The sequence below is a fragment of the Aulonocara stuartgranti genome, assembly GCF_965226115.1.
Source record: "Aulonocara stuartgranti genome assembly, chromosome: 13".
Taxonomy (NCBI): domain Eukaryota; kingdom Metazoa; phylum Chordata; class Actinopteri; order Cichliformes; family Cichlidae; genus Aulonocara; species Aulonocara stuartgranti.
This window is the reverse complement of record NC_138949.1, coordinates 22,396,213-22,455,785: the sequence shown is the minus strand read 5'-3', so window position 1 is coordinate 22,455,785 and position 59,573 is coordinate 22,396,213. Positions and strand designations below refer to the sequence as shown.

General features: G+C 39.7%; 3 protein-coding genes across 5 annotated transcripts; 1 reads left to right on the top strand and 2 right to left on the bottom strand.

Moving 5' to 3' along the window:
* Positions 1-16,081: 16,081 nt before the first annotated feature.
* pgbd5 (piggyBac transposable element derived 5) lies at positions 16,082-41,118 on the bottom strand. Of its 2 annotated transcripts, XM_082557461.1 has the most exons (7): positions 40,570-41,118; positions 34,890-35,320; positions 30,283-30,417; positions 22,959-23,139; positions 19,364-19,561; positions 18,618-18,723; positions 16,082-17,220 (listed from the first exon to the last, which is right to left on the bottom strand). In XM_082557461.1, exons 1-7 carry the CDS (start codon positions 40,961-40,963, stop codon positions 17,025-17,027), a joined length of 1,641 nt encoding a protein of 546 aa, XP_082413587.1. In that variant the 5' UTR covers positions 40,964-41,118; the 3' UTR covers positions 16,082-17,024. The 2 variants fall into 2 exon arrangements, with proteins under 2 accessions (XP_082413587.1, XP_082413588.1); XM_082557462.1 differs by lacking the exon at positions 18,618-18,723 and having other exon boundaries at positions 17,068-17,220.
* A 905-nt stretch (positions 41,119-42,023) lies between these two features.
* Positions 42,024-51,798, top strand: cog2 (component of oligomeric golgi complex 2). The gene is made up of 18 exons (XM_082557452.1): positions 42,024-42,217; positions 43,040-43,201; positions 44,833-44,898; positions 44,984-45,064; positions 45,182-45,285; positions 45,530-45,638; positions 46,263-46,442; positions 46,635-46,759; positions 47,176-47,302; positions 47,416-47,555; positions 48,324-48,385; positions 48,476-48,627; positions 48,783-48,968; positions 49,122-49,194; positions 49,325-49,467; positions 50,504-50,643; positions 50,861-51,044; positions 51,194-51,798. The coding sequence occupies exons 1-18, from the start codon at positions 42,161-42,163 to the stop codon at positions 51,290-51,292; spliced, it is 2,190 nt and encodes a 729-aa protein (XP_082413578.1). The 5' UTR covers positions 42,024-42,160; the 3' UTR covers positions 51,293-51,798.
* Positions 51,799-53,260: 1,462 nt separating this feature from the next.
* On the bottom strand, positions 53,261-57,420 carry agt (angiotensinogen). Of its 2 annotated transcripts, XM_082557464.1 has the most exons (7): positions 57,390-57,420; positions 55,714-56,168; positions 55,200-55,566; positions 54,701-54,825; positions 54,446-54,594; positions 54,044-54,200; positions 53,261-53,955 (listed from the first exon to the last, which is right to left on the bottom strand). In XM_082557464.1, the coding sequence occupies exons 2-7, from the start codon at positions 56,128-56,130 to the stop codon at positions 53,779-53,781; spliced, it is 1,392 nt and encodes a 463-aa protein (XP_082413590.1). In that variant the 5' UTR covers positions 56,131-56,168; positions 57,390-57,420; the 3' UTR covers positions 53,261-53,778. The 2 variants fall into 2 exon arrangements, with proteins under 2 accessions (XP_082413590.1, XP_082413591.1); XM_082557465.1 differs by lacking the exon at positions 57,390-57,420 and having other exon boundaries at positions 55,714-56,589.
* Between the last annotated feature and the right edge of the window lie 2,153 nt (positions 57,421-59,573).

Below are 59,573 nucleotides of genomic sequence, written 5' to 3'. Positions count from 1 at the left end.
CTTTATGTGTGGACGGGATTATTTTTTAAAACGAAAACGGAAAATCTCCGTTTTCAAAAATACCCGTGTACGTGTGGACGTAGCCTCAGTCTCTGACTGGAAGCGCTAATTCGTCATTCGGCTTTTGTCAGACTAAAGTAACTGTTAAAACTGTTTGAAAAGCTAAGCTATACAACAAGGAGAGATTGAGAATTTCCTTTTAGTTCTCAGTTTATTTGATATTGACAAAGGTTAGTCAGTTTTGTCTGTTCTTCTGTAAAACAAACTAAGATTTATTTTTAGAATTAATATTTTGTTTCTAAGTGGAATTGACAATTTAGTCTGTTTCGTTTGTTCTATTTTGAAACTTAAACGCTTTAGCGGCTGTCTTTTGTGTAGTTTGCAATATTTGCCTTTATTTATCTGAAAAAGTCTCATGTTCCTTAAGTACATCTACCCTGTTGAACTTATTATGGGAAATAAATATTTAAATAAAAACAAGCTGCTGATTATTTCACATTTTACTTGTGAGCAACGGCACATTTAAATCTTACAAATATAGTTATTTGGCTTATATCGTGATAGATATCGTTATCGCCTGAAATGAAAAAAACATATCGTGATATGAAAAAATCTCATATCGCCCAGCTCTACCTGAAAGTAAGGTTCAGTAAACCAGTGCAACGATACCCCGGTGTAAGGCTCAGTTATTGTATTTTTATTTTTTGAAGATGCAACATCTTTTTGGCGACGAGGACGTTTAGGGGGAAGGAGTTTGGGCGATCGGACTGAAAGAAAAGAGAAGAAAATAAAGTGATGGAGTCGGCTACAGGTTTGGCTAGCTTTTCAAAGAATGCAAAAGTTTTCGGCTGGAAATAGAAGGCAGTGACCTCGAAGCGGAAATGGCTACAATTGGTACGCTAGTAGCGTTCGATCCAAAGAATCAGACTTGGGATGAGTACACGGAAATACTCGAGCAGTTTTTCGCAGCTAACGGGATCGACGATGCAGAGAAACAAAGAGCGATATTAATAAGTGTCGTCGGAGCAGCGACGTACAGCTTGATGCGAAACCTTCTCAGCCCGGCCAAGCCCAAAGACAAAACCTTCCAAGAGCTGGTGCTTCTGATGAAAAATCACTTCGATCCGAAGCCCAGTGAAATTGTGCAAAGGTATAAGTTCGACTCTCGCTCCCGCAAGCCGAATGAAACCGTCATGGAATATGTAGCGGAGCTGCGTCGCCTGGCACAGGATTGTAACTATGGCAACACGTTACAACAGATGTTGAGAGATAGGATCGTCTGCGGAATTAAGGATGACCGAATTCAGAGACGTCTCTTGTCAGAAATAGATCTCACTTTTGACAAGGCTCTGTCAATTGCAGTAGCCATGGAGACTGCAAATAAAAATGCACAGGATCTGCAGACCTCAGGGGCGTCAGCAAAATGTTTCAGTCTCGCTAGAGGACAACAGGAGAGTCGTACCTTTAAAGCAGAAAATAAAGAGTGTTATCGTTGCAAAGGAACCAAGCACACAGCAGCAGACTGTAAGTACAAACAAGAAAAATGTCATGCTTGTGGTAAAATGGGACACATAGCTAGAGCTTGTAAAAGCAAGACTAAACTGAACCAGAAAAAGTATGGATCGACATATGTAAAGAAAGAAAAAAAGCAGAGTTCACACTACAGTACTCACAATGTGGGCGAGAAAGCAGATAACAACAAAACTGATAGCTCTGAAGATGACTCTTTTATGTCGAACTGTGTCAAGTGCAGTCAAGGGCACAAAAGAAAACTGTTCAAGTTAGGGCGTGGCAGTGCGGTACACTTAAGAAGAGTAGACCCCTACACTGTGGATATGCAAATTGATGGAAAAAAGGTGAACTTTGAAATAGACACTGGATGTTGCCTAACAGTCATGAACGAAGCAACATTCAGAGAAACAGGGAAAGACAGCAAGCCCCCCAGCCTGCAGCCCATCAAAATCAAGCTCGAAACTTATACAGGGGATCCTGTTAAGGTGATTGGTGCAACACGAGTCAGCGTCAAATACAAGCAGCAGAAAAAACATCTGCCCCTGGTGGTGGTCGAAGGCGACGGCCCCAGCTTGCTAGGTCGAGCTTGGCTCGAGGAAATTAAATTGGACTGGGGTGAAGTGAAAAACAGTCCTAACAACAGAAAGCTGCACCAAGTCAAAACAACAGAGAAAACACTTCAGCAAGTGTTAAGTAAACATGAAAATGTGTTCAAAGAGGAGTTGGGCACCCTGAAAGGAATGAAAGCTGCTATTCATGTGAAAAGTGATGCCACCCCACGCTTCTTCCGTCCGCGTTCTGTCCCCTTTGCTATGCGAGCAAAAGTCGACGAGGAAATAGACCGACTGTTGAAAGAAGGCATCATCTCGCCAGTGAAATATGCTGAATGGGCGGCACCAGTAGTGCCACTCCTGAAGCCCACAGGGACAATAAGACTGTGTGGGGATTACAAGCTTACTGTAAATACCGTGGCTTCACTGGAGCAGTACCCCATACCCAGAATGGAGGACTTGTTTGCCACACTGTCCGGGGGTAAGCAGTTCTCAAAATTAGACATGAGCCACGCTTACCAGCAAATCCTCTTGGATGACGAATCGAAAAAGTACGTGACAGTAAACACATCTCGGGGGCTGTTCACGTATAACAGATTGCCTTTTGGAGTGGCCTCTGCTCCAGCAATATTCCAGAGGACCATGGAAAGTCTTTTGAAGGGGATACCTCATGTAGCAGTGTATTTAGATGACATCTTAGTGACTGGAGTGGATGAAGTAAGCCATCTACAGAACCTGGATGAGGGGGTCGGTTGGAGGAAGCTGGGTTGAGGTTAAAGAGGTGCAAGTGTGCCTTCATGCAAGAGAAAGTGGAGTACTTGGGGCACATAGTGGACGCCCAGGGGCTCCACCCAGTGGAAAAGAAAGTTAAAGCAATCATGGACGCACCTACCCCCACAAATGTCACTGAACTGAAAGCATACTTAGGTTTGCTAAATTACTACAACAAATTCCTTCCAAACCTGGCAACCCGGTTGGCACCCTTACATGAACTTTTGAGACACGAGGTACGGTGGACATGGCAAAAGAGACAAGAGGAAGCATTCCAGAAATCTAAGAATCTGTTGAACTCAGCAGAGGTGTTAGTTCATTATTCTGCTGACCGTGAGTTGGTTCTCTCATGTGATGCATCCCCATATGGCGTAGGTGCCGTATTGTCACATAAGATGGAGGATGGAAGCGAGAGACCTTTGGGGTTCATGTCACGCACACTCTCTCCTGCTGAGAAAAAGTATTCTCAGCTTGACAAAGAAGGTCTAGCTGTGATATTTGGCATCAAGAAATTTCACAAATACTTGTATGGCCGAGTTTTCACGATTTACACAGATCATAAACCCCTAATCTCACTGTTCAATGAAAAGAAGCCTATACCTCAGATGGGCTCACCAAGAGTACAAAGATGGGCCGTGACATTGAGTGCTTACGAGTACAACATCAGGTACAAGCCAGGAAAACATCATGAAAACGCGGATGCGCTCAGCCGGTTGCCGGTACCAGACTCAGCACCTGAGCGAGAGATGGCTGAGCAGGTTTTGATGATGGATGTACTGGATGACACATTAGTGGACACTGCACAGATCAAACGATGGACAGCTAAGGATGTCTTGTTGTCGCAAGTCCACGAGTACACCTTAAAAGGCTGGCCAACTGAGACCGACACCTGTTTAAAGCCGTATCGACAGAGAAAGCTGGAACTGAGTGTGAGGGATGGTTGCGTGCTCTGGGGAGCCCGAGTAATTATTCCCACCAAAGGCCGAGACAAAATATTGAAACTCCTGCACCAGACTCATACAGGCATGTCGAAGATGAAAGGCTTGGCAAGGTCGTATGTATGGTGGCCAGGGATGGATGAGAACATTGAAAGAGAAGTGCAGGCATGTGAGGAGTGTCAGAAACACTCCAAGTCACCACCTACTGCACCATTACACCCTTGGGAGTGGCCGGAGTCACCATGGTCCAGAATCCATGTGGACTATGCAGGGCCTTTCCTCGGTGAGATGTTTCTAATCATTGTGGATGCTCATTCCAAGTGGATGGACATTTACCCTGTGAAATCCTCTACATCACAGGTAACTATAGAGAAACTGCGCCAGAGTTTCAGTGTGTTTGGACTACCTAAAATGTTAGTTTCAGACAACGGAACATGTTTCACAAGTGCTGAATTTGAGTCATTCATGAAGCAGAATGGAATTGACCATGTAAGATCAGCACCTTTCCACCCTTCTTCAAATGGGCTGGCTGAGAGGGCGGTCCAGACCTTTAAGGAGGGGATGAAGAAAGTCAAAGGTGATACCTTGCAAACCAGACTGTCCCGATTTCTGTTCAGTTATCGCATCACACCGCATGCCACTACTGGTTTATCACCTGCAGAGTTGATGATGTCACGGAGACTCAGATCAGTTTTGGACTTGCTCATGCCTGATGTGAAAACAAAAGTGCAGCACAAACAATCGAAACAGAAAGAAAATCATGACACCAAGAAAAGACTGAGAAGTTTCACACCAGGAGACAAGGTCTTCATCAGAAACTACTCCTATGGCCCGAAGTGGATTCCCGCAGTCATTGTGAGAGCATCGGGTCCAGTGTCTTACATTGTTACCATTGGATCAGGTCAAACTGTGAAGCGGCATGTGGATCAGGTGAGAGCAAGAGTGGCTGACACTGTTCCCAGTACACCAGACAGGGAGGTGGAGCCATTGCTTGACAAAGAATCAGTGCCTGAGTGCTGCTTGCCATCAGAGTTGGACACATCGCCACAACCTCCGGCAATGGAGTTGCCTTATGCTCCGGAGACTCCAGCTCCCGGAGACTCCTCAGGGACACCCGTGTTGCGACGTTCCCAGAGAGAGAGACGTCCACCAGAGACTTTAAAGGACTTTGTTAGGTAGTGTGAGATCTTCCAGAAATAGAGCAACAATGCGCTCTGATCTCACAGGAAGGACGTACCTTCCTAGTTAGAGAAAAAAAAAAAAAAGAGAAACATGGAAACCTATGTACAGTTGTATGGTTGTATGGTTACCTTAATTACATGTTGATTGTTTGTTAAGCATTCTTTAGATAAACAGTTATTTTGTAAGTCAAGGGAGTTGTTGACTTAAGGGGGGAGGAGATGTGGTATCGCAAGAAATAAGTGGTTATATAAATATATGAGTATACATAATAGTTATTATTCATAGATACCTACATCCTAAGTTCCTGTTAATCTTCTGAAAGAAACAGAATGAATGTGTTGTTACAATGGTAATGCCAGGAGAGGCAGTATTAGTTCTGTGTTACATTAATGTGTAAGGAAGTGGAAGAAGAGTGTGTCCTGTAGGAGGCAGTAGAAAATGGATGCTCATGTTCTGTACATGCCCTGAAAGTAAGGTTCAGTAAACCAGTGCAACGATACCCTCAGTTATTGTATTTTTATTTTTTGAAGATGCAACAGTCATGTTTTCATTATTACAGTTTACAGTATTCTCTCAGTGTTTCCCAATGCAAAAAAAAGGTCAGAACTCGACACTACCTGAAAATGCTCAAGGCAGCACTATACACTTTTTGTACAGCCATTTACAGTAAAATCTACAGTAAAGTTGGACATTCCTGTAGTTAGGCAAGTAAGGGAGTACAAGACACTGAATACGTATGTTTCATATTTTTACTGTTTAGGCTGTTTGTAATTCTACAACATTGTGTAAAAGAAAAATACCCTACAGCCACTTATTTAGAATAAACATAAGAAACACTCTTTTGGTGGAGCTGTGCACAAATGTGAACAATATAACAGTACATATTGTAACTGAATATCCGTAAATCATTCTGGCACATCCAGACGTTCCTGTCTGTCTTGCCACATATTTTCATCTACATCCCTTGCAATGCAGTGAGGAAAGTATCTCTTGGAGACGACATCACTGCATGACTCTGCTGTGATGTCGTCACATGCTGCATCCATGGCTGCTAGCAGGGCCATTTGCGCATGTGAATGCCGGTCATAAAGCTTCCACCTCCAGGCAGAGAAAAAAATCCTCTATTGGATTAAGGAACGGGAAGTAGGGAGGGAGATATTCAACCAGCATTGTGTCGTGTGCTGCAAACCAATGTCTGACCAGATGTGAGCAGTGAAAACGGACATTGTCCCACACAACAACATACTTGTTGAGTTGGCCTCCACCCCTCTCATTCTCAGGGACTATGTCCCTGTAAAGAGTGTCTAAAAACGTCAGGAGCCGTTGTGTATTGTATGGACCAAGAAGGGGAATATGGGTGAGAATGCCATTGTCTCTCTGTCCAATGCCATTTCTTCCACGCCTTCTGCCTTTGGCAAGATTGAAACCCACCTCATCAACGTATATGAACGTGTGCAGTGGTTCCCTGGCTTCCAGCTCCAGTACACGCTTTAGAGAGAGAGAGAGAGAGAGAGAGAGAGAGAGAGATGTGTAGCATAATGCGTTCTGTATGTTCTGTGAATATATATACAGAATTGCTAGTCTACTACATAAAACTACACAAAGTAAAACAGTTTACAGTGCTGTACATTAAAGTATACATAGAAGACATGTTTTACCTGTACATACTGGTGATGGATCTCCTCCACTCTTTCACTGTACCGTTCAAATGGCACTTTGTACAATTGTTTCATGCACATTTCTTTCCTCTGGAGCACTCTGTCAATTGTTGCAATTGACGCAGATCCATTATTGTCACCGTTATCCTCTAAGACAGCACTTTGGATATCTTTCAACTTTATTGCATTCTTTGCAATCACCATTGCACAAATGGCTTCCTCTTGCTGCGGGGTAAAAAGGGGCCCTCTTCCACCTCTGCGAGGTTGTCTTTCAATCCTTTGTGGTGCAGATTACAGTAAAAATTACAGTGATGTACACTAAACATAAGATATTATGAGATGTTGGATTACTGTCCAATACTATACATACCTGTTCTCCCTACGAAATGTTTGAATGATTGAATTCACAGTGGTTCTTCCAACATTTGGTTGCACCCTCCGACCAGCCTCATCCATTGTGAGGCCGTGATTGACAACATGGCCAACAAGTGTTGCCCTAAGTTCATTAGGAATCTGCCTGTGTATTTGGCGTCTTTTCCTTCTTCCCCTGTTTTGTCCCCACCGCATCCTCACCCCTCTTCCACGATGACCTTCCATTTCTGTGTTGAGGGTTCATGGGATTGATCCATGAGTGACTGTGAGCAAGTGGCTTGTCATTGGTTACAACTAATACTTCACACACCTCCTCGTCAGTGAAAGCTGAAGTTCACCTGAGAGAAATTGTTCAATTTAGGAGACATTTCCAGGAAAAAATAATAACAAAAGGTATAAAATTTGCTTGACAGAATTTGATAACTAATTCAACAATTTTGTATGTAATGACTCAAGCAATCAAATGAAGACTATTAGTTTGATTAGGAACGACTATTCAGCATCCAAAAGTATAGTTCATTTTGACTGACATGACATAAGCAAATGATAATGTTATAAAATGGCAGAGAATTGTATGAAAGCAACTGATACATGTCCAGGAGCATTTGCAATTTGTTCAGAGGAAGGAGAAATTGCTACTATGATGTGCACAAATGACTAAATGTTGCGGAGGTTGCACTAATGGTTTTGAGAATTTTCATTCTGATCTGAGAAAAGCACCAAAGGAACTGTGAAAAACTGTAACAGCACAGTTCTCGTGCAGGGTATTCAGCTTTGCATTTGAACCTTCAAATCGGCCTGGCCTCTAGTAGTGACTTTCCTAACTCATATTATTTTATGTGGTCTCAACAACGATGTGAAAAGATGAAGATGAATATATATTTACAAGGACCATTATTTTCTGGCAACTTTGAAAAGTTTGAAAAGTAAAATTCATAAACTTTATGTTTATATCTTGTTAAAAGAAAAGAAAAGCTTCTATTATAAAATGTCTTACAATTCAAACCACAGTGTCTATAATATTAATGCTGCTTGTCAGGCATGTCCTATTTTCCTCTCCTTAATTCCAGCAACACTGAGGTTATTGTACTTGGTCCTAAAAATGTTATAAATGTGATGTACTCTCGATGGCATTGCCCTGACCTCCAGTAAAACTGTGAGAAAACATTTCTGACAAGGATATATCCTTCAATGTGCACATTAAGTAAAAATGGTAAATAAACTGGTACTTACATACCGGTAGTACTTTTCTACTCAGATGAAGACATTTACACTCACATTCAAACTCCGACGGTGACAATGCAGCCAACTGAGGTTTCAGTACTTTGCCCAAGCATACTCTGACATCCCAAAAGTCAGGGATCAATCCCCCAACCTTCAGACTGGTACACCTGCTCTACCACCTGAGCCACAGCTAATCCAACCATGTATTATGTTAATGCTGAAATATTGCAATTCTTTATTATCAGGCTATTCTCAAGACTCCCTGAAAAGCTTTCAGTTGATCCAAAAAAGGCTGCAATTAGAGTACTAACAGCAATTAGAAAGACAGATCATATTTCTCCCATGCAAGCTTCTCTTCACTGGGTCCCAAAATCTTAAGTAATCAGCCTCCCTTGAGCTTATAAGTAGGGATGAATCAGGTGACCCTGAACCCTGTGTTAGTTATGCTACTTATAGGCTCAGGGTGCAGGGGGACAACCCATGATACACTGAGCACTTCTTGTCCACTCTCCTATAGTGAATGTTTGGTCCCCTTCTCGTTCCTCTCATCCCTCAACTACTTTTAGGCTCTTTAACCTTGCAATTCTAAAGCACTTTGTGTCATCTGTTGTTGTGAATTGGTGCTAAATGCATAAAACAGAATATAAAATTGAATTGAATTTAGTTTCTTTTTGATTGATGTAGCTGCTCTTTTGTCACACCGAGTTCTGTTTTGCTGGTATTGTGGAACTGCAGTGCACTCAAACCTCTTTTCAGACATCAACCCTTTGCTTTCGTATTCTTCATGTCATGCTCTGCACAATGAAAATTATTTTTTATTGACATCATGGCCAAACTCTTAAAAGTGCCTCAGATTGATGTAGGGATGGAAGTCTTGCATTTAAATCTGGTGCAAGGGCAGTTTTTCCATACACTCTTCCCTCCCAGTTTCTTCACTTTCGCCTTGTCAATCCAATCAGCACTTAATATGTGAAATGTTGCTGTGGGGGCTTTAGCACTCTGCAAACCTCCTCTGAGTACTTTATGGAAGAATTCGTGTCAGGTTTTGCCACCTAATCTGCAGAGAAAAGCAGGAATGGGAAATGAGTCTGAGTCTGCTCAAATGTTTTTGAAAGCCTGAGGGCTGAAGGTGAATTTATTGTGTTTCAAATGACTTAACAAAATCATTATTTTTGGAGGGAAAACGGGAATATTTCATTTTTTACACGACTGAGTAAGACCGGATGAGATTATCACAGTTTGCCTTTAAGTAATCCCCTTTACCATGGCTCTTCTTTCAAAATCTTATTACATTGTCATGGCATTTAATTTCAATAACTAAATACTACTAAATCACAGCAGATACGAAACCATTTCTATGACATATAAGACCCATTAGTTATTCCCATGTTGTATGTAATTATGTAAAAACAGTTCCCATCACATACCTTCCATAAAAACAAGTCTCCTGACAGGACATGTTTGCCAAACCAGAAACATTTATTACATATTTCGTGTGGAGCTTTCAGCCCTGCCCTTCTTGAATTAAAACTTTGGAATAAAGGATATGTTTATCACGAGTGATGCCTACTGCTCGTAGTATAGATCTCCTACCATCATTGTGGGATAATTGGATTCAAACAGTGGCACTCTAAAGGAAGCATAATAGTATAATAAACCAGTTCTTTGACAGTAGGGGAATAAAATCATTTGTTCAATTACAAAACCAATTTGCACTTTCCCCAAATTACTTTCTTTTGCTACCTACAACTAAGGCACTATATCCCAAGGCTGAAGAGAGCAGTGGGTATTGAACAATGTTTTATTACTGGAACTGGAAAATATCTGCTAAGAACCATATTCTCGCACATATAGAGGATGCTAGTAAATAAGATTGCAGAAAACACTCTCAACAACAACAACAAAAAAATAGTGGGAACTTTAATTAAATTTGGACTCTGAGGACACATGTATGAATAATCACAAACCCATTAGTAGCAATATATGGAAGGAATTTAATTGAAGGATCAAAATGTGTGTTTTTTAAAAATCTGAACATTTTGTAAAGCTTCTCCATCGCCCTTGTTTTGGAAAAACTGCCGACTCATAGGTGATCTTTATGCATGTCTTGTGGAACAGTGCTCCAGAGGTATTGGAAGGATATAAAAGAAGAGATTGAAGAAATGTTGAATGTTATTCCTGTGGATCCTATAGTGTTTGCACTTGGAGTTCTTCCTCAGCAAAATAGTTGCGGTCTGTACTCTGTATAATAAAACTGATTGCCAAGAAAATCACAACTGTTAGTTGGAGGAACACTAATCCAGTTGACACAAAGACTGAAACAAATAGACATAATGAGGTACATGATGGATACAATTCTCTCAAAACAGTCATAATGCACTTGAATGTATAATTCCTTTAATGTGACTCTGCGCAGATATAGTCAGCTAATATATATTCAGTGTCCACTGTTCTGTACAAGATTTAAATAAAGCAAAAATGAAGATGGCATGCGGATTAAATGGGGGGTATTTATATTTATGCGGATACGATGAGACAGAACAATAAACAGGTGAAATGTTGCTAAGTGTTGCACATAATTTGTTTTGTTCTTTTGGCTGCTTGAAGCGTTGGCAGCTTTTCAAACTGAAAGAAAGATACTCACGGTGAGGCTGACAGTGTGTATATGAACGAGTACTTGGCAGGAACAGTAGGAGCTGAGTAAATCCACAAAGCGACAAAGGGAGCAATGCATGGGTGAGTCTGTATTTTACAATTCAAACAGGAGATCAGACAAAGTGAGAAATGGCATGAATATGCATCCCATCGAAACCAAAAAAAAAAGTGTAGTGAGCTGGCTGTGTAGCTTGCAGTTCTCACATTGCAAACGTCATGCTCTCTAGTCTTAATGCAGTTCTCATGTTAGCATTATCACAGTGTTTTTTGTGCATGCTGTTGTGGTTTCTGCTTTAGCATTAAAGATATTTGTTATTGTGTTGACACACTTCTCATTTGAATCTCACAACTCATCAAAACAGGTGTTACGTGTGTGTGTGTGTGTGTGTGTGTGTGTGTGTGTGTGTGTGTGTGTGTGCGCCTCTGTCAGTGCGCCCCAGGGCAGCTGTGGCTACAATGTAGCTTGCCATCACCAGTGTGTGAATGTGAATGGGTGAATGACTGAATGTAGTGTGACTAGAAAAGCGCTATACAAATGCAGGCCATTTATATATATGTATATGTTATTACATTATTACATTATCCTGGGTATTGCAAGGTTAGACCCCCTTTTTCTTCAGTGGTGCAGGGAGGTGCTGGAAACATTCCTCAGATAATTAGTTCCTTATTGACATCATAGCATCCCATAGTTGCTGCAGTTTTTGTTATCTATTTATTCCAAAGGTGCTCTACTGGACTGAGCTCTGTGGAGGCCACTGTAGTGTAGTGTTTTTCCAATCTTCTGTTGTGCAGTTTGTTGAGTCAGTGGGAAATGTAGCCTCAATTTCCTGTTGGTAGGTGATAGGAGTGGCCCCCGGTGTAGTCTTCCGCTGCTGCCCATCTACATCAAGGGCCAGTGTGTTGTGTGTTCACAGATGCTCTTCTGCATACCTCATTTATAACGAGCGGCTGACTGAGTTACTGTTGCCTCAGCTCAAAGTAGTCTTGTCGTTCTCCTCTGACATCAAAAAGGTATTTTCACCAACAAAACTGGATTTATTTTCTCCTTTTCAGACTGTTCACCGTAAAGCCTACAGATGGTTGTCCAAGAAAATCCCAGTAGACCAAATCTCTTAAGGAATGTTTTCACCACCTTGTGCTGATTTGATTGAAAACACTAATTCAATGCTCTTGATGAGTTGTGAGATACAAGTGAAAAGTGCAACAACACAATAACAAATATCTTTAGCAGTGAAGTATGCACAGAAACCATAGCAGGATGTATAAAAACAATGAGAAAGGATAATGCGTTACTGATTTGAGAATTGCATTAAGCGCAGTGAGAATGACTTCTGATTTGAAATTTCTTTATAAATGGATTGCATTAGATCCAAGTGAAACTTTGTGGAAAAATGAGATACAAGTCAGGCTCTGACGCACATTTGACACAAAGTCTCAGCATTCCTTGTGATTTACAGTTACCTGACGAATAATAAGTCTCTCCAACTCTTTAATGTGGCACTTATGAGTGGTGTTTTAATGAAAACACATTTACACGACAACGTTGTACAGCTCATCACCACACACATTTTAGAAAGTTATTTGGTCCAGCATACACCGGTTATTACATTTTTTTTTCAAACACAGCCAGCTTTAACATTACATGCACATACACACATCCTTCTGGCACTTCTGTGAAGCTAGATAACACTTAGCCCACAGTAATCGCTTATGCCACATCCTGCAGCCACCATTTCAATCCAGAATCATGGGAAGCGGAACATTTTTACCACATTTTGGTGTTTAGTAATATTGTTATTTCTGACATTTTATCTGGAAATAATAGCAGTACAACTCTTGCAAAAAAGCTCCTGATTAGAGCAATAAATCTACAGTGGTTTGAAAGCACCTGATAAGGGTATATATGCTATTTGTGTGAGTGAATATATAGTACAGCAATTAGTCATGAAGCCCTGAGGTCAGTCACTTGAAATCTTTAACATGTCCAAAGCTATCACTCATCAAAATGCTTCAGTATTACATCCGTCTCACAGATAGCGACAGACATCTGTGAGACACTGTGTGGAGATGATAAACCGGTACATAACGCACAAACACACATGAAATGAGTCTGACTAATTTCACGTTATCTTTTTGTAATAATTTACATGCAGTTAACGTTTGGGCAACATTTTTTCTTCCTGACGAATTCAAATGAAAGTCAAATATTTCTGACCTAATGGCTCCACAGAATTCCCTTCTTTATCATTAACATCTTGTTTTCTCACGTCTACATATTATGTCTAGATGTATGAGCATTAATGGAAGATATCAGACTTAATTCAAAAGTAAAAAGACACAAAACACTCACATGTTTGTAGTTTATAGTTTTTTAAGGCTTTAAATGCCAATCAGATGTCAAGATTTCCGGCTTTAAGGGGCTTAGCCATACTTTTTTCTCCAAAATAGCAATCTATCGACAGTGACTGGGATGTTTTATTATTATTTATTAACAGATAAAATTAACCCCTTGCAATAGACTGGTAACCTGCCCAGGATATACCTCCTTTTTACCCTCTGACATCTGAGACAGACTCCACGCTACAACCGTGAACTGGATAAGTCGAATATATTAGAAAAAAGTCTATTGTCCATCTATTAATGGCCTTGAAACGTGTTCAGAAACTCACACTAATAGATGTAGTGTTGATACACAGTGACCCATAACAATCACTTAGATAGTTACTGCACAGGGATAATGATAGAGAGCTGGACTTTTTAGCATTAACATCTCTGCAGTAATTGATTATTTAAATAGGAGCAGGCTGACACAATTAAGAGCTCCAGTCAAACCTCAAATGATTGAATCTTATCATTTTTAAAATGTGCATAAAATGGAAACGGAGATTTTTAATTCATCTGTATAGAAATTAATTCTTCATTCCCTACAGAGTTAAAGTGAAAAAATCTGTCCTTACCCTTGCATAATAGAAAAAACCCCTCTATGAAACACAAGTGCTCATCAGTAGCAAGAGTTGCTTTGCATTTCCTGTGTAAATGATGCAGAATGCACAATTTGTGTTATTAAAACAAAATCCATCTAATGGTCCAATTTACTTTCATTGTTTCAGCTCGGAGAGTGTTGCCAGTGAATGCAGCACGGTGGCAGACGGCTTCTAAAATGTCTACGTCTGTATTTCACGTCGACATTATGATACACTTCAAGTGAATGGCAAACTACGCAACAAATCTGTGGATATCAAATATTGTAATCGAAGGAGGAGTTGACAAACATTTGACACGATAGAAGAGCCGGCTAAGATTCAGAGTGTTACTTCGGGGTGAACAATGCTACAACATTCAGTGGCTTTTTCTCACACACACACAGGCAAGAGTAACGGCGACAACAATGCTTTGGATTAGTGAAAAAGATTAATAAGAAATCACAATCTCGAGTGTCAGTAAGAGTGTGATTATGGACATACACTCACAGTAATTTGTAAACAAAATATACACAGACGTACAGTACTGCACTTTCTCTAAATCTACAGTGGAAGTAGAATTCTCTGTTTTGGTTACAGTCATTAAATTTCATTCATATATCATTGGTGTATTTTCTTTTAATACAATCTATTTCATGTATCTACTAATATTTACAAAATTCATCTGTGAGAGCAGAGAGTCGTTTATTTTTTCAATTTGAAATCAAAATAAAATTATTATTTAATATGTGTGTTGCTGACTTTATAGCTCTCCTCAAAGTGCAAGAGTGTGACGGGGGTGGGACCAATTCGCTCAGCAACTCTGCTTTACCAGCATAAAGACTGTCATCATACCAGTATATGAATACACACTTTGAACCATGCTGATGGGGCAAGCACGCACCGACACCTTTCACTTACAGTCTTCATGACACGGTTCAGCACAACAATAAAGTGTTGACCTTGTCCTTGTTAAAGCTACAGACAGCAGTGTTATAGCCTGGGGGGGTGTTTTTGGCTCATTTACTGATTGACAGTTGAACATATTGAAACAACATGAAATCAACTTTGAAACAAAGTTTTCAGGGGCTTTAAGAAAGTTTCTTTCTGTCGTGTCTAAACTCTTTAGCGTGGGATGTTGTGAACTGGTGGCGTACTGCAAATCATTTAGCACATTTAGCCTGATGACTAATCACTATTGTCTCGAATTTTTAACAGTTATTAACTGTATGTGTCTTTTTGTTCGAGGCAGGTCAGCTTTCTTTATATTTAGTTTTCCGCTCCAAAGTAAGAAGCTTCATGGTGTTTGGTTTAACACATTCCTCTCAGATCAACCGATGGGATACACGATCAGGTTAGCATAAAAGGTGTAATTCAGGTGTAAGAGTGCTATAAAACACATTCATAGAGCTACAGTGTGACAGCAGGTTGTTAGAAACAGGCAAAACCTGCAAAGGGAGACATTTTTTTGGTCTGTATTGTGCTATGTAAAGTTGGGAAAAACATTTTGGAAATGACAAAGATTAGGAACACACGTCTAGTCGGTCATTCTGATGAAAAATTCGTTTTCAGCAGCTCGGTTTACCGTTGTGTGATTTGTGAGGACAGAGAGTTATTCACTGACCGAGTAAAATTTTGGGACGTGCATTTTTCAAAAATGTGCTGAGAAATAATGTTTGGTGAAATGTGCCAAAAACAACTGAGAAAATATAATAATATATAATTTGTTCAAACATTTGTTTTGTTAAGACGTTTTATAAGCCACCAGTGATTTAGTTTTTACTTTCTGGACCTAAACGCTGCCAAGGAATATTACCCAAATCCCTGTCCATTGGCCAAGATTATACTCATTGCCTAGCAACACTGGCTCATTTAATCGAGGAGATTTGAACATGTTCTTCCTTGCAAAGCTAAGTACACTAAAGTGTAATGAATCACATGATTATGACGAGTTTCCTGCCAAAAAAAGTGTTCTTGGTACAAAAACGGGACGCAGATGTGACAGCATTTGTTGTTAGAGTTGTTGTTAAAGACCCTGAATGCCTGTTTATTAACTAGTCTATTAATTGCTTCCTTTGTATAGGCCTTTCAATCCTACAGAAAAAGTCACATATATGTGTACCAATCAAGATTGGGTAATATTTGGTAACAGTTGTGGAGTTGTTAATTTCTGTGGTCAAATAAAATCAACACCTACACACACAGCTAACCTGAGTTCAAGAAGCAAACTCTTTGATAAACAAAACAAAACCTAGGAATGTTTTCCTAGCTTTAACTTTATTGCCGTTTATTTCATATTACTTATTACAATTAAAAAAAAACTGGAAGAAGGAACTTTTTAAAGACTCTTTTTGGTCTTTTCTGGGAGGCTGTGGAGCTGTGGCACACTGCTGGGTGTGGCTTTATAGCGACTGACTTTCTCTCATAGGTACAATATGCAGCAACACAACACATCTGGGTCACAAAAGCCATACATTTACATCCTCTGGCTCAATGTCGCACACACAAACGGCAGTTTCCACTTACTAAATACACACGTACAAATTTTCAAAACTCACCTGGAGCAGAAATCATTTTCACACCGAACAAGTAAACATCACAATCGAGATTCTTAACGCATGCAGCGTGTGAACACACCTTATTCCTGGTTTACTAAGACTTTGTTACAGGTGTTTTTGCAGAGTGTAAATATTGAGCTACATGTAGCCTTTCAGCCTGACGCTTATGGGGTTTGGACACTTTGTGCAGAAGTTTCATTCAGGCTTGTATAAATAATTTAACTCGTTAAAACTTGAAGCTGACATCATTTAGGAGTGAAATCTTCTTGCTTTTCCTGTTCCATCATTCAGCTCTGCTTGTGAAAAAGCTCCTGTTGACAAATCCTTAGTAAATCTGCGGGGTTAATGATTGCAGTCGAGTCTCATGGCTCACGATTATTGTGTAATATGCAGTTGTGTGTTAATGAATATTTACAGAGCCACAAAAACCACTATAGGAAGAGAGAAATAGGCTTGGCACTGCTTCAGTATTATCACATAGACACAGAGTGCAAAGTCTGTAAGGTTGAGCGTGAATGTATGTGTGTGTGTGTGTGTGTGTGTGTGTGTGTGTGTGTGTGTGGGGAGGGGGGGGGGGGGGGGTTGTGTTAAGTGTTTTTGTTGTGAGCTCCTTCTGTCTTCATCAACCTCCTCCTTCTCTTCCTCACTGTGTGGGGGAGCAGTCGTCTAGATCAAGCAGCTCTCTGACCAGTCTCTCTCCAAACTGCGCTCGACTGTAGCGTTTGACTGTGTAGGCGTCAGACATCTTGTATAGGATGTACGCGTTGTTGATGGCAATACTGATGCTCAACCAGAACACCTGCTGCCATGTCTTGTTAGGCTTGTGGAAGATGAAGTACCTGTGTGGAGAAATGAGCCGGTTACTGCTGAATCTCTTTGCAAAGATGTAAATAATATGATTTCATTTGACTATCTATAGTTATTGTCCAAAAACATATAGGCCCAACAGATTTTTCAATTTTGTCTCTGGGTTTTTAAATCAAACAATCAAGATGTGATCGAAGTGCAGACTTTTAGCTTTAATTAATTAATGTTAACTTTTTTTACAGTCATACATAGTCCTCCATTTTTTTAGAGGCTTAAAATTAATTGGACAATTGACGGATATAGTTTTATGAACGGGTGAACACGTTTATTCCAAGTGTTGAACTTGCGCGTTGTTTTCTTTTTTAAATATGAGATCCAAAGCAATTTCAGTGCAAACAAGGGCCAAATCAGCAGGTTTAAAAAGAAGAAATGACCTGGATGGCTCAGTAACACCCAAAAAAGACCACAGAAGAAAACTAAAAAAGGACACAATCATAGAATTATTTCTGTAGTGGAAAAAAAAAAAACAACAACTTCACAACATCTAACCAAGTCAAGAACACTCTTGAGAAGGTGGATGTATCGTTGTAAAAGTCTACAATCAACAGATAACTTAATGAATGAAAATACAGTGTTCACAACAAGGTGCAAACCACTGGTTACAATCAAGAACAAGAAGGCCAAATAAGACTATACAGGAAAACATCTAAAAAAAGTTTGCAAAGCTCTGAAAAAATATATTTGGACAAATTAAACCAAGAGAAAAGTATTGAGCAAGACAGAACAGTTCATGATCCAACATCATCTGTCAAATATAGTGGAAGTAGGGTCATGTATGGCTGCCAGTGAAACCAGGTCACTAGTGAGATGAGATCAGATTCAAATTCAGACAAATGGTGAAAAATTGATCGGACAGTGCTTCACAGTGAAAAGGAATAATGGCCCAGAGCATACTGCAAGCGCAAAGCAGAGAAGAAGGATATTCTTCAATGGCCAAGTCAGCTACCTGATCTCAATCCAATAGAGCACGCTTTTTACTTATTAAATTCAAAAGTGAAGGTAGAAAGACCTGAAGGTGGCTGCAGTTAAAGCCTGGCAGAGCATCTCATGGCAAGAAACTCAGCATTTGATGATCTCCATGGGATGTAGACGTCAGGCAGTCATTGACTACAGAGGATTTTTATCCAAATAATAAAAACAATCACCACATTTGAAATAATTTCGGTCTGTTTAATTACTTTGAGCCTCGGAAAATCGAGCACTACATATAAAAATGTGTGTAAAACCCCCAAATCTAATGTAACACTTTAGTCAAAGCCCCTGAATTAAAGTTGAAAGTTTGAAAACATCTTGATTGTTTGATTTAAAATCCATTGTGGTGTAAAATATTCTTGGTAACAAGTAATGTTGTGTAAAACGGTGCACATACTTGCTATACTTGTCGTCGTATTTGCAGATGTAGCTGAGGTGTGCCGCAAAGGCCTCAACAGCCAAAGGACACGGGATCTCCCCACTTTTCCTCTTAATGATCAGCCCTGACGCAAACACAGTGAGAGGCAAAAACTAGACCCATTTAAACTAATTACCGTATAATTATTGGCAGTACAAAAGTAAAATCCATCAATTAAGTACTACAAGCACAAAGTGAAAAACAGTCACACACATATACACGCAGAGGGGAAAGGAAAATCAATGCCGGATGATAACAGCCTAACTTTTCCTGCTTCACTGCAGCACTCTTCACTCAAAGAGCACAAACGCAGACTGCAACCTTCATTTAGAGTTAAAACCTAACAAAACTGGACAATGAAGAGTGGATTATTCTATAAGAGGAAGGGAATATCATGATTTTTGGCGCCTCCTGGAAATGGATTACCACGGATTAGAAGCTCGCACTGATTCTCTGTGACATAAATGCTTAATGATGTGCCAGTTTCTCTAGATGGTGACTTGCATCCACAAATGACAGTACAGTTAGCCAAAGTTTCCCCCAAAAAACTCCTAATTCTTAATAACGACAACCGAAAGTCTTTGCTTTTGTGTTTTTCTACTAAAATTAATGGATTTTGTGCACTGAAATATTAATAATTTCTAATAGTAAGCTCCTTTTATTTAATTCCAGGAAAAACGAAGTTTCCTGTAGTGGGGAAATGCTTTGGGAAATGATCTTCTTACCTTTTTTTGTTGGGGAATAGGCATTGGCAAGGAACCTGAAGTGTCCTTTGTTGTACCAGCTGATCAGCGACATGCTGCCTTTCATCATTATGCGAGACTGGCCACGCTGAGCAGGCGTGGAGCCACAGACCAGCATGCTTTGCGGTAAGCCTGTACAGTCGCTCTTCCTGGTGCTAAGCAAACCACAGCAATAGATATCTGGAGAGGGACAGAGAGACAATTAGGATGATCGTGGCAAATAGCAAAAACTGCAGTTCCTAAAATGGCCACTTGAGGGTAAAACCACGTCATCAACTATTAACGAGGCGTTAACCCAGAAACATTTGCAGAACTGTGCTGCAAAAAACAAATACATTTTAATTTGAAAATGCAGTAGATATGATTCATTGTCTTTTTCCTATAACTGGGCTGTACAAGGCAGGGAGGACATGCATAAAAAAAGAAAAAGAGTCAAGTTTGGATTTTATGTTCTCCCATTCTTCAGGGTTGAAGCAGATGTGCTCCAGGCAACAGTCCTGTTTACACCTGACAAAGATAATCACACCATTTCATACCAGTGACCCCCCCATCTGTCCAACCATCTGGAAATAGTACTCATGGGTGGTCTTAAAGGTGTAGGTGCGATCATCCTTCCACAATAAGTATGCAAAGTCTTTGAAACTGTCCTTTCCTGGACATTTGATTACTAAGAATCTGTAAATTAGGGTTGCTCTAAGGTTATCTCCGGCGATACAGGTGCCAGAGCTTTCCGCAAAACAGCTTAGGGAATTTTGCAGTCATCATTTCTCCACTTTTGAGCCGTTTCCATGGTTATTTGAGGAAGGGTTGTTTTCCAAACTGCAAAGGTCTCTAATGGCAGTTCCACCTGCTCTCTGACTCCTGGAGAACTTTCAGTTTGAAAGCTCTTTTTGGTTTTCGACAAGGAGAATATACTGTCATGATAAAATGGACAATGTTGCAGTAGAAATAAACATCTTTACATTCTCTATGGATAATTTCCCCCATTCATAGCCAACGTCTGGAGGTGAATTTTTGTATAACCCACTCGTATATATTGTACTAAGGCTTAAAATGACTCATAATTAAGGGCAAACCACCTTGGGATGACATGTTGCTGCAGGCACAGCTGGCAGCTATCTGCTTCGTGCTGCCTCAATTTATTTTTACTGGACGTCTTCATTGTGCTTGTGATATTCTTGCCTTTTGATGCATTTTGGACACAATTATCCGACAAACTGGCTTCTGAGCAGATAATTGTACTAATAGACAGTTTCTCAAAAGACTTCTGTTGTGTGAAATGAATGCTTTTTTGCAGTCTTGACTGGACTAATCAAATCTGTCAGCTAGGGCTTTTGGGAAATTGCTATGGGCATTAGTCATTTTATACACTACACTAAATTATTGAGTGATTCTTTAAGGGAAAAAATGAGTCAACAATTAAAGTCAGGAGTGATTGTTAGTTGCAGTGATTTTTGTGTATCCCTTTCTTTCCTGAAACTTTCTCTTTTTTTTCTTCCATCCAGCAGACACAAAACAATCATCTGGCTGACTGCCACTGATTTGGTCTCCATTTGCAAACTGATTTCTATCTGTGTAGTACATGCACGCATGTCCACAGTAAGTACTGCGGAGTAATATGGAGTAATTACCTCAGCTAATTAATCCAGCAAGATAAATTTGAAGGAAAGATGTCAGACGATGCATTCACAGGCTCAGAACTGGGCTTTTTTGGGCTGATTCAACTAATTAGAAAAAGAAAATGATGATTATATCTGCAGGCTTCATTTTCTTGACATAATGAAGCTCCACTTGGTTGAGTTTAAAATTGCCAATTATTCTTCAGCAAAAATACAACAAAAAAAAAAAAATGTAAAAATGAAAACTTATCAGAGGAGCTGTTGAGCTGAATGTTTATTCTCTGCTTGCATTGATTGTGTTTAGCTTTTATAGCATGTTCACATTATCCCACTTTCAGTATTAATGTAAAAGAAGCAAACAAAGTAAATGTATATTTTCATATTAAAATAAAAATGTATAATGAGCACAAATATCAGAGTATCACAGCTGGATTGACAGCATTAAAACATTTAAATCCCAATATCTCCGAAACAAAAGCATCGGTTTTATGACTCCCGCCACAGATTATGAATAAAACATACTGAGAGTGACTCAAACACTTTTGATTCAGATTTTCATTGTCAGGTGTTTGAATGAAGTGTCCGGTAAAGTGTCTACTTTACCTGTCTATTGATTTTTCAAGCTCCAACAAGGCAAAACGCTTAATCTTTCATGATTTACTATGTAAGTCAAAAGGCAATAAACAATCTTTTGCAGTGCATTGCAAACCTGTAAGGATCGATGTCGAGCACTAGTAAAAAACACATCCATCCTAACAGTCATGACAATTCGTTCAATTTTTTAATGCTACACTCACATTAGGAAAACCAGTTGGAGACTGGTACTATCAAACTTGGCCACTCGTAGTCATTTGCCACTTTCAAAGAGACTTTGCTGTGTCTGCTTCAGTCTGCTATTGGTTTGTGACAGAACTGCATCAAGTTGGCAAATACATGCAATCTTTTTATGATAATACAGGGATCAACTGTGTCAAATTGCCAAAAATCACAAATATGTTGCATATCTACCTACACAGAAATTCACACAAACTCATTAGTTGCTTACATTCAAAGTCCAGGCCGAACCTGGCTGGACGCAGTTGCTGCTAGACAGCAATTGAACTGCAAAGTCGCTCACCAAACTTGTTTTTATCTAGCAAATACAACCAGCAACTATTTGAGTTGACATCTAGTGATGTTTCGAGCACACCTGCTCTTAATCAGATGATGGTCTGATGACCAACGTCACTAGATGCAATAAATAAGGAATCTGGAGTTCTTCAGTGTGTGAACTGTTATTTCTTCTTCTCTCACATTTTTTTTTGACTCAGCACCTGCCCAACAGGATGACGAGGGTGTGCGTGGATTCTTCTTTGTGACTCTGATTGACTGCAATGTGTTGCCTGCTTTTATAAAATAGATGGCAATTATTTGCAAACATTAATCAATCTGACTGAGTGAAATTGCAGACACTCTCAGACAGATTGGCTATTTGGAGACGATGCAATCGCCTTATAATGTTCCACACTCAAAGTTCCTTTAACTCAGATTAGTTAGCTTAAATGCTAGTTAGCTTTAAAAAAATAGATAATTTGGGGGACTGACAAGTTTGGTGAAAGCACTGTTGGGAGAGTAACAAAGGCATCTGTGTAATTTAGCAAGTTCACCCTCAGTATACGGATAAGAGATGAAAAAATAAATTATTCGACATGCATACTGTCTGGCTTTGTAGTTTTATCTTAGAATAGAATAGAGAATACTGCTGTCCTGTGCGTGCTGTTTCGCCTGGGGATGGTATAATCACACCATCATTAAAAATGAATAACCACATTTTTTTAAAGTGCAAAAAGGGGAGGTATGGAGAGATGGAGATAGATTACAAAGTGCACAACAAAGTAACAATTAGGGAAGGGAAAAGAACAAGACCAAGCAAAGAACAAGCAGCAGACATAATCTGCTGCAGAAACTTCTTTGCATACCTTGTTTGCTGAATTCTGTGAAGAGGCTGAGGCTCGTGATGGATGGCCCAGTGAAGATGATGGCGTTTTTTCCGGAAATGTTCTGGCAGAGCTGCTTAGCCACAAGGCTGTGGAGCTGAGGTTTGTTCTTCAAGGTAGCCAGACCATCTGTACCCTGGCCATCTTTCAGATGGACTGCGATCTGCAGAAGAGGGGGGGGATCAAGTCAGGACGTGTGGATGCAAACATTTTTACTTTTCTAGCTTACAGAGGCTGCTGTCTAAACCCTAGAGAAACTGTAATGTTCAATTTACAAAATTGCAGTAGAGACTTTGAATTAAAGTGTATCCTGAGGGAGAAAATACTGTGGAACTGAAATAAAAATGTATTTGGACTCATAAAACATCGGGTTACATTAAGATGGAGACTCCAGCATGAAATATCAGGGGTATAAGTACAACACTAAAGGTAATGCCAGTGGCATGAAATAATATTTTGGTGCTTCTTAGGATATTCTGTGAAATTTCAAACCAAATGTAGCTGGTTTGATCTGTGAGTCAAGCTACTGTCACACCTGACTCTACAGTGGAGATTTGAGGAGGCTTGTTTTTCCAAGATGAGAATTACCCCTTTAAAGCCTGAACCATAAAATGATTGGCAGAAAAATTTTATTTTTGTGGATCAAAATTTCCTTAAATATCTCAGTTTCTGGATTTATTTTCATGATCACCCACTTCAAGCCACTTCAAGCCATGAAACGAGGGGCGGCTCAAGACTTTTGTACAAACTACACAGCAAATTCAAAAGTGTTAAATTTTTTGGTGTTAATAGTCTCCTTGCAAAGGTAGAGTTAATTTTACTCTAAGCAGAGTCACATTCTTTTAATGTAACTCTGAGGTGTAAAATGATAGTAGTTAAAATCGAGTGTTAAAAATGAGTGTTTCTCTGTCAAATCTGGAGGTGTTAAAATGGAAACATTAACTCTTGACCTCTTAACTCCTAGAGGGGCTATGACACCAACAGAGTAAATTCACAGACTCCGCCCTCAGCACGGCTCCAATCGATGCTGAAGTGAAGCCGTTTCAGAACATTTTGCTCTACATATTTGAGTTGTTTGCCATGCTTGGTAAGTCATTTTTTCAAAGATTGTTTCAATTATTATTATGAGCTTTTACTTCTGTGGCTCTTTGGAGTTGAGACAAAGCTATGTGAAAGGCATTAGCCATGTTGCTCGCTGATAGCATAATATTCTGTTTTAGCTAGCTGAAAGGTATTGTTTGCGGGCAAATACCACAGCCTTGAAAAAAGCTTGCATGTGAATTTTCAGTCAAACCTTTGGTCAAATACACCTAAAACAATGTCTAGAATGTGAAATGTTGGTATAATGGTGCTACTTGAAGCCTGAAAACGATCGCCCATAAAAAAACAAAAACGAGCAAACAGCAGTAGCTGACGTCCTGACTGGATTCTACGTTAGCATTTAGATCCCTCCAGAGTTTTGTGCACACGGTTTAGGTAAAAATTAAAAAGGTTGAGGTTTTACATTTAGTTCAGTATTACCTGTTGCCTGTGTCCTTGTCTTTTGGGAAAATACTTTACACAAGTAATGGCTCAAAGAGGATTCCTTTTTTTTTTTTACTGTGCTGCAATTGTTTACTGGATTATTTGTGCCATTAATTAGTGTCAACTAATTTTTATTCGATCTCCGCACAGGATATGCTTGTGAAGATGGAATATGGGGGAGAGCAGAAGTGCGTTTCAGTTCCACAAAGTGATGAATGAAGGACATGCATATTGTATTGAAGAAATAAGTGATGAGAATGCTGTTATTTGCATTTACCATGTCAGACCTTTTGATAAACAAATTTCTAATGAAAGTGAGAACATGTATACTGTTACATCTTTCAGAAAATGTTTTGAAATTGTGGTGCACAGTTCAGAATAAATGTTTTTCAAAAACCATTGCATCTTTTTAGTAAATGTTTATTTCCAAAAGAAATTTCTAGAAGTTCAGAACAGTAAAATTCCCGCTTTTTAGAATGAATTAGAAGATAACTCTTACGTAGTTAAACTAAAATACTCTTTGAGAGTTAATATATAAACTCTTAACACCAAGTGTTAAATTATCAACTCCAGACAGATTTGGTGTTTAACACTAAATCAGAGTTAACGTACCAACTCTCCAAAAAGAGTTAAATTAACACTCTCTGGTGTGGACCCATATAGACACTTTAATAGTGTTGAAATCAAATCCAACAGTGTTAATTTGGACATGCTGGATTTGCTGTGTATAGATCAATGCAAGCTGAGCTTTGCCTCCTAGTTTAACATACATGAAGCATTTGTAGATATGATTCCCGGAACATGATGCAGTCCTTAGGGCCCAAAGAAAGCTATTATCAAGACTGAACAAACAGAAATGTACACCCATAGATGGCTCTGTGTGCCTTTTGAACTTTCTACTATCGTTTGGGAGCTGATTGGCATTAGCCTGATTAGCCGGCATCTACGCAAGACCCATAGCTATTAAACTAAGTGGCCTGTCCATGCGTTTGTGTGTGTGTGTTTTGTGGATCCCTGTGTGGTACACTGGCTAATGGAATCTCATTGATTCGCTCCATTAACTCATTTTATTTCTTTGATTTTTTTTTCCCCCCTCTCCCTCGACGCAATTCATTTAGACACAGAATTCAATGGAGACACACGTCAGTGTACAGAGGACTGGTGAACACTGAGTGACTGCCAAACGCCTGCAGTCACCGTGAATGCTAATGCTTATTTGTTAAATGGATGGGATAATGGAATACGGCTTTAAATGACAGGCTCTGCGATGCTTCTTGCACACAACTTGTTTTAAACGGTCAGATTACAAGAAAAATAATGAATGGTTTGATTATTTTATTTTATGTAAAGCAATTTAACTAAATGAAAAAGAAAAAAAAAGAAGGGAAATTAACATTCTGTGTAGGATACTCCTCACTCCACTAATGCTATTCTGGCCTACTTCCAGGCTAAAGAAGGAAACACTTACCCTTTAGTGTACACAGTTGTATGCCAAATGTTGATCTCATCATAAAAAGTATCTGACTCTCAAAGTTGTATTATTGTCTTCTTGTTCTTACAACCCAACTGTCCAAAAAGTCTGGGTCAATTTGTGCATGAGCAGAAAAATGTTGGCATGCTCTACTGCTAATCTCTGTGCATTCTGTTTCTGAAGTTGCACAAGTATTGGTCCAATCTTGTCTTGTCTCTCTAAAGAGTCTTTATGTTGTTCTCTCTGCTTCTGTATATTTTTCCCCTCTATTGAAAGTGTGAATTATGCAACTGAGTTTTATTCAATAGGTCGTTTGATCCTACTCCAGATCATGTGTTTACATTCTTTAATCATCTTGCTTTTCTCTCCTTAAACAGCTGTACTCATGAACATCCAGCCCTTGAAAGTTGTTCTGATATTTTGTCGATTTTTTCCATTGCAGCATTTTTTCTCTAACAAAATCAAGTGATGGAGGTTCTCAAACTTAGGCTACGTCCACACCAGCCCAGGTAGATTTGAAAACGGCGTTTTCGTCTGAAAACGCTCCGTGTCCACACTGGCGTTTTCAGTCGTTTTCACAGTTGCGCCTGAAACAGCCGAAAACGCTTAAGGTTCCAGTCCTGTGCATGCGTGAAACGCAAGAAGATTCGGCCTGCTTCATTTCTGTCTGCCGTTTATTTACTTTCCGGCTCTTTGAAACGTCGCTGCAAAATGTCGAGGAAAAGCACCGAGTTTTTTAAATGGACTAACAATGAGGTGGAGTTGTTGTTGCGAGTAACACAAAAGTACAAAGTTGCAAAAGCGAGTGAGAGTTAAAGAATTTGAAGAAAAGCTATCTGGAGCATGTACAAACTGATATTAATCTTTAACAGGGCAAACAAAACTGCTGTATAATGCCCTCCGCTATCTTTGTTTAATTGGTCACATGACTGCATCACATGACTAACATGCGTCTTCGTTTTCGAAAGTCTCGAAAATCAAATGTATGCATTTTCGAGAGCGTTTTGAGAATGATGCGTTTTCCTTCGGGAAAAACGTAGTTTCAGTGTGGACGGGAAGCCAAAACGGAGAGAAAACGATGCATTTTTGAACAAAAACGCATTAGTGTGGATAAGGAATTTGAATTTTGGGTGTCAGGAGTGATTTGTGACACCAAGTGTGAAAGGTTTACAGGACGGCAGTGACATTTGCTATGATTCATGGTTTAGAGACAAAAGGATGCTGACAAAGAGACAAAGAACTGAACCGGAGATGCCAGAGTTGCAGGTGCTCATTTAATTCTAAGTGACCATAATATACACTGAACAAAAATATAAACGCAACACTTTTGTTTTTGCTCCCATTCCCCATGGGATGGACGTAGAGACCTAAAATTCATTCCAGATACACAATATAACCATCCCTCCCAGACAGTGGTCACAAATCAGTCCAAATGTGTGGTAGTGGGCACATCTGCTATATTGAGATAATCCATCCCACCTCACAGGTGTGCCACATCAGGATGCTGATCTGACATCATGAGTAGTGCACAGGTGTACCTCAGACTGCCCACAACAAAAGGCCACCCTGGAATGTGCAGTTTTGTCTCACAGCAAAATGCCACAGATGCCACAAGCAATGAGGGAGCGTGCAATTGGCATGCTGACAGCAGGAATGTCAACCAGATCTGTCGCCCGTGCAGTGAATGTTCATTTCTCAACCATAAGCCATCTCCACAGGCGTTTCAGAGAATATGGCAGCACATCCAACCGGCCTCACAACTGCAGACCTCATGTAACCACACCAGCCCAGGACCTCCACATCCAGCAGGTTCACCTCCAAGATCGTCTGAGACCAGCCACCCAGACAGCTGCTGGAACAATTGGTTTGCACAACCAAACAATTTCTGCACAAACTGTCAGAAACCGTCTCAGGGACGCTCAACTGCATGCCCGTCGTCCTCATCGGGGTCTTGACCTGACTCCAGCTCGTCGCCGTAACAGACTTGTGTGGGCAAATGCTCACATTCGATGGCGTCTGGCACGTTGGAGAGGTGTGCGCTTCACGGATGAATCATGGTTCACATTGTTCAGGGCAGATGGCAGCTGAGAATGTCCCAGTTCTTGCATGGCCAGCATACTCACCGGACATGTCACCCATTGAGCATGTTCGGGATGTGCTTGACCGGCGTATACGACAGCGTGTACCAGTTCCCATGAATATCCAACAACCTCGCACAGCCATTGAAGTGGAGTGGACCAACATTCCACAGGCCACAATTGACAATCTGATAGACTCCATGCGACGATGTGTTGCACTGCATGAGGCAAATGGTGGTCACACCAGATACTGACCGGTTCTGGGTCCCCAGACCCCCAATAGCGCAAAAAACTGCACATTCCAGGGTGGCCTTTTGTTGTGGGCAGTCTGAGGTACACCTGTGCACTACTCATGATGTCAGATCAGCATCCTGATGTGGCACACCTGTGAGGTTGGATGGATTATCTCAATATAGCAGATGTGCCCACTACCACACATTTGGACTGATTTGTGACCACTGTTTGGGAGGGATGGTTATATTGTGTATCTGGAATGAATTTTAGGTCTCTACGTCCATCCCATGGGGAATGGGAGCAAAAACAAAAGTGTTGCGTTTATATTTTTGTTCAGTGTATGTATATCAGAGCATCGAGGAGCTTGGAGACGAAGTTAGAGAGGCAAGGCTGAGATGGTTTGAACATATGAAGAGGAGGGATAACAGATATACTGGACAGGGGATATTGAATATGGAGCTGTCAGGCAGGAAGAAAAGAGGAAGACCAAAGAAAAAAATCATGGATGTAGTGAAGGAGGAAATACAGAGGACGGTGTGAAAGAGAAGGATGTTGGGTATAAGGGGTAGATGACCCGCTGTGGCGACCTCTAAATTGAGCAGGAACAAGACTTTCTTGTTTAAGGGAAAATAAAATACATACTGCATTTGTGTTTGATCTCTTTTATTTTTACTTTAAAACCCAGAAGACTTTAAAAACGAGTTCTCAGCCTTCATTGTTGGTGGTCAGAATAAGATTTAGGTTAAGGTAACGGTTGGGGTTCCTATTTACTTGATGACATAGCTGTGGTGATTGTTGACCAAATAAACGAAAAAACAAACAAACAAACAAGTTTCACCCTATAAAACTCTTCCTCTAACAGAAGTGATATGTCTGAGTAAGTAGGGCAGTCTTTCTGGAAATATGTGTTGATGTTGAATTTCTAATGTCGTTTTTCATTGCTGTGAGCACAAGTGAAATTCCATTCATCTCCACTGAGGGAGCAGAAGCCTTTAACTAATAAACTGTAGCTGGGTATCACTGGTATTAAAAACATGGTCTCCTGTCAAGTATACCAATGCAAATGTTTGTGTGTTTGCTTGCGTGAGCTTGCATGTGTGTGGGTGGCTGAATGTGGGTGACCTGCACAACATGCACACTATGATTAACACTGAGGAAGGCTGATGCATAAAAAGTGCATCAAGTTTAGCAAAAAAAACTGCACGAACAAAATCTTTTGGGGCATGTTCTCTCTTGTTTCCCCCCATGTCATACTGTGTATGGTTGTGTGTGTGTGTGTGTGTGACAAATAAAATTTGAATTTGAATTTGTTTTCCCACTGTATAATGAGCTCTGTAATGCTCAGAGTTGGACAGGTCTGTTAGTCCTTCCATGCAGGGTCTCAGTTAAATGGGTGTATTACATAACCAACCGGCGTAGGAGTGGAAGGTTGCAGTAAGGACAAGGTTGTTAGTCAGAGCAGCTCTGCCTGCCTGAGATGTGCCTGCTTGAGCTAGTAGCGCTTCCACTCAAAACCAACATCAAAAGACAATATTTTTTACCCAGAAGGCTTTTCATGTGATCCATTTTAAACTCAAACCGTGCAGTTTGTTGCACATAAATTTACCAGTATAAAAAAAATATATAATAATTTTCTGTGAAAAGTAATAGATTGAATGCTAAATGATGCAACATTCAAAGAATAAGATTTGAAATCTAGCGAAGATCAAAGCCTCTGATATTTTCATGAAAGCCTTTCTTACTTGACTTCAGGCACGCTCGAGACTTCTGTATGCCATATTTAATAAAACAAATTTTATATTTCTGCCATGAAGTTGCAAAGCAGCAAATCAAAATAGAATCAAAGCAGACAAAGACATGCAATCATTTCTTTTTCATCTCCTCTAATGTAATTTTTCACTCTCAAATCACACCTGAAACAATTGTGATTCTGAAGGAAGTTTCCCACCTCCGTGTCTCCAAATCACATACAAACACATCGAGTATTGTGTGCAGATACCTGACAGATAAAACCGGTGGAGGTGCACTGTCGGACCCAGAGGCTGAACTTCCTCTTCTTTCTCTTCCTCAGCTCTCTTTCTGTACAAGTGGCGATGAACACTGGGTCCTCATCTATCAAGGGCTCATGAAGAACCTGAAACATGGGTCTAAGTGAATTTTTACATACATACATTGCATAGCCTCATCAAAAGCAAAAAGGTGCTAATGAACATAACTAGTTTTCCCTTGTGAGGCTTCCTGTGTGAGAGATAAGAATGAGATTGTGTATGATTTAATACCACACCAAGAGTTTAAAGAGAGAAGGCGGCCAACTGAAGATTCTCGCAAGTCCTGTATGTGTTTGAGCGTGATAGTAAAAAAACAAAAAACACTTTGTCAGCAGAAACATGTTCTCACTCGTGCAGCTCTGTTTGCAAACCCCTCCGAAAAATAACTTCTGCCTTGTCACTTTCACTTCATTTTGATGTTTCATCTTCACGTTGTCCATACCTTTTACATTTATGCATTATAACTTCCTTCTCTGCCTGGATTCATCCAAACAGTGGAAGCCTTTTTATATTTAGTTTTCTTTTTAGCATGGATGATTCTCCATTCAAATGAAAATAGACAAAAATATATAAAAAACAAAATAAAATCCCCAAATAAATAAGGTGTGACTAACTTTTTCTCGGAGTGGCAAAAATAGAGAGAGAGAAAAAAAGGTGTTCATTTGTATAAGAAGAAAATTCAGGGTGCCCTTAGAAACACACGATTTTATGATTCTCATTCTTTAAGACAATCAATTTAACACACACACACACACACACACACACAAAAAAAGAGTTAAATTACTCATTACTCATAAGTTCTTTAACTAAAACTGATTTTCTTTGCTTTCTATGACACTAAGCTGAATATATTTGCATTCTGGACAGCTGTCAGAATTGGGTTTGATATGAAATGTACAGTTGTTACAAACTGATTTTTATTTGTATGTTCTATATTATTTCCCCTAAGCCCACAGTCATTAAATACTAGGATGAATGTGCAAGTCTCCCCCCCTTATTTTCCTAATGAGTCATATCAGATACTGAAGAGGAATTTCCAAATGGTGAACGAGAAACAAAGAAAGTATTTTAAAAGCCAACAGTCATAAATCCAAAGATACACATTGGTTTTGATACTCGGCAAATATTTGCATTTTAAATTTCTCAGGGCTCTCCCTTCCTCCGGTGTTTTCCCTGCCTCTTCTTCCCGCCCAGCCCATCATGATTTGACTAACCGAGTGGCGACCAGCACTTCCGTGCTGCTCTAGCAACAAGTCATTTTCCAGTCAAATATGGAATCACGGAGTCATAAAAGTTAAAAATAAATGAGGCCATCTAGACTTCGGATGGATGATGTCACCCAGACCACAACAGCCTAAGAAATAATTCATGTTGTAGCTGCGGCACAGCTGCACAGTGACGTCTTCTCTCATCTTATTACAGCTGAAACCAAAGTGATTACATTTCAAAATGTTTGAAGTAAATCATTTGTCTGAGAAAATAAAACCATTCATTTGTTCACCGTCTTCGAGTGGATGTCTTCTAATGGCTTTCTGAATAATTATTTTACACTTGCAAATCAATACAGCAGCAATAAAGCAGTCCAGACATGATCTGAGCGAATGCAAAACTAACCCCAGCACAGATCTAATGGACATAGAATATGTGACGCATCACTGTTAGGAGTATCTCGAGGAACATGCTAGAGTTTGTTAGAGAAAAAAAAAAACAGAGCGCATTTTTTCCCCCATAATTCTTCTCTACATGATTAACTGTTAGATGCAAACTATGTCTATTTTCAATATTGCATTGCTAAGCCCCCCCTACTCCTACATTTACCTGTCTGGGAGCTGACCACCTAGCTGTTACCCATGTATATTAGTGACCTCTGAAATGGGTCTCTTGATTTGTTCTCCTGGAGAGCTGAACAATGACTGTTTCCCCACTGTTGGAGTTGCACTATATTCAATTTAGTCTAGTTCAATTTTATTCATGCAGCAGCAGTTCACAACAGCTGTCACCTTCAGGGCCTTACTCCATACTCACTGGAGAGGCAGCTCAAGGACTGCGTGGAGCCCAACAACAGCAACAATAAGATAAGATAAGATAAGCTTTATTAGTCCCAAACGTGGGAAATTTGTTTTGTCACAGCAGGAAGTGGACAGCTGCCAATGCTGCCAATGCCAATCTGTAGGCGTCTTCTTAACCCCTGGTTGAGAGCCTGGTTCTGCTGAGGCCTCTTCCTGTCAAAAGGGAGTTCTTCCTTCCTACTGTCACCCACTGGGATCGTCTGATTGTTGGAAATTTCTCTTGAATATTTTGTAGGGTTTTTACCTTGCAATATACAGCCCCTTGAAGGTACTGCTGAAATAAAACTGAACTGAAAGGATCGAGCTACCAGGCTAGCAGCAACATGACTAAAAAAATCAAATACTTAAATACATCCCATTTAAAACCATTATTATCTGCCATTCAGAGTTCAACAACTACACTTGTTTCTTTCCCTCTTTCTCAGAAGGCAGTCATTTATTGAGAAGATTGCTTTTTCCTTGCCAGTGGAGCTACAGTTTCAGACTGTCTGTATTTTCTAGTCCACTCTGAGAGACTATCGGGAGCAGAAAATACAGAAAATGAACTGATAAAACAAACTGGCCTAGATTCACATAAACCCCGTCACTGCCAACGACACTCACTTGCTGACCTCACTGGCTCAGTTTTGTCATTTTTAGATTTAAGTTAACACAATTCACCCAACCAGTGACTATGCTGCAATGAAATAAAGAGTAAAATATTGATATTTAAACTATTTGCACAGATGAATTAGATGTGGATGATATATGAGGAGGGCATTGCTTTTAAGTGCCTGTGTTCCCAAATGCTCCCATCACAGAACTGGCATCATCTTTCATAATGAAGATGATGTTGTAGCACTCATACAGTAGAAAGACAACAGCAAATAAATCAACTTGTTCACTTATTTTTGAAAGCAACCCCAGTGTCCTGCGCAAAAGACTGAGAATATTAAGTTGCAATATTTTAGCTATAATTATGAAAGAAAGAAAAGCCCTTATAGGAACTGTATGCAATGCCGTATCCTCTACTAACAAATACTTTAAGAGTAAACTGCATCTTATGTAAGATCTTTGTTTTTTGCTTGAACTCTGGGAGCAATCAGACACATTTTTAATGTTACATTTTCATCAGATTTACGTAAACAAGGTCGTGGTAAATTCTGTTGTGCCTTTTTGCTCAAGAAGAACACACCTAAAGAGAAAACTGATTCAAAAGCTTCCTCTTTTTGCTGTCATGTCAAAATAATACAAAAAAAATTAAGTTAAAAAGGGCACAGTGGTGAAAGATCAGTCTGATTTTAGGCAGGCTGGTTATTTGGGGTACTTTTAAATCTCCAGTGATGCAGAGTGATGAATTCATCCAGAGAAGAAAGTAAAGTAGGAAAGTTGAAAAAAAGTCCAGCCCACCCAAAATAGAGAAACAAGGCTGGCGCTCCACTGGCCTAGTTACATAAATGTGGATAGGATACACAAGTTAAGATTCCTCTGCAGGGGAAGCCTGTGTAAAACAGAGTGCGCCCCCATATATATATATATATATATATATATATATATATATATATATATATATATATATATATATATATATATATATATATATATATATATATATATATATATATATATATATATATATATATATATAGTCATCGTGTAGATGGCTTTTCAAACAGAGACTCATTGCTGGAGCTATGAGCTGGTTTGCAATACTTGAAGCATTGTTAAAAAATTTACTCGCCGATGCACATCGGAGTGTGAATGCGAGTGAATGTTAGATAGAAGCACTAAAAAAAGCCTTAGATAAAGTGCTTGTGTGAATGCACGAGTTGTATAAAGCGCTTTCAGTGCTCAGTGAGAGTAGAAAAGTGCTACATAAGAACCAGTCCATTTACCATATTTAAACATATCCTCCAGTGAAACTGCAGCACTGCATATAGCTTTCTCAGCTATATGGCTGGCCTTGTGATTTGGTGCTGTATAAATACAAATTGAATTGAAAACAGTCATTCAACAAATTTCTCTTTTGCTTTACATCTAAAACTAAATAGCTCAAATGATTTTGTCAGAGAAGAGATAAACTAATTAAATTACAACTATGTATAAGACAATCTCTTGGCATACCCCTTGCAACTACACCTACATGCAACTCATACCCCACCTACTGATTACTGTCCTCTTCCTTCTCATTCTGCATCTGTGTAAATGTGTTATGGCTCCAGGTCAGAAAGTTAATATTGCACTGGAACACATAAACATGCTGACACAGCAAAACTTTGGATGTGGATGACTAAAAAGTGATTTCCTCAACATCATCACCTGTAAATGACTTCTGGAACTTTGGTCGTTTCTTTTTATACTACGCAATTCATGAGGCATAATAAAATGTAGCTGTGCTGTTAAAATGTGGTGCTCCTAAAGGCAAGAAGAATCTGTTGCCAGCTGAAAGAAAGCATCTAAAAATATCAAGAGAGGCTTGAAGAAAACGCCACCTGTCGCAACGCACACACCTGTGTTTGTGATGGTCTGAAAGTGCAGCTGAAGGACTGCTGCAGCGAGTCCAGGAAGGGCTGGATCTTGTAAAGGCCCTGGTTGCTTCCTTGTGATGGCCGGAAAGCCACAATGTGGAAGTACTTGAGGATCTTCTCAAAACGCGACTGACTCATCTTCAAGGCGATGCTTTGGTTGCTGAAAAAGCCCGAGCTCCAGATGCTGAGCACTGACTCACAGCGGTGCACACTGGTGGAGGTGACAAAGCCCAGGAACGCTTTCATTTCCTGGGCCGTGACGGGACGCCAGCCTTCGTCTGAGCCGAACCGCTCCTGAAACTTCTTGGCATACATGTTAGTCTGAGTGACCATGTTTTGGATGCAGTTGTCCGGGACAAAGAGCTGGAAAAAGTCCAAGGCTGTAGCGGTGGCCGGCATCTTTTGAGCAGGTCCTGTGTTGGGAAAAAGGACAAAAGTGAAATGTTATGACAAAAAAAATTATGCTGATTGACAGACAGAGAATCGCACATGGGATAAGTCGCACACAGCACTGTCACTTACGCCCAGCTTTTTAACTTTGGTACGAAGCCTTCAATTTGATTGACTTTGCTGAGTAGAAGGGTTTTTTTTGACACAATAAAATATCATTTTGTTGAGCTGTCATCTTCAAAGCTGTGTGGGATGCACACAGGCTCATTCTTGCTTATATAAACTCCAGTGACATCTCAAAAGAATCTTGAGAACAGTAACGTAAAGCATCAATTAATTTTAGGTGTTACATTGTAGCAAAAAACACCCCCAAAAAACAAAACATCAGAGGAACGCAGTACACTTCGTGCATCAGCAGCTTTTGGGTATGAATGTCATAAGCCCAGGGCAGCAGTTAGAAAGTTTACATGACCTGACAGCCACCACACTGTGGTGCCAGTCAAAGTGTGGCATTTCTATGCTTGCGGAAGGCTTCAGTGTCTTGTTGCTTTTGTGTTACGGCAGGCAATAAGTCAAAATCACGCTTTAATGTTTGCGAGCCATGAGCCATTAAAAAACATCTGCACTATTTCAATTAATTTGACTGATGGTTTTGTTTATACAGAATGATTTGCCTTTTTATTAATGAAATTTGAATGTATCTAAACCTGTGGAATAACACAGAAGCTTCACTTCATCTGTGTGTGGTTGTAAAGTTTGTGTGATCAGTGTACAGTGTTTAGTCCTTATAATGTACTACTTAAATCTATTGAAAGTCTATGTTATCAAGCAAGAAGCTTCTTTTTGGAAACTGCAGCATAAGAACAACTTAAAGAGATGTCTAAAAGTGTAGGCCTTGGTCACATAGGCAGAGAGAACAGGTGGCTGTGAAGTGACAGTGACATGAACCATGCTAATTGTGCTGATGATCAAACTGCTCACAAGAAACTTGTCTGTGCAGCACCGTATATCCCTTTTAGATCAGTTTCACCTAGTCACTGCCAGCAACCACTCACTAACTGGTTGAGGCATGCACAATTTTCCCTAGGAAGCGGTGGTTGCTAAGAAGTCGCCAACTGGTCTCTATGCCAGACTGTGGCCTATGTGTGACTGTGGCTAACAGCTTAAAGAATAAACATTCAAAATAACACTCACGTGGCCAAAATTTCAAATAACAACACTGTTTGAGTCGTTTTTTCCCGCTACTTTTAGACATTGTCAAATACAGGGAATACTCTTAATATGGTGTTCACAACCCACAGCTCTAGACACATGCTGTTCAAACCTTCTGTTTGTCAGGTGCTGCCAATCTGAAGAGAGTTAGCCCAACATAAGATAAATAAGGACGCGGTTAAACTGTAAAATATGGAGATGGGACTGATCCATCCTTTAAAGTACTGAACGAAAACTTAAATTGTTGGCTTAAAGTAAAGAAGCCCTGACACAATTAAAATAACTGTATTTACAAACATTAACATCAAAGAATTGTTAAAAGCAATAGATAAATGCTCAAATATGAAAAAAAAAGGTTCATCAGCTGCGGTATAAATGTTTGAAATGGCATAATTAATGAATTAGCAGCAAAACTAGCTAAAGGCAATGGATAAATAGGTAATTTAACTAAAATTAATCAACAAAGAATCAGAGCTGTTTTCTAAAATGTGCTAATGGCAGCAACAGTGAAGCGTAGTCGGGACTTTTCTGCCTGACCTAATTATTCTCCCTCGCTGGTTAAGGACGAGATAACATTTATCTCCCATTTAAAAAGCTCTCCGTCCGTCTGCCTTTGGATGTAGCTTTGGAGCCACACAGTCAATACTCAGTGCAGTTAACTGGCTTTGGTTCACTCTCAGGTTGTTGGATCCATGAGAGGTAATTTGGACTTTGAGCAGAACATCTTTTGGCTCGATTGAACAGCACAATCTCATTATCTCAGAACAACATAAAAAAAAAGGCTTTTACTCTCCCTTCTCAGGCCCTGTGTAGCTGGCTGCAACTAAAATAATGAAGGCTCTTTTCTTTGCGGATTTAACGATAACACACACGACTTCAACCTATATAGTACACTGTTAAAAGTGTGCAGGAGGACAAGACATGAAGTGTAGAAAAGACAGAGTGGGATACAAGCACTCCCACTCAGTTGATGCTTGCAGACAAGACACAGAAATAGCCAGGGCACAGCTCAAAGATCAACTCATTCACATCCAATTAGACTTGAAAGCTGAAGGTAATATTCAACATGACTTCCAGTCCACCCCTGAATAAAAACATCAGACGTTCAGACTGAAGATCTACTGAGGCAAAATGATTTAACACGACTCATCTCAGAAGGGAGGTACGAATACAGCGTGAGGAAGGACTCGTCATTTTCCTGGATAATAGAATTGTCTCATCTGCTGCTGCTGAGCAAACACAACCTTCCTCTTTGAGTAGCCCTGCCAGCTCATCGTCAGTCCAGCCCGCATCAATCAGATGAAACAGGATTAATCATTTACATAACTCTTCTTTCAGCTGATGCTAGTCTATGTGGCAGTCTTATAAATATCGATTTCCCACATTGCTCAAAAGAAAAATCCACCTACAGTGCACACACAGACAGGTATAATCCCTCGCGATTATCAGCTGTTGTGGCATTTCCATTGTCCCAGGACAAACATCTGTCTCATAGAGCTTTTATAGCCATGGATTTAGTAGGAGAGATTACTGTGTATTTGAAGTGCATCAACCCTTACATAGACTAAATGTGTTCCGAGTTCAGTTTTTAGTGGAAATTAAAGAAACAGCACCTAAGTGCAATTTCTCACCACCGCGACTATTGATTACATTTTTTTTGGACTTACAAATAAAACAATATCTACTGTCTTTAAGCAAAAACGTTTTCATTTGTGTTGTTTAGTCCAATTACTTCAGCGTTCTACCTTTATGTGATTGATAGAGAATATTATGTATAAATATAATAAAATGCATCTTTGTCTAAGTGTTTTTAATGGCTGAGAGATCTCATGCAGACAAGGTAGCAATACACAGTCAGGCAGATGAACTGACATATGGACAGGAGCAGTAATCTTTCAGTCAGCTTCAGCAAAGTGAAGCAATAAATAGTTCTTTAATTCCCTTCGACATCATGATAAAGTGCTTATATAATCTAAGAGCTACAGTTCATAATCTTTGGTCTAGTCATTTGCCACCCGCCTCGCACTGCAGGGGCAACCATCACAAACTCATTTGAAGACAGCATATTACATATGAACATCCTGTGTCAGCACGCACTGACTGACATAGAAATGGGCAGGCAGACAGACGGGCACTGACCGACTTTGCCGAAACGTCATTCGTGCCATTAAAATCTGCGGAGACGCACATTTATGCAGACATGCTGCTCAGGATGGAGTCATTCTTATCTGTTCGGGCTGATTAAGTCAGAGTAAGGTCTTGGCTACTTGAGGTCTGAAGTGTGATTATGCGCTCTGGCAGTACTACATCCACGCTTTTAATCATACCTACCCTGATACAGGATGGCAGGCCTAGAGTTGCAGTGGCTTGTGCAAACAGACACTGACTGCATTTTTAACAAATCAGACCAGACCATACAAACACACCTGCTGCCACCCTAGCTTAAGTCAACAAAGTCACAACAGCTAAATAGAGTCAGACAGTCCAGGATGTAGAAGTACTGAACATCCTCTAACATTTGTGGCACAGCAAGAACCTCTTATGGTACCCCAGCTCAGTGCAGCTTGGTTCAGACTATTTTGGGTGCTTAAAACAGACACCACTTTATATCCAGGCTCAGATTATCCCAGAGCAGGATTACTAAAGTTAGCTGGATCTGAAAAAAAAAAAAAAAAATCCAGAAATAAATGTTATTTAGTATGTGTCTTTTTTTTTAGTTTTCTGTTTATTGGAACAGGCTGTTTCTTGAACCAAATAGCTCCAAAACAACATTTAAAAGCTTTATCTCATTTGTTCATATGTGGGGTTTTTTTTTAATGATCATGTAGTACATTTCGGTGTTTGCTGCACTGGAACAGCTTGGGAACAATTCTTTGCAAACAGCGAGTGCTGTTCACTTACTTTGCAGTGGCATCTTGGCAGGTTATCTACAGCCAGGGCTTTTTATTCATTTGAATAAGTGTGTTCCTACTAGGTAGTGTGCCAGCACACTGGGGCTTGGTCCGTATCTACTACAGCCATATGCCGATTCCCCTCCAAGTCTGCAACAGTGCATCCTGTCACGGTGGAAACAGGATGGCATTCTCACAAATCGTTTTGGCTTCAGCGGAGGCAGGAAAGATGGACAAGGAGAACCAATCCAAACATAGCTTGACTGAAAGAGCTGCACTATAAACCCCAAACCCCACTCTCTGATCTATAATGGACTAAATAAATAAATACTGTTCTTAAGACTGACAGTCTAATGGTGTGGTAGAGAGGAAGGAGCAGTGTGGGTGCACACACTGCTGTTTAACTGTCACGATTCATGCACACAAATGTCTCTCCTTTGCGCACACACACACAAACAGACCTGCAGAAGTGTGCAGTTAAAAAGGAAAATAACCGAATGAATAAATCAGGATTCTCTGAGCTTGTGTCTCACATTTAAGCTGTTGGTACCAGTGGACAAAGGCTGGCATTTGTGCGTTAGTTCTGCATGAATGCACACACCTACATAGCATCAGAAGGCATGCATGCTAGGTTAAGTTGTGGCTCTACAAAGTGCATAGATATTTCTTGTTATGCACATTGAGTTTATATGCAACAAAATGTGCCATTTATTTATTTATTTTATTCTAAAATTTGCACATAATACATGTGCATGGAGCCAGGAGAGGCTTCATGCCGTTTCTCTAAACGAAACAGCTCTGAAACATGAGCACATACACATAAGACAGCATGTCTACAACAGCACCAAGGGGTGATGCATCAAAGGTTAAGCCTTTGCCATTAACTTAATAAAGCAATTAACGATGCATGTGTCACTACACACAAGCAAGAAGCGCACACATACACAGAGAGAGGGAGAGAGATAAAAACGAGAGCAGTATTCAGTTGTTTAAAAAAAAAAAAAAAAGCAGTAGTTGCTTTGTGGCTGTTGTGACAAACAGAAATGGCCTGCCTGACCTGAAAAATGTGAACACGGACGGCACTCCTGTCTGTGTCTATCCAATCACTACACAGCCGTGAGCATTTGCTCCCCACCAGTGCAAAAATTAGCCCATCCATCGTGCCTCACCGTATGTATCATTGTACGGCGGGACCGTGACATCCTGCAGAGTCTCCGTCCAGCCCTCCTCCTCTGCCTGACTACGGGATAGGGAGCCGGGAGGTCCTGCTGCGCTGCCACCTCCTGTCCCCCCGCTGTGTCCACTCTCCTTATCGCCTCGTTTCTGGTGGTGATGGTGGTGGTGGTGCTGCTGCGGTGTCTGTTGCTGCTGCTGCTGCTGATCCTCCTCACCTACCTCGGCTATGTAGTTATCAGAGTCGGAGTCTCCGGAGGTGCTGTAGAAGGGATTGTCGCTGCTGTCGTCCCCGGACTCGCCGAACACGTCGTCGGATATCTGCAGGCTCTCGTACCGGGAGCGGGCCGCTTCCAGGAGAGACAGCGCCTTTCGCCCGCACTCCGCCATCTCTCTCTCTGTAGTGATGCTCCTCTCTCCTCCCCCCCTTTCTCTTTCTTCCACTCTCTTTCTCACCCTTTCACTACCTCCTCAGTGGCGTGCAAGTGGTCACGATCTTGCAGGAGCAGGAGACGTGTTTGCCTTCAGTGTGGCGATCACACCCTCCCCTGTGTTTGGTATGAATTATGATCCACCTGCCGTCCCGGCTCGGATGCGGAGCCCGGTGGTCAGCAGAGTGTAGATCCGGTGGCAGCTGTCCGCTTCAAGGGTACTGGAATATTTCCGCCCCCTTGCTCTGCCCACAGCGCTGCTCACTGGGCAAAATCATCAATAGTTTTGGCTCAGCATCCGGGTTGAGAGACCAGCGAGTTATTTATCCACTCCGAGGAATAGCGAGAGTAGTGGCTGGCACTGAATCACCTGACGCCGTAGCGCTGCACCGCCAGCCAATAAGATTTCACTTTCTAAAGCAAACTCGGACAGGAGCGGTGCGGCTGATGGCAGCTGCTAAAGCTGAGGTGAAGGAAGATTATGATGACTAACGATAATACAGTGCTAGAATAATAATGATGGACGCAGAAAATGACAACGAGGAAAATTAAAATTCAAAATTATTTTATTAGATTATAGATATAATAAAATTACAACTATTATTTATTAATTTATTTTGATATTTAGAAGCATTTTTAGCGAAAACAGACTCATATTTTGGCCATCGCGAATTATTAATTAAACAAGACCTCAATATATGGATTAAAATAGATTTTTCTTTTCATATCTACTGCAAAGAAAAGAGAAACGCTGTTGATGTTGGAAAGGACTGTCACAGTGAATGCGGATTTAGTTTTAATTATTTTTTTTTCTATATACTGCAAATTAACAAAATGGCATTTGGAAATAAAAAATTGAGCACCTAAAAGTTTTGAGCAATTTTATGTGACTACTCTGAAATCCAAAATTATTAGTAACAAACCATTTTATTTATTTAAATATTAAAATATTTAGGTTATATTCAACAGCGACCCCTGCGGTCTCAATGCACTGTGGTCACATTGCATGGGGCCTCTAGGGGGCGCAGGAGTATTATCTTAATCATTGTCTTCTTCGTCGGTGCGCTTGCCATGTTTGCGGAAGCTTGACTGCAGCTAGCTCAAGGCTGGTCGTCATTTCTTTGACTGTAGCTTCAAGTTGTGTTTTCTTATAAAAATGAATCTACCAAAGGGACCGGATTCTCTGTGCTTCGATAAGGATGTTTTTATGAAGGTAAGAGTGTGTAAATGCTGGTTAAAGCGTTACGTTGTCAAACTAGCTAGCATTAGGCTAGCTAAATGTCGATAGTGGACGTTCATTCTGATGCTCCTGTGTCAGTAAAGGTTTACCAGTCAGTAGATATGAATGTTTTTACCGAGCCAGCAGACTAACCTTAAATAACAGGCAACATGCAGGCGTTTCTGCGTGAAACAGTCGACGCCTGAGGATTGCAGTTTGAGCACTTACCTGACACTTTGTTAGGTACACCTGTCCAAGTGCTCGTTAACTCAGAAATGTAAATATGTAATTAGCCAATCACATGGCAGTAATCCAAAGCGTTTGCTCGTGTGGACGAGGTTTAGACTTGGCTTGTTGAAGTTCAAACCGACCATCAAAAGGAGGGATGAGACTGATCAAAGTGGCTTTAAACGTGGCATTTCCCTACACGACCCTCTATACGGTTCAGAGAGAATGGTGTAAAAATAGAGAAAATATGCAGTGAACAGCTGATCTCTGGGTGAAAATTCCTCGTCGATGTCACAGGAGAATGGCTGATAGAGCTGCAAAAGTAACTAAAATAACCAGATGTTACAACCAAACTATGCAGAAGAGCATCTCTGAATGCACCACACACACCGGTGCCTTTCCTGTTCTTGAAATGAGTGGCATTGCAAGAACAGGAAAGGCACCGATCTTTCCGAATCTATGTTCAGTCTATCACCAGTCAATTAAGGCAGTTCTCAAACCAAAAGGAGGGCCAAGATGTACCTATCAAAGTGACCAGAGTTAATGTGTCGTTGAATGCATGCTGCCTTCTTCCCTTTGTGTCTGCAGGATGACTTTGACGTTGACCAGTTTGTGGCTGAGTGTCGGAAACAGGTCCAGCTGGAAGAACTGAGAGAGGACCTGGAGCTCTACTACAAGCTGTTGAAAACAGCCATGGTGGAGCTCATCAACAAGGACTATGCAGACTTTGTTAACCTCTCTACCAACCTGGTCAGTTGTTATTCATGTTATCTAATGGCAGTAACTGTAATTTTAAATGTGTAAAGTTTAGAAACTGTAGCCAACAGGAGGATGTCCCTTGGTGTAATTTAAAATTTAACATAATTGTAAACTGCCTTGATGAAATGTAGCTAATAAATCAGTCATTATTATTGGTAGGTATTGTTTTATTTATGTAAATAAACAGAATGTATGTCTTGTCAGTTATTAGATCTACTCAATGATTTAATTTGTAAATTAAGTGATGGGAAAAATGGCCAAATCTGTAGAACTAATCAAGCAAACCTTTGCTGGTTCAACTTCGAAAATGTGAGCACTTCATACTTTTCTGTTTCAATAAGGAGAGGCCGTTGGGAACAATGATTTAGTAAGAAAGAGAATTGAATTGGCGTTTAGACTCTAGCCCATCATAGCAGAACAAAATCCTAGCAGTTTACAGGACCCTAACTAGAGGAGAAGATGAAGATGGAGGCTTGGATTGGGCTGTAAGTGATCAGTGTGAGATGGCAATGGGGAGAAGGCGGCTGCCTGAAAGGCAGAAAGATAGAAGAGCAGTGAGGTTTAAAGCACATTGAATGGGGACTGATTGGTGTGGAGATAGCAGGCAAGAAAATGATTGGATTAAAGTAATGATGGCTGTACTGAGTTTGACAGCGTATCAGCCTGAACACCCAAGAAAGCAGGCAGATGAGTGATTACGGATCTTACTTATTGAACTTGCATTCAAGTTTTTAACTTTTCATGCTTACTAGACTTCAAAACTTTGAGATGAAACTGTAAAACAAATCTTTCTTGGTGTATCTTTTAATGATTATTTTTAACTGGAAAATGTCAAACTGTATCCATCCTTTGAATTTCTGTGGTGCAGAACTTATCCAGAAAGATGAATACTCATTTGTAGTATGTTCATAAATTATTACACTTGTGGTTTAAAAATGCCAAAAGGTATTCAAGCCACCATTGATCAGTCACAGTCCACACAGCGTTATCGTCACAGGCTAAGTGCGCAAAAGTCTGCTGCGTCACAAAGTTGGCAAATTTTGGCAGAGCCAAACATGGGGTTTTCCACTTATAGTTGAGAGGTTTACCAGATAAGGCCAGTGCACTGTTTATTTGCAGTTTTTGCACCCAAATAATTGTTACTGTTCAGTAAAAAATAATTGTTACTGTTCAGTAAAAAATAATTGTTACTGTTCAGTAAGAATTATTATTTGGATAGTTTTGGGAGATCTTTGCAGAGTTTAAGATTATAATAATAAACATTACAAATATTGGTTGTTCTTGATTGCATTTGGCCATTTTTGAGTGCAGCTGGGGCTCTTGTGTCCTTCGCTGGCTTTTCCCATGCTGAATCACAAATTTGTTTTGGACAAAGTTTGACTATAAATTGTCAGCTTGTGGCAAGAAATCATAACAGGAATTTCCATCTTTTCCACTTTTTTTTTTTTTTTTTTTTTCCAGAGCAATGTATTCCGCAAAATATCTGTGACTTACTGTTATTAACAGTTATGAATCTAGTATTTGGTCTGTTAATATGCTTCTGAGCAGTTAAACAAATCCTACAGTTTTAATATTCTTAAATAAAGCCTGGGCCTAATCTGACATCTGCTCCTTCATCTTAGGTTGGGATGGACAAAGCACTCAATCAGCTTTCTGTGCCATTAGGACAGTTACGTGAGGAGGTTATGGTACGTTCTTCTCTGAATAAATATACTTCCGACTGTAATTACTTCCTGCCACTGAGTACTTTTCTCTGGTTGCTATTTGTTGCAGAGTCTGCGGTCCTGTGTTAGTGAGGTGATACAGGCGATAGATAACCAGCTGTTGAAGCACGAGGACCTGCAGAAAAAAAAGGTTTGGCTCCTCTTTTTACGGTCAGACTTTATGCTTTGACCAAACTGTATTTTGTGTTAATTTTATGTTAAGCCCATAGCAAGCTCAGTTCTCCCTTTCATTGTCACCATCAATCAGGTGTGTGTGATGAGGCTGATTCAGGTTGTACGATCAGTGGAGAAGATTGAGAAAATCCTTCACTCACAGAGTTCCAAGGAATCCAGCTCTCTGGAGATCAGCAGGTAGAGAGCTGACATGCTAATCTAGTCAATCTGTGTATTACTTGGTAGATTGTTAAATTATATCTGAAATGATTAAGAAAAATTCAAACCAGATCCCAGGCATCACATCAGGAGTTATGTTTTGTTGAGCTTGGTCTTTGCAGGGACATAATGCTATCTTGCGAGTCAGACCATTTTCCATAGATCCTCTTTTTTTATTATTATTTTTTTTATTGTGAGGGTTTTTATTTTTCTTTATTCACAGCCCCTTGTTAGCAGGACAGATCCTAGAAAGGATTGCAACAGAGTTCAACCAGCTGCAGTTCCACGCTGTACAGAGCAAAGGCATGCCCCTGCTGGACAAAGTCAGACCTGTAAGTATTAATGAACCAATCACTTAGGGTGTTTGCGGACCTATAATTCATTTACTCTGGTCTGAATCAGTTGATGAGTTTGTAAACATGTAGCTTTATTCTGTGGTTTGGATATGTTCCCACAGAGAAAAATCAAAGTGAACTCCCAAATGTGTCACTACAACTCATGTGAAAAAGTTCAGTCTGCTCATTGGCCAGATGTGTCTGGGGTGGGAGCATAAAAGTAAAGACAGGAAGAAAGTGTTGTGTGAGAAAATGGAAAATTTACATTCATTTCACAGCTAGTTGCTAGCTCGTGCAGAGGTTTGCACATCTATAGTAACTTTCCACATCAAGAATACAAAGCATGCGTGGCTATCTGTTCATTCTTTAGCTCAAACTTGTAGCACACACCTAGTAGTTGGTCTGGATCGGGGTTAGATCACATTTACCCCCAAAACAAACTGCACTGGGGTTTGTTTGGAACATACTGAGACTAACTCTTTTCAAAGGGTCTCAGTGTTTTTTTTTTTTTTTGTTTTTTTTTGGGGGGGGGGGGGGGTTGTTATGTCTGCACCTGAGTATGACTACTGTGTTCACACCTGCACAAAACGAACCGCACCAAGTGGGAATGTCTTCTGCCAGCGTATTGCAGGGATCACGTCTATGCTGCAGCAGTCTCTGGAGGGTCTGCTGATTGAGGGCTTGCAGACATCGAATGTGGACATGGTACGTCACTGCTTGAGGACTTACGCCACCGTAGACAAGACTCGAGATGCTGAGGCCCTGGTAGGACAGGTGCTCGTCAAACCATATATGGACCAGGTAAATATGACACACATACCTCAGCTTTTTGCGTAAATATGTTTTAGATATTATCTAACATGAATGGGAGCATTATTAGTTTATAATAAATATGGCAGAGAAAATTCTGACTTTTTAAAAAGACAGATTTCGATGAAATACTGAAAAAGAGATACAAAATTAATTTAATCCCCTGTCATGTTCTTTCTTTAGGTGATAGTTGAAGAAGTGGTAAAGTCCAGTCCAAGTGGTCTTCAGATGATGTACTCTAGACTTTTGGAGTTTGTTCCACACCACTGTAGACTGCTCAGAGAGGTGACTGGAGGAGCCATATCCAGGTATTAATGTTACGGGCGTATTCATCCAAAGCACATTCAGTGTCACTGCATTTAATATATGAACCAGGTTATGTGATTATCTTTACACCATTTTGGTAGCTATTTTTTTTAGTTAAGTGATGTCATTTCTTGGCCATATGCTTGGGGACAAATAAAAGGACATTTTGGGATAAATTTAAAGTTTAAGATTTGTGTCAAATAGGATATTTTTGTCCTAATTCTGAAAATTTGGGAGAACAATTTTGAAAAGCCAAAAAACAATATATTCTAATAGTTTCACTGAGTAGTGGCTTTCAATTTTTGTACAAAACTGATAATTTCTACTAGTATTACGAACACAAAGTAAGTCAGTGGCTATAATAGTGACTACTGAATAAAGTTTCAAAGCATATTTTAAATGTACCCTTTATTCTCAGTGACAGAGCTGACATAGTGCCAGGTTATGATTTCCTGGTGAACTCTGTTTGGCCAGAGATGGTCAAAGGCATAGAGGAAAGGTTGGCCTACATCTTTAACCCTGGAAACCCCGACATATTCTACGAGGTAAAGCTGCAGTGACACAATTAGACTGTGTATGCATGTGTATGGTCACATAATGCAAGGTTTGATTGTATAATTTTTTCTTGCGTTTCCTTTTCGTTTTATCATCTTTTTAGCGTTACAGTGTAACTATGGAGTTTGTGCAGAGGTTTGAACGACAGTGTAGCTCACAGGCCAGTGTGAAGAGACTGAGAATACACCCTTCATATACAAGCTTCCAGAACAAATGGAACCTGCCTGTCTACTTTCAGTTACGGTGAGTATTACCATAATACACTCAAACACTCTGTGTCTATTTTCCAGAAGAAGTTTGTCATTTTTATAAACATAAAGGGCCTTAACTGTTCAGTCATGTTCACAGTGTTACTTTAAGTATGTTTGTATATTGTATGTTTGTTACCCATAAGCTGAAAATCCAAAAACTTTTTAGGGAATTGGTTGAAGTAACATTTTTTTTTAATGTAGAATAAAAATCATACACAACTTTTAGTTATACATTTTTCTAACAATATTGATATTATATAAATAAAGATGTGTACAGCATGTACTTTTGAAAAAAAAATTGAGTCTTTCTTCAAGAACTTAAGAGAAATGTTTGGATTAAAATGGCAACCTGTCAGCAATTTTGGGGGATAATACAAGTTGGCAAATGGTCAGGAAGTTACTAAACATAGTCCATAAACATGCTGCTGGACCTTGGCTGAAAGGTGATTGATCTCTGTGGAAAAATAGAGAAGTTGTTTTTCAACCTCTTCCCACCCCCACAGACTCGCACACTGTAAAGCATACAACACAAATACACACACACATTCATCATTGCACGTCAAGAGAAAGATTAGGGTTCATGTCTTTATTTCACAACCACCACGGTTAACCTTTTCTGGAAAGTTGAAAGTTTCCATTACACGTGTTGTTGTTTCACGCTATGAGCACGTACACATCAGAGCTGATGCAAGAAAGAAGCTGATAACAGATTGATTGTCTTCTTCCTTCCCTCTCTGTGTTGCTAATTTTGTTTTTCCAGATACAAGGAAATTGCAGGACGTCTAGAGAATGCTATTAGTGATGGATTGGTGGCAGCACCAGGTGGATTTATTGTATTTTTTTAAATTGTATTTGAATTTTATCTGTTCCTTATACAGTACTTAGAGTAACTATGTATCTGCTTACGTTCAGCTGGCAGTGCATACCACCTGCAGGTATCTGAGGTGGTGTGGTCCTGCTTAGTGAGATGTTGGTCAGACAATGTCTATCTGTCACCTCTGGCACATCGCTTCTGGAAGCTTACGCTGCAGCTGTACTCAAGATATGCCAAGTTTCTTGATGAGGTAAACTTAAAATATATGAATGATTATTTATTTATGTGATTATTTATTTATTGATTATTTTATTTATTTATGAGATTTAAAAAAAATGCCAAAGAAGCCAAATTAAAAGCCAGTTGTTATAACCTGTTTCTCATCTTGATTGTTGTCTTGTGCAGGTGCTGACTAAGTCTCCGCCCTCTGAGGTGACTAAGGAGCCAACCAGGCCTCTGCCGAGCTCAGCTTCTTCTACATCTAGCAGAACATCACTGGAGGAAGGCGGCAGTGAGAGTGGGAGTCCTGCCTCCCTGTCCACCAAACAGCTGGTTTACATTGCAGCAGACATCCAAAAACTGCAGGAGCAGGTGCTCACAAACAAACTAATTACATTTTTATCTGTGTAGTTCCAACTTGTTTACATTTAATATATTACTGTTTAGCCTGATTTGCAGTTTCTTAAAGGATTTTCCTCTTTAGTTTCCTTTTTTTCATCTCACAATTGGCTTGTCTTTCTTTAGATCCCAGAGTTGTCAGAGATGGTCAGAAAGCGGTTTGAAGCCATTGGATTCAAAAACTTTTCTCTTGTGGAAGGTGACTTACAGTTTAGGTTCACTTCTTATGCAGTATTTCCTATCATTTCTTAAATCTCAGGTTTTTCCACTTCCTGATGTTAGCTCAAGTTGACTGTATGTGCATTAACGAGTGCTCTCCTCTATGTCAGATGCTCTAGCAGACTCCAAGGCTTCCCTGTCAAGCAGCATTCCCTCTCTGAACACTAGGATGACCCAGCATCTGACCGAACGCAGCTGTCGATTCCTGAAGAGTGCCTCAGAGGTTCCACGACTCTACCGCAGAACTAATAAAGTAAGAGAAGTTGCAATTATGTATACAAATGTCTTTATCCAATGTTTTCATAAGGTGCACTCTCACATATCATATCTTAGATGCCGTTGCGTTCAAATGGTTGTTTATGCAGGAAACACCATATGTAAAATTCAAAATCTTATCTTGGAAATGCACAACATATTCAACTCAAAATTAAGCTGAATTAACAACCATGGGTAGATTTTCTGTTTGATATTCAAATCCCAGAAGGCTTTTATTGAAATGAATAACGCTTCAGTATGGGGCTGATTTGATTTATTGATTGTGTGTAAAGTCGTGTAGTCACTGAGCATAAAGTTTCATTATGATTTTGTTGTAAATTGCAGTTTCATCAAAAAAAAAAAGCAAGAGAAATTTACTGGACTTTTAAATGCTTTGACTTTATTTTTCTATTGAACATGTGTGTTCTTGCATTCATTCACCAACTTGCATGGTAATTTGCTGCAAGCCCTTTCAGCACATCACTGCAGTGCTGCTGGACTTTGCATAACTACATACATCTGAAATAGTCTGTTATTCTGATTAATCAGTCATTTCTGTGGCAATGTTGGCAGACTCCTTTATTATTAGTGATTGATAATTGTAGAGTGAATATCAGAACAATATCTGCCAAGTCTTTATAATCAATGTGATCCAAATCATTGCAAAATGAGTTCCACTTTGTAAACTCGGTCAATATATAAGGCAAAACAATGCTAATCTGAGTTGGTTAAAATATATTAAAAAGAAACTCATTAAATATCTCTAATTAAAGGTTTTTAGACATGTTGCACCTGTGACTGGTTGTTTTTTTGTCTGATATTTGATCCACTATACTTGTAACTATGTACCAACTTACACTGCAATACTCGCACAACAAAGCAAGTGGTTCACAATAAGAGGCCAAGAAAAATAATTCAGTTTATATTAATTTATTTTTTACATTTGGTCAAAACAGTATTAAAATGCTTAATATAAAGCTTGTATATTGATTTATAGTATATAATATCATACTTTGTACCTCCTCTCCATGTAGGATATACCGGTGCGTGCATCAGCGTACATGGATAATGCCTTACGCCCGTTACATCAGTTACTGACTGATTCGACAGGGCTGGTCACCCCTCACACAGCACAAGAGTGGCTGCGAGTTTCACTGTCTGAGTGCACACAGAAGTAAGCATTACACATATCCACCACTAAACCCTGATACAATAATAGATTTGATGACTTAGAAATATGGCCTGTGATGATGTTACAATAATGTTTCTTTATTGCAACAGGGAGAATATTTCTTTCTAAAAGCTGGATTGTTTACATTTTATAAAGATTTTTCCAGCCTCAGCCAGCGAATTAAATTTGTTTCTGCTTTCCCATCTCGTGTTGTGTTCAGGTACTATGAGACCATCTCAGAGGTGCTGAGCTCAGTCAGAAAGATGGAAGAGAGTTTGAAACGCTTGAAACAAGCCAGGAAGGGTGCAGCCGCGACTACAACAGCAGGAGCAAATGGTGGACTAACAGATGATGGCAAGATTCGTCTTCAGCTGGCACTAGATGTGGAATACTTGGGGGAACAGGTGGGTGCTATTCCATGAGTGCACAACCACATGTAGTCCAAGTATGAAGACACATATATGAACATGTGACAAGCAGTGCACATTTATCAGTCAACAAAAATATGTTTTTAGAAACTCATGTCATAACTTTATACTGTTGTGTGCCTCAGATTCAGAAGATGGGTCTTCAGCCAACTGACATCTCTATGTTCTCCACTCTGATGGATCTTGTGAAGGAAGCCAGAGAGCTTGCTGAACAAAACCAATAAAACAGACTCTGCAATGACTGAAACACTGATATGCAGCACTTCACATCTTCACATTTCCTTGAGACTTGTGGAGGATAAAACTTGTCCGAGTCATAGGCTGGTAAGAGGTGGAAAATAATGGGAAGAATTAACGCTACTGTAATCATTTTCAAACATTTGTACCAAATCACTTAGTTCAATGTAAACTTTGGAACTAGGCTGTAAATTGTTGGCTGACACAGCATAGAAACTACTGCTGGAGCATCAGCAGTTCTGGTGTAGGCAAAATGGAGAAAAGGGACTGGATGGTACTATGATTATGTAATTTTATGTAACTACTGTATTGTACTTTCACTGGGCCAGAAAGTTGCATAGCAAGAGGCTCAAAATAAGTTACAAAGGGAGTACATTGATCATTATTTGGTGATGGATTAATCTAAGAGAAGTCTGTTAATTTGTCACGTGTGCAAAACAGTTGTATAATATAATATGTTTAACATGAAGGTAATGAAGAACTTTGTACAGAATGTTATACTGTGTGTGGTTTTATTACAAAGACACATTAGCAAGTTATACTTAATGGCCACTTTATTAGGTAAACCTGTTCAACTGCTCATTCATGCAAATATCTAATCAGCCAATCAAAATGCAGTTAACCTGCTGAGGTTCAAACCAAGCATGCGAATGAGAACAAAAGTGATTTCAAAAACTGCTGATCTATTGGGATTTTCCCCACATAGCCATTTTGAGAGTTTATAGAAAAAAATGTTCCAAAAAAGAGGAAGTATCCAGTGAGTGGCAGGTCTCTGGGTGAAAATGATCCCAGAGATCAGAGGAGAATGCCCAGACAGGAAGGCAAGAGTAATTCAAATAGTCATTCGTTGCAACCAAGATGAGCAGAAGAGCATCTCTGAATGCACAACATGTTCAATCTTGAAGGAGGTGACCACCTGAAGTCTCACTTCCGTGAGCTAAGAACAGAAAACTGATGCTAAAATTCACATAGGCTCACAAAACTGGACAATGATATACTGGAAAAGCATTCTCTGGTCTAATGAGTCTCATTTTCTGCTGAAAAAAATCACATTTGCAAAATGAAATAGAAAATGGTTTCATGAACATGAAAACACTAAACTCAAATGGCCTCCACAGTCACCAGATCTCAATCGCTCAGTCTTAACAGAGCACCTTTGAATGGTGGAATGGGATGTTCAGAAATTCCGAGACAAATCTGCACCAGTATGGACAATGGAAACATTCCTCAGAGTAATATTTCCATGGTCCATTTTGACACAATAGCACCTTGTTGAATCTATGCCATGAAGAAATTAGGCAGTTCTGAAAGCTAAAAGGGGGTCCAACCACATACTAGCTTGGTGTAACTAATGTAGTGTCCGGTGAGTGTATACGAGTCATTGTTTTCACCGCATGCATGCTTATACTCAGTGCTACCAATAACGCTGCAGGACCATGAACCTTTAATAAACCGCAACATTATTACATGCACAGGAAAGCTAAACGGGAGAATAACATTTGTTTTTGTGAATGCTGAAGCAAGTTATTCAAACCCTATAAATCACAGCCAGCCTTCAGTAATGCTGACATGCATGTGCATTATTTTCACTCATTAACTAACGTATATAATTATGTGTAAAAGGTGATAAATAATTGCTAGTACAGTAACCTTATTTTAAGCCATGCCTTATAACATCTTAGTTACAAATTTGCTGAGATCTACATTAAAATTATTTTTGGGATTATTTTCAGTAGATTTTCTCACTCTGTAACTGCTTTTCTATTAAATCCACAACCTGTTCATTACTTTTAGTTACATGGTATGGTGATGGTACGAGAGGCTTATTCCTAATACTATAATCGTTTTACGCACAGAATGTATGAGAATAAATATGATAGTCTGGACTTTCCTTACCTGTTTAAATGACTTCCCACAAGTCTCACAGATTAAGTAGGTCAATTGAAATGCTGATTAAAAACCAGTGAACTTTGTTTGCATTTGGAAACAGATGCTTTATTTCAGCAAAACCAAATCATAACAAAACAAAAATAGACTCTTAGTTACAATATACAACATGCTAGCCGTGCATCACAGACAGTCGTGGTTACTGTACTTCCTGTACTCTGCTGAAAAATACTGTACAGAACTCTGCTATAATAAATTTTACAAAAAAAACTAATTAGGATTTTCACATTATGCTTGAAAACAACTTAAAGTAACATGTTTTCATAAATACTGCAAATCAGAGCCATCAGTAACACTGTTAGATCCTTATTCCGTGTGAGTACACTTAATTCCTCATGCACTGTATGTGAGAATTATTTCAGAAGGAAAACAAATCTATGATTTTTAAACACAATGTCTGCAGCATGAGAGATTTCCTGCAGAAATGAAAGCTGTAGATGATAAAGTACGTTGTAAAGAAATAGTCCTGGTATGTGGGAAATTTTTCATGTCAGGGGGGTTTGTTCACTTAAAGCACTATATATCATTAGACCAGAGGATTTATGATCTTGCCCAGCATAAGGATGGAGTTAGAATTTCCTTCTACAACAGAAAAAAAGAAAGGCCTGTTAATGGACAGCTTCAGAGGGACACCCTCTTCCTGTGTCTGGTCCTGAGGTTCTGCTCCTTCCTCTGACATCTCAAACAGCACTTTGTTGATGGCCTAAGAGGAGACATGAAGGTCTATTAATGTCTCATAAATATACAGAGAGTGATTTTTATATTATGACAAGCTGACTACTCAGGCTGACCTTATCTATGGTGAAGGGTTTGGTGTTGCTGAGTTGGCCGAAATCTGCCTCGGAGCCGAACAGTTTGGCATCGATTTCAGGATCCACGGTAGTCAGCAGGTCACGCAAATCAGTCACAGAGGACATAGAGAACTTGGGGAGTGACAGCTCCAGGAGACTGGAAGAGGGAGACAGAGTTTATAATGAGTGTGTTTTTTGTTTTGTTGTTGTTTTTGTTTTTTGTTTTTTAAATTTTAACAGTATTGGACCTGAACCTAAAAATCCATAGCTTTTTTTTTTCTCCTATTTTGATCTTTTGAGTTAAAAACAGCATATAGGCACTACGTTTCTGTTCAAAAAAACAACAACCGTTCAAGGTCAAAGTTTATTCTAAGTCTAGTACTAGTAAAGTTCAATAATCACCCTTCCTGAAGGTTTTGGTGCCAGTCAGAAATTATGTCTGTGCGCAGCTTTGACTCCACATCACCGAGTTTAACCCCCTCATGAGGCAAGACCAACAACATGTAGGAGCGTTTGCTCAGAGACAGCTTCACAATGGTGCATTGCCGCGCCTTCAAAATAAAAGAACAAAAATATTAGAGTCAGGTCGCTATGACTTTAACAAGCTAAATCCACCAACTTGTTATTAATCTTTGTTTCTTAAATACAAAGATTTACCTTATCGTTGAAGTAGTGATACTGACCCGTGTGGGTCATCAGTGGAGCCATTACTGTAGTTGTTTGATCCACATGAAACTCCTTCAAGGTCGTTTCCTCTGGTTGGAAAGCTTTCTTCCAGTTTCCTAAAGAGACGAAACCAAACACAGATTCGAATTTTCTATATACGATAAAGACATTTTTAATGTGAGAGATTTAAGCAAAAGTCTGAGGAAAGGAAATGCTCCATGATGAAAAGGCTGAGACTGTGGCCCATCGATATCTCTATGGTACAATCAGCATTGTTATTTGTGAAGTTTGGCATCTGGATCAATGCACATAAAGCTGGTAATTAGAGTCACGATTAATAGAACTGCAAAAAGTTATATATTTATAGATTAGTGCCATACATAATGTACCAGGGTTGACAAGCTGGTGTAGGCTGCAGAAAGCTAGTTTGAACTTTTAATTGTGAATTCTAATCTACGTACTTTGTATAATCAACTTAACAGAGACAGACCTTGGAAGTTGAAGGAGGTGATGAACAGAAGGTTACTGGTGGCATTCAGATCTTTGAAGATGTCCTTCACCTTCCTATCTGACGTCATCTCCACAAAGCTGTTGACCAGCTGCTCTGCTTCCTGAGGTTTGGAGAAGTCCACACCTCGGATAAACGACGTGTCTGACAAGTCCTGTGTGCCTTGAATAAAGTCCTCGGACAGCTGAGCATCCTGATGAGTGAAGGCCCAAACCTGGGTAGTGATTTCATCTCTGGGTCCATCGTCCACTAGAGAATTAATGCCCTGCAGGGTCTTAAGAACTTTGTGTCCATCTATTAAGGACACGCAGTCCTTTCCATCAGTATCCCTACTCAGGCCTAGTAGAAGCTGGATAGAAAGAAATGAATTGAGGTTGTTTACTTCTTTGTAGAGTGAAAGTACAAGACATAATCAAATAATCAGATGGATGGTCAGACAGATAGCCTAGGCTCAGCAGGTTCTACTTCAACAGTGACAACAAAAGTAAATAAATACCTGGAATGAACCGGCTGTCTTCTTGGAGGCTCCCAGGTAGAAGGTGACCAGGGATCCAAAGGTGTTGACTGGAGATAAGAGCGTGTTAGTGCTGTGCTGCTTGCTGCTGAGAGCCTGGTACATCCTCAAGCCTAGAGCATTTAATAGCGCTGCCAAAACTGCTGTCCTCTCTGTGATGTTTTGCCTCTGTACATCAACTTTTGATGGATCCCTGTGGTCTGGTGTCAAGACTTCATTGTCAAGGGGAGCCACAGGAAGTGTCTCCAGAGGCTTAACCGTGGGGGCCTGCAGGGACTCACAGCTGACATTCTCGGCAGCAAAAAGATAGAAGGGGTGAACGTAGACTCGGTTGGCTTGGCTTCCTGAGAGGCAGCAGTATAGTAGGAGGACCAGAAGAGGTGACCAGAGTCTCTGCATTTTACCTTTGGTTGGAAGTTACCCTAAAATAGTTGTCTCTGTTGGTGGGGGAGACACATATTTAGTTAGTTCAACCTCAATCACCTCAAGTATAACTGACCATTTTCTGTATCAGCCTGGTTAGGAGAGCGCTGAGTTTGACGTCTTCTGGGAATGTTACGTGACTTTTTCAACAGCTTTCATCACAAATCAGGCTCAATCTGGTTTTCAGCTTGTATATGATTGGCTGGCAGGAACACTGGATGTCAGAGATTGATTGAATTCTTTGTGCGCTTTCTCTCCTGCTGGTCAGTGAGTGAGAGCAGACATTACCCTCGGCAACAGAGGTCGCGTAGATAATGAAGACGTGTGTGTGTGTGTGTGTGTGTGTGTGTGTGTGTGTGTGTGTGTGTGTGTGTGTGTGTGTGTGTATTTGCATATGTTCACTGACCCAAATAAGATGGGAAACTTTGTATCCTATAAAAATTTATCTTGCAACGACAGGTACAAACTTAGTGTGCTTAAAATAAATAAAACAACTTATTTATATGTTGTTACTAACTTATTTGTGTGTTTACATAACAAGTCTATTAAAAAAACCATATAAAAAAACCCAAAACACATAGAATGAAAGAATCAATAGAAGTACAAAACAAACTTTCACAGCTGTATAAATGCATAATTTATTTTATAGGTCCAATTTTACTGGACAGCTTTCAAGTCAAGTGACAATTTTCATTAATTCTTTCAAGGATTAGTCTAAAAAGCTGTGAAGCAGAGTGACTTTGGTAAGTGCTCTCTTATGCAAAAATAGGACTTTATCCTTTGACTTGAACATGCATAAGTGTGGACTGATGAACTCTTAGAAGCGGTAAGTAAACACTAGATTTTCATCATAGGACATGTAACACAGGACATGGCCTTGGTCCCTGATCAATAAAACCAGTGCATTCGATGTTCCTATACACAACTAACCTATTGTGTACCTGCTTACCTTATTACAGACGTGGTGAAAATATGGGCTACTTCACGACTTATGTTATGAGGTTCAGATATGTGAATAGTTTTCTTGAAAATCTATTTTTCATAAAATCTCTTTCTGTATATAGAAATTTTCAGAAACAAATTTCAATTTAATTTCAATTTCAAACATTCTTGCTTTTCAACACATTTAGTTTTTAATTCAGCAAAGCACTCTGGAAAAAAAAAATCTTTAACCGTTCAAACTACCACACAATCAAAAAGCAATTACTGAAATAAAGAAAAAAAAATTCTCTTACCAGATGGGTCTGCCGTTGTCGCTGGTGAATGAGGTGCTAAGTGAGGTCCTGACTCCTCTGCACTCTTACTTTAACCCACCCGGCCAGCTGTGTGCTCCCACTCTAGTTACTGATTAACCAAAGTACCATTGAGTCAGTCAGGGGCTCTCCTGTCATGACTCATATCCTGCTTTGTACAGACAGCGCTTGAGATATAGATAAATAGGTTTGAGAGTAGGTTTGGGAGACCACCCAGTGCCCTTTTATATAATGACTTTAGGAGAATGGTGCAAGAAAATCCTGAATGGGGTGAAAAGGAGAGCTCAACTTCTATAAAGAATTGGGAAAAGGAGGGATAAACAGTCTTGTTTCAGTTTGTCACCTTTCCAGGGTGATTCACTGAAAAGTCACCATATTGCACACGTATTTATTTGTATGGGGGGATATTGTGTTCTGTATTGATTACGTATGTTCTTTGGAGTTTTTGCTCAACCTAGACGTCAAAGAGGAATTGAGGAAACAAGTTTCATTCAACCCTTTTAAGATTTTCTTGCTTTTTCTTTTTATCATAATGGATCATATGTCTCACATTATTCATTCCATATAATGCAAATTTCTTTTTTAGTGTACTTTTAAAATAACACTCACTAAGCCAGGTTAACAGAGAAACTCTGCGGACATCTGTGTAAGATTTTCATGAGTCTTGAGGGTGTTATCATTGGAACAAGAACTATAAAATAACCCCACCTGTTCTGGGAAAAGAGCAAACACTTTTCAAATGTTCAAATAGCTCTTTATGAGACAATGCATATCATATTTTTTTATCTTGAAATTATTATCTGTGACTACAGTACAGAAAATCCGTCACACTCACACCTGATTCAACAGGACAGGGCACACTAGATTTTCTCACCGGAGAGAACCATCATCAGGTCAAGTGTTTTACACTCCTGCTTTTATCTTTAACAAACACTGTTACAACATTAATGGGATAAGAAATTTTATTTGACCTTTCACTTCTTGTAATGTTTATAACAGTGCGAAGGATTGTTCTTTTATTTGTCACTGATCTCAGACTAATACAGTATGTCTTTTCTAATATCACAGTCTCTGCAATTGTCCTTTAAAATATATAATAACTTTCAGTTCCATTCAGATATTTTTTTAAATAGTGCCTCAAGATGCTTTAAGCTACAACAATAGAAAGAAAATCCCAATAATCAGATGAACCTCTGTGAGCAAGCGCTTGGCAACAGTAGGAACGAAAAACGTCTTTCTAACAGGCAGAAGCAGACTCAAGGAAGTGCAGCCATCTGCTGCAACCAGTTGGGGGTGAGGAGAAAGAGAAGAGACTCAAGAGAGACCGGACACGCAATGGGAGACAAAGCCAGAGCTAAATAATGACACATGGAGAGTGAAAAGGGAGTAGAGAAGAAATGCTCAGTGCATCATGGCAGCCTAGGCCTATTGTGACATAACTATGGATGGTCTAACAATAAGCTTTATTGTAAAGGAAAGTTTGGACTCTAATCTTATGGTAGAGAGGGTGTCTGCCTCCTGAATCTGAACTGGAAGCTGGTTCCGCAGCCGAGGGGCCTGAAAGCTGAAACTCTAGATCCACGAGTAAGCCAGCAGTCTGGGAGCAAAATGCTCTGTGAGGATAATATGGTAATAAGATATGATGTGTCTTGATTATTGAAGACTTTGTATATGAGAGGGAGGATATTAAATTTAATTCTGAATTTAACTTGGAGCCAATGAAAAGAAGCCAGTAAGCTAGAAATTTGAGCTCTCTTTCTAGTCCCTGTCAGTGCTCTTGCCACAGAATTTTGGGTTAACTGGAGGTATTGTGTTTTTTTTCATGGCACAACCAATAATAATGAATTACAAACATCAAGCCTAGAAGTAATAAATCCATTAACTAGTTTTTCAGCATTACACTCAGGCAGTAATGGCAGAAATCAGTCCCATATATTTGTTTAATGTGGACGTTAAATGACTTATCCTGACCAAAATACATACACACACACACACACACACACACACACACACACAATATATATATGTGCACACACTTACTGTATATATGTGATGTGTTTTTTATTTGAATCTTCAAATGCAATTTAACTTAACTTTTAAATGCACCTTACAACAGACATGCATCAACACTACACATGAGTGGGCGGAAGTAGGTTTGGAGTCTTC

Coding starts and splice junctions, on each gene's coding strand:
- pgbd5 (XM_082557461.1), bottom strand. CDS start 40,963: ATGGCGGAGTGCGGGCGAAAGGCGCTGTCTCTCCTGGAAGCGGCCCGC. Junction 30,418..34,889: donor TCAGACCATCACAAACACAG/GTGTGTGCGTTG, acceptor CCCATGTTTCAG/GTTCTTCATGAGCCCTTGAT. Junction 17,221..18,617: donor TACGACGACAAGTATAGCAA/GTATGTGCACCG, acceptor TTCTCCACACAG/GTACTTCATCTTCCACAAGC.
- cog2 (XM_082557452.1), top strand. CDS start 42,161: ATGAATCTACCAAAGGGACCGGATTCTCTGTGCTTCGATAAGGATGTT. Junction 44,899..44,983: donor AGTTACGTGAGGAGGTTATG/GTACGTTCTTCT, acceptor TATTTGTTGCAG/AGTCTGCGGTCCTGTGTTAG. Junction 49,468..50,503: donor TCTACCGCAGAACTAATAAA/GTAAGAGAAGTT, acceptor CTCTCCATGTAG/GATATACCGGTGCGTGCATC.
- agt (XM_082557464.1), bottom strand. CDS start 56,130: ATGCAGAGACTCTGGTCACCTCTTCTGGTCCTCCTACTATACTGCTGC. Junction 55,567..55,713: donor AGACAGCCGGTTCATTCCAG/GTATTTATTTAC, acceptor CTTTCTATCCAG/CTTCTACTAGGCCTGAGTAG. Junction 53,956..54,043: donor AACCCTTCACCATAGATAAG/GTCAGCCTGAGT, acceptor GTCTCCTCTTAG/GCCATCAACAAAGTGCTGTT.